The sequence below is a fragment of the Dermacentor variabilis genome, chromosome 3, assembly GCF_050947875.1.
Source record: "Dermacentor variabilis isolate Ectoservices chromosome 3, ASM5094787v1, whole genome shotgun sequence".
NCBI lineage: Eukaryota > Metazoa > Arthropoda > Arachnida > Ixodida > Ixodidae > Dermacentor > Dermacentor variabilis.
In genome coordinates, this window is record NC_134570.1 from 51,661,919 (window position 1) to 51,733,229 (window position 71,311).

A 71,311-nucleotide genomic window follows, 5' to 3' on the forward strand; every position below is an offset into this window, starting at 1 on the left:
CGAACTTCTTGCGTAGGTTCTGTGTCTGAAGCGGAGTACAACTACATGATATAGACAGAGCACATGAGACGCTGGCTTTAGCGATAAACTTGAGATCTGCGTAAGTGCCAGCCATCGCCACGGCCACCATTATCGCCATCGTCCTCATCAGCCATCAGCCTTTGTTCTTTGTGTCCGCTGCAGGACACACGCCTCTTGTGGCAATCTCTAATTACCATAGAGTTACCTACAATAATTACTAGAAGCTGCAGTGCTGCGGTCGTTCAGCCACTTACCATGCATGGGAATGATACGTTTGGTGTGCCAGTATTTACTGCACTTTAATTTAATCTTTCTAAATTTGCATGAAGCAATACTTTTCTAAACACAAGAAGACCCTAAGTTTCTGCGCACATGAACAATCATTGTGGGTTGTTGCACTTATAACTCAATATTTTGTTCAATTCCCAAAGCCAGAAGGCCGTTCGAAGTCAGAAGGACAAAATTTAGGTAAACTCATGTGCTTCCCATCTCATTTCCGTGCTGGCTAAAACCATACTTGCAGCTCTCGTAGGTCGCTAGATTAGTGCGGTAACAACCTAAGAATTCAGCACGAGCTCCAACCTCAAAAACGCAGTGCCACTGCCTTTCACTTCGGAAAGAGCACTCAGACAACTGGAGTCCGCTTCAACTTAATGACTTTGCTCTGCTAATGTAAACGCTAGGCTAATTGGAAAACAAAAGCTTGTTGTTTGGAGATAAAGTTTGACCTTTCGCTCATATTAGGATCACTCATCAAACTTCTCTAGACGTTCGGGTTTCGTCCTGCAAAGCAGTGACACAAAGATCCGTGCGAAGGGAACAGTTGCTTCAAACACGCGAAACCACTTGACGTCAGGTAAGCAGGCGAACCACATTAGCTGGTGCATCTATGCAAATTGTGTTTCAGCTGGGCAGCGTGCACGTTTTATTTCTTAGGATGTCAACGACTAAAGCGAATTCTTGTACGAAGCCCTATGCCGAGTACTGTGTATTGCGACAGCCTGACTGTATCCTACAGCTGCATTCTTTCTAATCGCCAGACAACGCCCGAATCTTTGCCGTTTTCAACCTAATTTTTCACCCAGCCCCTTTGCTGAAGAAGGGGTTTGATTTTCATCCACCTGATAGAGGGAGGGGGGGGGGGGGGAGGGTAGCACAACGTTTAGCGTTGTCAACACAAAGGGCGGTGCCTTGCTTTATGAAGTCCGAGCTGGGTGCCCTAGGAAAAAATAAAGCACACAAGAGCAAATATTCGCAACTGGGTGAGGCATCTGTCCGCTGCAGAAAAAATCAAAACAAACAAGAACAGGTGGGATGCAAGAATATTAACCTAAGCCAGGCCGATATGTGGAAAGTCCGCGTTCCATAAGCACTGGGTTCATGGCTGATGGGAGCGTTAACTAGTAAGCGGTCAAGATAGGTAAAAAAAAAAGAACGTTTAAAGTATTGGTGGAAATAAGGCAAGGAGGAGATAGGAGAGGGACTGTTGCATGCATTGGTAATATTACAAAATACAGGTGGTAGGCAGATTTCTAGATACGAAAACTTAAGACATAAGCAGATTAAGAGGGCTAGATGACTATGTGTCGCTATCTTTATTAGAGGGGGATGCCGTTAGAAAACATAATCATCATTGGCCATGCGCTGGCGATATGGAAAGCTCCCCGGAATGCCTTGTTGAGGAAGTGCATGTAGACAATGAAAGCCGTAGCCGCTTTCTGAGTGTCCATAGTAAGAGGTCAGAAAGCTATACTAAAAGCTCTAACGACAGATGTATTCGAACTGTTAGTAATTTTTATAAACCATAACTTGAAGCGCTTCTATGTAGCCACCATATTTTGTCATGTGCTGCAGAATCTGATAGAGAGAGCGAAATAGTTCCAGAGTTTCATACAATAATTGCTAGAGAGAACTATGGCGCAAGTGTCTACAGGAGCTGCAACAGGGGCGGTTGAGCCATATTGGGAATTATGGGAAGTACATGGATTTGCCTAAACTTCGTCCTTCCGGCTTCAAACGGCTTCGTGACTTTGTAAGCTCGTCATTTTCAACAATGTACTGCGTAATAAATAATTAAATAAACATTATTAGAACTGTCCGACGGTAGGATTCGAGCACAGGACCTCGAGCACAGACGTCCGATATTGAAACCATCACTCCAGGGACGCATGTATCTAGAAGCGGCATATGCATTTATACGCCCTTATGAATTTATCGCGTGCAAGTTAGTGCCTCGAGAAGCGTTTCGATTTGGCCACCTCGACAAGCTGAACCGTTGCAGTTAGTATAACGATTGTGCGTGTGCGCAGCGTCTTCTGCACTTGGAAAAGTATAGATTGATCTGGAAATTCATGAGAATGGAGGTACGCAAGGCGTAACAGACGAATCCGAAATAAGGTCTAAATCCACAAGTACGAAGATCGGACAAATGCAAGTTTTTCCAGTCATTCTCGTGGTGGTTCGACGATCGCAGCACCAGAGTTCCCCCTAGTATAATGTGGGAAACTCTACGGTAAGAACGATCCGCGATGACGTCCGGACCTCTCCTTATTCGCATGCTTACCGCCCCTGTTCGCTCGCAATGGTTTTGTCGTCTGCTGCCCCGTCATTGAGCTGGCAGCGCAGCGTGGGCTGTACCGAGAGCTGGCCCCTAGGGTCGAGATTATGTGCGCTTTCTCTAAGCGGGTGTACGAGAGCAACGGATTCTAGTCTATGAGGTATACATGAAAAAAAGATGAACCTAGACACTGCCGCTGACCACGTTGGGGTGTCTCAGACAAGCCATCCGACGTTTCGATAGGTCAGCGTATATCGCTTTATCGATGGCAGACTTGCTATTCTTTGTTTCTCGTGAGTGAAGCATCTCATTTATGTGGCACAGACAAAAATATGACAAAAAAAAAAAGAAAGAAAAACAACTTCGCACAATGACACCGTTCTGTGAATGTCGGAAGAAAGAAAAATAGCGAAAATTCTCATCCTCATCACCTCGTTTATTAGAAAGACGTCGAGCGCTGTCTTCTGTTGATACATTTATCTCCCGTCTTGCTTGCTTGGAAACGACGATTCATTACGGAGTTGGAGGACCAAACTGTATCAATTTTGCCATTTCTAGAGCGAAACAAGTCTGTAAGCAAATTAACACATAAACGTAACTGTTAGGAAATCAAATGAGAATACGCATACACAACTAAGCAGGCAACATATGTGTCGAACACACAAACCCAACCAATCGTTCAACTTGGCGTGACCGTTTTTAATAATTACTTTGAAGGGCAGGCTTCAAGAGTATGACAGTCTGGGAAAGCTTGGTGTTAATGATCTTTAATGTTCTTTTGTTTAATTTTTCAGATGTGTAATAGCGAGAGAGCACGGTTTGAAAAGAGCTTTAGTCTACACTTGCCCTGCGTAACTTCCTCGTAACTTGCACGAGTAATTAACTTTGTTTATTACGTATTGTAAATGCTGATAACAAGCGCAGTGTGTGTCACCGGCTTCTCCACAACGTTAGATTGTTAGATAAATAAAGGGCGGTGATTGGTGAAGTCGAGCATTTCAACTCTTTAGCTCTTCGCAGCGAAATGCTGGGCAGTCACTCGCACTTAAAGAAAAAGCGAAAAAATGTCACATTCCTGACAGCATATAAGACGTATAGACTTTAGAAAGTGGCCATCTACTTCTCGCAAGAGCTCCACAAACGCTTCACAGATAGTCACTTATAAGAAGAGAACGCAAGAAAGAAATAAGCGATTGCGCACGGTTTTGCCATAATACACGAAAAACATGACGCGTCAACAAAGCCAAATATTTAGGCTACACAAACGTATATGCGGGTATATAACCCGCGACCTTCACTTTAGAAAATGCGTATTGCTTTAAAGCAACCTCCAAACAAGTGTTCGAGCAGATGGTAGGGGTGGACCACTGCCCTGCGAAATTTAAAAAAAATTGCGTAATATGATCGCCACTTCTGGTGCACCCCACTAACAACATGTCGAGGTAGGGGGGAGGGGGGGCGAGTGTTCAAAACAAGCCCGGACCGAGGCATTAGCTTTTATTTTGTTGCTCCTCAGTGGCCTGGTGCAACCCACATTAGAGGATCGGCAACGAGTGGGGCTGTGCAAGGGTTAAAAATATTACTAATTTTGAGGAGTATAAAGAGCTAATAATTTTAATTCCTCCTCCTCTACTTCAACTTCTCGTGATGAAATTCTGGTTATGCCGCTGCCACCTTCTCTAACTCATTCACTCACTGACTCACTGCATTGACCCACTCCCTGAACATCGCTCACTAACTCACTCACTGCATCACCCACGGCACGACCTGTTCACTGCACTCACTCACTCACTCACTCACTCACTCACTCACTCACTCACTCACTCACTCACTCACTCACTCACTCACTCACTCACTCACTCACTCACTCACTCACTCACTCACTCACTCACTCACTCACTCACTCACTCACTCACGCACAAACTCAGAGCATCAATCACTGCATTGACCCACTCACTGCACTCATTCACTAACTCTGTCACTCACTCACTCCCTCACTCACTGCATCACTCACTACATTGACCCATTCACTGCACTCGCTCAATCACTCACTCACTAACTAACTCACTCACTGCATCAATCATTGCATCATTCACTACGTTGACCTATTCACTCACTCACTCACTCACTCACTCACTCACTCACTCACTCACTCACTCACTCACTCACTCACTCACTCACTCACTCACTCACTCACTCACTCACTCACTCACTCACTCACTCACTCACTCACTCACTCACTCACTCACTCCACAGTGACCAAAACTGCTAGCGTCTGCGAAACTAGGCACTCACTGTGAACGCCTGGAACTTCGACCTGATTCCTTGGGCTATTTCGGTGCTGGGTGCGTGACGGTCCTGAAAAAACGAAGGGAAAAAAAGAATGCATGGCGTATAAGGGAAACGAAGCAATGCTGAGCAAACTCAGCGCCACAAGCGGCGATTTCGTTGCATTACTGATGCCGGTAGATTAAGCGCAGAGTGGGCTTGCTTAATCGAAAAATTAGGCTAGGCAACCAAATGTATCAAATACTGCTCTTTAGGGAAAATGAAGGAACTGGACTCCTTTATTTATTCGTTCAAAGGAGTGATCTTAAACCTGAAAGAAAAGGCTTAATATAGCAGGTGCAGCTGTGTTGTATATATACTCAAGTCCAAATAGGCAGAACAAGGCAGCGTGGTCATAAAAACATTGTTTAGCGCGATAGCTTCACGATTACGTACACATGCAGGAAACAAGGCTGTCGCTCAAAACCGGAAGCCTACGGTGTTGTGGTATCCCCCAAACTGCGCAGTGCGCTTACCGTAAAACTATTTCCGTAACTAACGTCCCTAGCTGATTTCGTAAACTGTAACTTTTCTTTTCCTCTGTAAAATTCTGTTGACCTTAGTGAAACTCTAGCATAAATTGGCGAACTTACAACGTATTCCAGAAAGTCTGTCGGCCGGTGCTGAAAAAGAAAGGACAAGTGAGAAAAAATGAACAGTGAAAGATTCATAAGCGTAAGTACATTATGTTTAACGAATTAAACTGCAGAAGCATTTTGGTTAGTTGTCTCGTATAGACAATAGAAGAGGCGCGATGTCATGAACGTCCTTTCTACGCTTTGCGTATAGCCGAAGTTGAGTTTCGTATGTTGCCCGGTTTCACTATATATATCTATAGGTTCAAAAGAGAGAGAGAGAGAGAGAGAGAGAGATAGAGAGATAAATTAAGTTTTTGTACTTGACATGCGGACGCTAGTTATTAGGAAACCGAATTGGGAGGCTTTACAAATCGAAAACATATAGTAATCCCGAAACATGAATGAGGGTTAAATAATGTGTATCACTTGTAACACTGCAACCTCATTTACACGCAGCGAGTATACATTTTATTTTATCAGCTGCACCAAATTTTTTCAAAGAATTGCCTGGGACAGATATGTAGATCAATTCCAACCAGTGATCGAAATGACTCGATGACGCGGCCAGTACTTCTACGAGAAATCGAAATGGTTAATTGAATATTTATCATACCCATGCTAGTGAAGTTTTTTAATTAGCCACTTCATGGCACATATTTCTATCTACGAATTGTAGCTAATGAGTATGTAAGGCATATCGACTTACAAATAAGGTTTAGGATGGCACCGGTCTTCAGATATGCGCCTTCAATGTTGCGGTAAGAAAATGCTAGCGCACTTTTATAGGAAAACTTTGTTTTATGCACTGAACCACAAAAGTAACTGGAACGCCAATGAATATCGTCGGATACCTTGAAAATAAACATCTAGAAATGAGCGTAGGTCAGAGTATTGATTCTGTATGCCTTGCATACTCGCTAGGTACAATTCGTAGTATGAAGCATGTGCCGTAAAATAACTATTTAAAAGTGAATTAGCGTAATTATATTACCTAGTCAATTAAGCATTTTGATTTCTCGTAGAAGTAACGACCGCCTCATCAAGTTATTTGGCTCAGGAGTTCGAAATGTGCCAGCCGCCACAGGCAGTTTTCAAGTTGGGTGCAGCTAAAGAAGAACACCCTGCATGGCTGTGTTGTAGGGCGCCTTCCGTATAGCTTTGTTGCCTTTAAGATGGTTGACGAGCCTCTCTCTAAGGACCAGCCACTGGTCCTTAATATGAAGTAAGCAACATAAAGGAAACTTAAGTCGATTTACGACGCGCGGGGTGTTCCTTATTAATGTTCAAGTCGACACCCAACACAGAATAGTATTTTTTTTTTTACATTCAGCACTGAAAACGGGTTACAAAATTGAGTTTTCGCCATGTATGAGAACGATGCTAACTACTTCGAGATGCAACTTTCCCTCACACGTGTCACTATGTCCTTCGTGCTTTAACACACCAACAGGAACCATACAGAGTTCCCGCGTGTATAAGCCACCGCTTGCCGCATGCAGTGTCCGAAGGCAGAGCTCCATTTGCATTACGAAACCTTCTTCGTCCCGCGGAATATTCTCGACCCGCGATGAAGCAGCGCCTGCGAGTCGGGCGAAAAGAATAACACGCTTCTATAGCTTTCCTGGTGAAATACAGGTGTTAACGGAGTTTTTGGGAATACCTTTAACGTGCCTGTCGGTCTACGTGCGCGCCTGAGACGGTTAGTGCGCGTGTTCGCAGTGCGCATCAACTTATCCTTCACCCAACGCGTTGAGTGCAGCGCGCCAGAGGGCAGTATGAAATTGTGAGCGAACCAGAACAGCTGGCATTCTGTTCGAAATTAGAAGGAATATAGCGGGGTAGGTGGTGTAACGCATAGATGATACAAGCGGTGGACTGGCAGATATGAACGGGCTGGGTGCCGAGGGAAGGAACACGCGGTCTTAAAGCGCAGAAAATGTGATGATGTAGCGTGATCCGAAATTTCGTGCCTACAGGATGCAATCGGCTGACGCAGTACAGAGGATATCAGCATAGGACTTGTTACAAGAAATTTGTAGATGAAACCTTGGCCCTTTGCGTTTTACCGGAGCTAAAAGTATGACAGCTAAGCCATGTGGCATGGGAATGATTGGCTGTAGTATACGCGAGCAGGCTCGTGTTTTGTCCTTCTGGTATCAAACGGCTTTCCGATCTTGCAAATGTAACAGAATATTATCCTGTAAGTGCAACGAGTCGCAATGGAAATGCGTGTGCTCCGAAACATGTGTGACCCGCGCCTGTTTAGGAAAGTATGAGTCGTTGAATATTTAGAAAGAAGAGGGGCAGTAAATACTGCAACTGGAACGTCTCAATCCCCAATGCTCAATGTAGAACAGATCGATGCACCGAATCCGTCATTCCCCCGGTAGCTGCCTTAACGATCGCCGCGCTGGAGCTTATTCTAGTGATTTTCGTAGGCAACATCTCTATGGTAACTGCAGTTAACCACGAGTGACTTTTGTCGCGCAGTGGACAAGAAATAGACTGATGAAGGTGACGCCGGCGATGGTGGCCGTGACGATGCCCGGCTGTCCCCCAGGTGTCCAGTTTTTAGCTGCAGCCGGCCTCCCATGTTCGCTCTCCAGCTCATGCCACTAGTTCCGCACTGGGCCGTGGCGAGGCGTGACGAGCGCGACTGCACTCTACCCTCCCCCACGCTCACCGGGCGAGACCCGTGCTCTTCGGCTTGTTGTCTCTGGAGGTTCAGCACCTGGAAGTACAATGTGTGCACGTGGAGAGGACGTCACTGAGCCGTTCGCAGAATCACATGGCTGGCTTCTGCCTTGGCGAGTTTAGACGGCGGTGCAAAAGGTGTTTTGATTCGTGCACTAAAAGGCGGCATCCTTCGTGCATGTTTAGCATTAGATGTATGCGAAGTCGAACGCCTCTACAACGAAGGCCTCTAAACGAAATTATCTGATAATTATCTCCAGGTTATATTGTGAGTAGTGCAGTGCGCAGCATTTACAATGAAGTGACACGTATAGCGAATAATTTCGGAAGCCCCAGACACTTCGTTGTAAAAGGCGCTCGGCTGTACGCACTACACTTCAGTTAAGACGAACGTCGTTAAGTCAAATTTTCGGATAATAGGAACCCTGCGGGTGAACATCCGTTTGGCATCCGACAAACACAGTGTAAAGAATAAGCTGCCTAACACGAACAGGTGCTCTCGTTAAGCTGAACTTCAGCATCCTCCACTGCCGGGAGAGGCCTGAATTCCAGTAGTGACTGATGTTGTTTTGAGGGCATAAGCAGCTGCGTAAACGATGACGTGTAATATATCGGGGCTGACACAATACAAACAATAATTGAGGAAGTCCTCGAGGTTATTCTAAAGGCTCATAATTAACGTGTGCACAGAAGCCACAAGGACCAGGTGTATGGTGCAGCTTATAATGCCCTGAATGCTTTCTCATGTTTTTTTAGCAGGATGAGAGTACCGAAGAATATACGGGGCAGCTAAGTGAAAAATTATGTACAATTCATGATGTTACAGTCTTAGTCCCGGACCAAGGGTTCCGGCACACAAAAAAGAACAACAAAAAACAAAAAAAGGAGACGAAACTTCGTTTTCTCTTCTAGTATTCGACTTCACACGTTGAAATAAAGAAAAGTTTCATTTAAAAGTACACTTTGCCAGTCTAAACGGTAGAAGTGTTCCTCTTTAATAGCCCTTTTATGCCTAAATTTCACTGTGATGTTCTGGTGAACTGCGCCAGACATATTACAAGACAACATGCGAGTCCATGCGGTAATAACAGCAATACTAAAGCTCCGTATGACCTAGGACACTTACGGTGGCGCTCTCTTCTGGTGTCATCTGGGAGTTGGCGAAGCACGTTTGCTCTGGAAGAATAATTCGTCGATTAGAGTTCAGGAGGGATAGAACATGCGAAAAAATAAACTAGCGCACATTGTGAATTGTAGAACAATTAGCACATCGATCATGACAAGAATATGGACGATGTCGGCTACGAGCTGCTTCGCGTTTGTCATTTATGATTAGTCAACAGGTATCAGTCAGCGTATCGAGCCATGAAACCTACTTCAGGAAGAGATAGAGAAAGATATAAGGTGAGAAGAGAGTGAGATGGAACAAAAAAATAATTGGATTGGGCTTCTCATCGCCTGTATAGTAAATCATTATGAGGGCATGAGAAAAATGTTGAAGTAGCAGTACGTAGTCCCTTGCAAACTCCTATGCAAATGTGAATAAAGAAAAAAGTCAGTGGTGATTTGGGTACCATATCCACAAATTTTTGAGCTCCCGGAATCATAATTTAAACCACACTCGCCACTTTGCAAAGTGTTGTTGAGGAGCTCACTCGGTCCAGGACCTGCCTCTTAGAGGAGCGAAGTGCAACTGACTGTGGTCCATAGCAGACTATACATAGAACTCTTTCCCCGTTTTGCTTACTTGTTGGCGATGTCTTCACGTAATCGTGTTCCTGAATACCATGTATGCCATTTAACCGCGTTCTTTTCGATACATAAGCGTGTGACGGTTCCCTTCGCGGCGGTCTAGGGTGGTGGGAGGGGTGCGTTTTTTGAGACCTTTGGCGCTGCTTACAGGGAAGAAGCTGGAACAACGCAATTTCGTTTGAACATGCGCTGCCGAGTAGACAGGGCGTCGACACTCCCTGTAATAGCCGTGTGCACCCTTATGCCGCTCCTGACCATTTTGCTCGATGACAGGAGGGAACCGCGATAGCTGTAAGTCTGTAAGGTCATGGCAGCAGGAACGGCTCCTGATCAGTGTGGCCTGCTACGGAACCGCTCGTCAACTGAGAAGAAACCGTGCGCTTGTACATCTGTGAATATGAGTTGGTGATTGATGATGAATAAGGCACCAATGCTTACGAACAACGATAGGACTACTACTACTACTACTACTACTACTACTACTACTACTACTACTACTACTACTACTACTACTACTACTACTACTACTACTACTAATAATAATAATAACTATTATGATTATTATTGTTATATTTATTCGCGTCCCCTTGTGCACTATAACGACACAATTACTCTTCTATACATCAGAACCGCTGGCATTTAAGCATGCCGCTTTGACTTCTGTGCTGTCCCCGACACAACCAATTTCCTGAAGCATGCAGAGATATTAATAATGCAGCTCTATGCCGGCTAGCTTTGGCTGCATAAAAAAGGACCAAGAACGTTTAAAGTTATACTATTGGGTGCTGTCGCATGCCCGCTGAATCCGCGCATGCCCAACGTGCATGGCTGTGACCGCGAGTGCCGAAGTCCTGCCTACAAGGCAGCGCGTGCTCAGGAGCAACTGTGCTGTTCCAGCTTCCTCCTGTAGGCGGTGCCGAATTCCTCGGAAGAACCCCGCTGTCGTGCTCTAGACAGGCCGCGACGGGGACTGTACTTAATATTATTAGTCTCCACTTTCAGCAAGGTAGTGTTAATTGATTCATGCGAATTTTCACTTAGATTTTCTTTTACATTCTCGCACCAGTATTCATACAGTCGTACTTTCCACACGTTCGTGACAATATATGAACGCATCACGAAAGCTCACTTGCATCGGCGTTTGTCGCCGTTTCTGCTCTTTGTCTTGCACAACATTTGCCGTCACACAGCGCAGCCTCGAGGAAAATGTTCAGCGTTTCAAATGTAGGCACTAAGACTATCTTGATGATTTGCAATGGTTGTGAAAATAAATACTAAATTAAGCACACGAAAAGACAAGCACAAATCAACAGAAGTTGGGCAGACATGGCGCCGCTGACCGTACACGTTCACCTGCTCACCAAATAACGTTTCAGGTCCACGTTCGATAGGTAAACGCAGAGTTACTAGGCGTCGTGGTGACGTGTCTGCGTTTGCTGCGGGGAGGCTCCTGCTAGAGGGCCTTTGGGTAACGGTGGCCGTTGCCTCAGAGATCACGATGCCAAACGTTGCGTCACGCGTACCCCCCTCCCCTCCCGCCTATTCTTGATTTTTTAATTAAACACACGGTACGCAAGCTGTTTCAGACAAGATTATACGAACCAGTGCAAAGACTAGTCACGTAGTTCGCTATTGCAAATAAAACACCGGTTAAGCACACGTCTCGGAGGCACAATAAGGTATGAGAGACTTCAGACAGGAAGCCTTACGAACTAGCGCAAACACTAAGTATAGCTACAGTAACTGAGTGTATCACTAGGTATCGCAAGTAAAAAGACATAAACTAGAAGCGCGTTAAATGGCGTCAGCGTAACCTGCACTCGGCCACACACCATTGCCATCCGTCGAACGTCCCCGCACTTTGGCTATAGCGCATTACATTTTTAACTACACTAGGTGACTTTACTCTCCGTCCTACTGCCACCTTAATGCACCGACTCCATTTCAACAATCGCGGCCGTTATGATATACTTAAGCCCCCGTTTAGCTTATGGCATGCAGCGTGACACACTTGAAAAAAAAAAAGAAGAAGAAAAGCGCTAGAGACCCACCGAACGCGATCGCCAAACCTAAAAACGCTCACCCAATCGCTCCAAAATTGCCCCCGAGTCGCCGGGTCCCTGCGGTCCTGCGCTATGCTCATCAGTGGCAGTAACCAGGCCGGCCGCCAGCAGGACCACGGCGCAGCGTAGGGCCCAGAGATTGGCCATGGTTCTCAAGATGCTCGGAGCACACGTGCGAGACGGATTGCGCTCTACTATTCAAGTGCACCGTGAATCAAGAAATCCCTCATTGGATCGCCGCTCTCTCTGCTCCCTCTATATAACAACGCGTGGTCCGCCGCATATCCGGGCCCTTCGGATAAGACCCCGTTGTGGATAAACCCACTTATCTTCGTGCCACGCGCGCTGAATTCAGCGCGTGCCGCCCGTGGACAAATAAAAGCCCTCCTGATGCGGGGCCAAGGTGGCGTGCACGCATGCGCACAACGATCGTTGTGTGTATATATATATGCGTCGAAGACGGGGGTAGGGGGTGGGAGCGTTCTTTGATAAAAACAAGACACCAGATCTCTTGTTGATGGCGCAGAACTCAAGGATGAAAGCAGACGTCACTTGAACTTAAAAACCAGGTCTCAGATTACGGATAGGGCATTATTGAAATGTTGCCCTTTATTAGCACTTACTCCAAGCGGTACGTTGTGGCTAATACTTCGTTTTGTTTTCTTTTTCGCTATTTTAATTGAGAGACAACACACTTCGCGGTGTTTATGCCGGTAGGGGCTGGCGGGGCGTAACCCTGATTATCAAGCGACCATTGTACAAGAGTCGAGGAGGTAAAGCGGTTCGGAAGTTCTTAATTGTTTTGTTGAGCATTATATACGCCGCTCTTGCGCTTTTTCCTTAACTATATGTTTTCTTTATTTCTTCACATTTCTCCATTAACGTACGTCCATAGCAACATGTCATTGTATGTGGCTATATATTGGTAAGCCTGCTCATTAGCGATTAACTGTCAAACGCTGCTGTCTAACCACTGTCCCACACCACGTATGACAACCAGCCTTCTGGCAAACAGTTACCCCGAAGTCTGATTGTGGACTCTTCCAGAGTAATCCGCGCAACACGACGACACACGCCTAGCGATAACGCACGGGCTGGAAACTAGAGAAGAGTGAAAATACGCGAAAACTTGTGGCACGTGTTTGACGGCGCCGATACAGGCTTGACGCAAGCTGTCGCCCTGATTCAAGCCTCGGTGAAGACGACACTCACTTGTTATTTTCGCGCAGAGAAACAGTCTTGAAAACAGCGGCAACGCAAGCGACTCTCTCTCTCTCTCTCTCTCACTATATATATATATATATATATATATATATATATATATATATATATATATATATATATATATATATATATATATATATATATATATATTTGAACCGAACTAGAGTCCCTCAGGACGAAGTTTCTTGTTAAATTCTATTACATTATCCTTTCACTTGACCAGAATGGGCGTTACGTTTGGGAAGAGGAGGACAATGAACCCGCACCTTGTAGTACGCTCAAACAATGTCAAATTGTAGAGAAAGCATTGAGCAGCTGAGAGGTCTGAGCTATCAAATCCCCCCAATCGTAGAGCACCCATACACTGTAGCAACGATCATCAGAACAACGTCTTTTGGCTGTCTTCGGGTGAGATAGATAGATAGATAGATAGATAGATAGATAGATAGATAGATAGATAGATAGATAGATAGATAGATAGATAGATAGATAGATAGATAGATAGATAGATAGATAGATAGATAGAAGAAAGGAAGCCGCAGAATAACAGAAAGGAAGAAAACCCTTCTGTGGTGACGCGGTAAGAGTACCTGACTTGTGAGTGACAGGATGTGAGTTCGGATCCTATTTTCCGGCACCTTTTTCTTTAGCTCTAATTTTGTTATCAGAGTATAAATGCCTAATTTCATTAATTCCACCTTTGCGGAGCATCGGAATGAATGACCCTTACTCCCTTGAGGAGCATCGGAAAAGGGCAACTGTTAGTCTTCGAAGGAGTAACCGCATGGGGAGTAACAATCCATCCCCTCGCACTTATCCCCTAAGGGGAGGAATGGTTGTGGCAGACCAGTACCTCCCCTACAGAAGCAACCTCAATACCCCATTTCCTCCTTTTCTTCTTAGAGTGTATATTAGCTGTCCGGCTGGTGACTCTTCACTGGAAGACGCAAGCATACAAAAGGTGCTAACAATTAATATTTATAACGAAACTGAAACTACTAGACGACTGCAATCGTTGGATGTCAGACAAGTTGTCGGAGACGTTATTGCTGTGCCTGCACAATGTAGAGCGTTGCGCATTTCGATTTTTTGTTGCCACGTAGCAAATCTTCCTATTCAAAAAAGAAAAAAAGAAAAGAAAGGAAACTCTGCAAGGTCGTAGATTTCAAGGTTGATCTTGAATATTCCTGTCTTACAGAATATAAGCTATATAGTCTGGAAGCCTGGAGCACAAATTAATGGGCATTTGTGATGGAAAAATACGATTTGATTTATTCGCGGACACCAAACGTAGTGAACCTAGCGGAAATACTGCGAACTTGCCTGGCCGTAGATCCCGGTCAGTCGACAACAGCTGCTCGCCCAAAATTCAGGCTTTCCGCGAGTAACTCTATCCGTGTTTTCATCACGAATGTCCATTAACTAGTGGAACATGCCCCAGATTATACATTTATGCAATTTTCTGAAGCAGAAAACTTCTATGGGAAGTCTGAAATCTGTTATTTTGCCGAGTATTGTATTAATTTGGAAAATTTCCTGCACGACATGAAAACAAAAGCAGAATAGAAAAGGAAAAGAAATAAAAAGAAAAAGCGTCAAGTTCTCCCAGGCAGCCAAGCGACGAAGGGGGCAGAATGAAGCTGCTAATTGGGCCGAACTTGCGCCAGAAAAGCAAACATTTCGGCAGTGATAGTGGCAATACTGGCACTATAGTGGGCGATGGGGGGCACCCGCCGTGTTTACTTAGTGGCTATGGTGTCGGGCTGCTAAACATGAGGTCGCGGGATCGAATCTGGGCCACGGCGGCCGTGTTTAGATGGGGGTGAAAACACCCGTGTACTTACATTTAGGTGTACGTTAAGGAACCCCCATGTGGTAGAAATTATTTCGCAGTGGCCTCATTTTGGTGTGCCAAATAATAAGGCCGTGGTTTTGGCGAAACCCCATATTTTGATATTTTTTATCGTCGGATCCAATGATCATGCGGAAATCTGTCTGCCATGTTTATACCTGTACACGATGCATCACTGCAAGTTCTAAAGCCGTCGATCATTTGATTTGTGACGTCTTTATGGTACTTGCGTCGATTCGAAAATGTACTTTGCACGAGCAAAGCAACGACGCTTTGTTGCAAGTACCTCTTTTAGCATGTCTAATGTAAAGTATATTTTGCTTGCATTTTGTTTATCTTGGTTTGGTTTTATTTTGTTCGCTTTGTGTTAGAGCTCCAAAAGCTGTGCATATTATTTGCAAGTTACAGTAAATCTGCTTACCTCTTTCTTTTTAATGTATGGCTTCCTCTTCATCACTGTGCCTCAATTCCTCATTGTTGCTGTAAACCCTATACATGTCTGTCAGATATGTCATGCTATGGTACGTTGCCATAGTGTCGAGGGAGCATTCCCCATGTCCAGCTACTAAATGCAGTAAAATTTAGTAAACATTCCTTCCTTTCATGTAAAGGAATGAATAAATGCAACAGAATTGAATTCGACTATGTGGGATAAAACTATGCTGTACAAATCTTTACGACCAAAAACAAGCGGAACAACGGCGAGGCGGAACGGCACTATATGCTGGGAGAAATCGTGCGGGACAATATCATTCAGGACAAAACTACGTGGTGACAATAATACAATGCGGCACTAAATCTCTCGCAACAAAAATATGCCGGACGAAAATTTAATATGCAAGGTACGCAGGACGAAGTTATGCGGGGCATAATTATGCGGGACGAAGGTACGAGAGATAATGATTTGCGGAACAAAGCATCACGCCACAAAGATGTGCCGAATGATAACTAAATAGGCGTGGTACGCAGGACAAGGCAATGTTGGACAAAATTATGTGGGACACTATGCGGTACAAAACTATGCGAGAGATATCCGCGGTACAAATACACATTAACCACCTTCACCGCGACTTTCTTTTTGGCACGGAACTTTGAGCGTCCGGTGTCTATCTAGGTTATTACATGCAGAAGAAAAATAAACAAAAAAAGAAAGCAATAGAATGTGGCCGCTGATTGAGTTGGCGGCCTGTTATAACATATCTCGTCCTGTTGCATTGCGTGACAAGCTTCATTCGTTATTTTCACTTCTGCATCCCTCGGCTTAAACTTAGATCTCTTTAAATGCACACTGACATCAAACACCGTCTTCAGTGTGCAACTCTGGTACAGCTGTAGACAAGCTGATAAAGAGGATAAAATAAAATTCTACTTCGAACAGTTAGCAATAAAGGAAAGTGTGACGTCCGCGACAGGACTCGAACCTGCAATCTTCTGATCCGAAGTCAGACGCCTTATCCATTAGGCCACGCGGACCACGTCAGCGGAGCAGAATAAGTATCACCAAGCTGTTGAATGCCTTGCTCCTCGGCATTTTGGATTTTTATTGTATTTTCATACGTAACTAGACTTCCGTCGTATTTAAAGTTCGTAAGCAGCATGCTCACCTCACTTGATTACTGATCGTTTTCAACGTGCATAGGATTAGTACATGCGCGTCACGTGTGGAAGAGCGTTACATGTACTGAAAGTCTTGTAGTAATTAGACGCCATTGCTTGCAGGAAAAAACAACATAAAAGACGTTTGGGGCTTATATTGGTGAGCCCGATATCCTTCTAAATTTATCCGCAGACCCTTTTGTGTTATTCCTCACACCGCCGTCCATTCCAAACATTTTCCCAAACTTTCCCATTCGTCAGGCACTTAACGCGCCCGCAAGAGGTCGGGCGCCCCTTCCTCATCAATAAATATGTTTAGAGACCCTTTCGGATACGTTTAGAATTATGTTTAGAAATATGTTTAGGTGACAACAACAAGGGCAATACCAATAAAGATGACAATACCGACAACGAAAGGTGACAACGTTGTGGTGCTCAGTGTTCTCTGCAGATATACAGTATCTAAAATGTCGTCATAATGCCTAAGTGATCAAAATGAAGAGATTTATAGAAAAAAAAGCATAAGCGTCAATAAGAACGGCCCAGGGATGCCCCTTATCCCTCCTTCCTTGAGCTTCTCCATGAAACGGGGGGGGGGGGGGAGGGCTTGTTCCGGGCTGCATAGTTTAGGCAACCGAATTACCTACTGTGACAAAGGAGAGCGTTAAAAGGAAATTATATTTGTACAAAGAAAGTGAACGCTTCTCCTCCACGGATGACGCCGTCTGAGTCGGGGACACCGGGAAAATGGCGACCACTAAGTGACTTAATTGCGACCTACTCAAACACACAGAAAAAACAAGAAATAAAAATAAAAGGAATGTGCATCGAGAAAAAATGGAGTTAACTTCCCAAACATTGTATAAGATGCTCTGTTCAAATTATGTATAGTGTACGTAAGCAACTTACTGCTGCATGTTGAAATTTAACATTATTTACGCATCTTATTATGGCGTCCCCCTGAGAGTTTTCATCTTTGGGAGACGTCATCATGATACTTCTTTGGAACTTGCGCAACTACAACATTACTGCAATAACTCTGAATATCCGAAACGTCTGAAAAGAGCATGGCGCATAAGTGGCATGGTGCACAAATTTATGTGGGACAAACTATGTGAGACTGAACTGTGTGGCACAACATTCTCCCGCAGCAGAAATGGGCGGCACGAAAATAAGTAGGCAGGTTATGCAGGACGAAGTTATGCGCTGCAAACTTACTCAGGCCGAAGGTACGAGCGATAATAATATGCGGAACAAATCTCACGCCACAAAGATGTGCCGAACGAAAATTAAACAGGCGTGGTATGCAGGACAAAGCTATGCCGGACGAAATTGTGCGAGACAGAACGATATGGGAAGGAAGCATGCGGTACAAAACTATGTGAGAGATAACTGCGGCACAAATGCATATTAACAACCTTCATCGCTTCTTTTTTTTTTCTTTTTCGGCGCGGCACTGCAAGCGTCCGGTGTCTCTCTCGGTTATCACACGCAGAACAAAAAGAAAACAGAAAAGAAGAGGCAATAGAACGTGGCCGGTGATCGAGCTGCCGGCCTGTTATAACGCATCTCGTCCTGTTGCATTGTGTGACAAGCTTCATTCGTTATTGTCGCTTTCGCATCGCTCGGCCTAAATTTAGATCCCTTGAAGTGCATACTGACATTATATATGTTCTTCATTGTGCAACTCTGATACAGCTCTGGGAAAGCAGACAAGAGCACATAAGAAAAATAAAAAATAAAAATCTACTTCGAACAATTAGCAATAAAAAAAAAGAGTGACGTCCGCGACAGGACTCGAACCTGCAATCTTCTGATCCGAAGTCAGACGCCTTATCCATTAGGCCACGCGGACCACGGCTGCATAGCAGAACAAGTAACACCTAGTTCTTGAGTGCATTTGTATTTTTATAATATTTGCGTGCGCAACTACAGTTCCGTCGTAATTAAAATTCTTAAGCAGCTAGCTCACTTAACTTCATTACTGATCCCCTTCAACGTGCGTAGCATTAGTAAATGCAGGTCGTGTGTAGATGACCGGTACATGCACTGAAAGTTTTGTAGTAATTAAACGCCATTGCTTGCACAAAGAAAAACAGGAACGTAAAATTGCTTCGGGGCTTATATTGGTGACCCCGATATAATTCAACAATTAGCTGTAGACACTTTTGTGTTATTCCTCACGCCACCATTCATTCCAAACATTTTCTTACATCTCTCCATTCGTCAGACACTTAACGTGCTAGCAAGAGGTCCGGCATCCCTTGCTCATCAATTAATATCTGTAGAGAACTTTTAGAATACGTTCAGAAATATGTTTAGATGACAACAACGAGAGCAACATCGATAAAGATGACAATACCGAAAACGAAAGGTGACAACTTCGTGGTCCTCAATGTTCTATTCAGATATGTATTATCTACAATGTCGTCATAATGCCTAAGTGAGTAAAAGGAAGAGATATATAGAAAACAATTCTAAGCGTCAATTAGAACGGCGCAGGGATGCCCACCTCCCCTTCCCTGAGCTCCACCAAAGAAGCGGATGGGGAGGAGGCGGGCGGAAGTAGAGTTTCATATGTGTTCCTGCGAAATTCTCTTGTCGATATTTCTGTGCGCCCAAGGCTGTCGGAATGATTACATTGTTTTTAACTACGTCTTTTATCATCGCACGTCTAGTTAGAGCTCCGTTGTCGGTATCCATACATTTTTGTGAGGCCCAAATGGTAAGGGGGTTACCAGTGCGACAAGAAAACGCCCTTGAACGGTGTAAACATTTTTACAGCGTGTAACTTACTCAATAACCGAAACGAGGTCAAGCCGCCTTCACTCGGAATGACAATCAATAGCAGTCATGCTCAGCAGAGCTTGTACTCCAACTCACAGTAAAGAAAAAAAAAAGAAAGAGAAGGGAAAGGTTGCAATTTCGCCGGAAAGGCCAAGCATTATTAGCAATAGCGAAGTAAAATGCATTTACACGAAGGAAGATTACACAACCGAGAGACGCTAGGCAAAACTGCGACTTTTTCATTTGTTGTTACTCTTTTTTGCTTGCCGCTTCACCTCCTCTCTCGACCTCAAGTGTGTGCCGTAAACCACCCTCCCACCTGTGACGAACACGTCAGTATCGGTGATGTTCGACTGCTTCTCAGCCAAGCGAGTCGGGCTGAGTCACTTACGTCACACAATACAGCGAAAACGCGGATTCTAACGCGCGCTCTTCACCACTGGTCGGTTGCGTATGCTGTCTCAAGATGGGAAACAAGCTCGTTGTTTTCTGTATACCGTATTACATTAACAATCCTGGCGAATGACGCAAACAGCTTGCACGCAGCAGACGACAGAGGCGAGAGGCGTTTTCGCCGGAACAATCGTATGCCCCGAGGTAGCTGGCCCCTTTATTTTTACTGAGGAGGAAAACTGGTGCCCTATAACGTTAAACTATCGAACCTGTTTTTGTTCCAGGCTCTTGACGTCAAATATACGGAACTACCGACGTAAGCATGGGGCTATAACGCGCCGCGTTTCAAGAGCCCAATGAAAGCTCCCCTCATTTCTAGGGGATGACATTCGTTTGTTTTTAAAGCGAATGGCTTTGCCTTCATTGAGGGGTTTTTCGTATTTGATTGGCTGACAAGATGCGAGAAGCTCAAGTGGAAAGGGTTTCGACAGGGTCGAGCCAAGGCAAGGAAAATAGTTACCCGGACGAGGAGGCTGGTGCCGGCTTTTGCGATCGGTCCGCTTCCCTTTGCTTAAGTTGCAGTGGTTCGTACAAAATTTCCGCGCCATGCAACTGAAGGATAAAACGCCGATGATGCAGATTCTCAGCGAAGGAGAGTTGGCAGAGCGATGTCCTATACTGCCAAAAGGGGCTCAATAAGCTTACACTGACACGCAGACAAATCCAAGCTCCCATGCAGCTCCGAGTAGCCACTGCCAGAGCAATCGGCGGGCAGTCATTTTTTATTCGTTCCGGAACGGTCTAGTCTCTGCCTATTCAGGAACTATTTAGGTTTGGTTAGCCATGTTGCATCTTTAACGCGCACAGGTCCCTTCGACACAGTGAGTTCCCGCGGTTTTGGGATGTCGCGTGACAGACTGGCGAAGTGGGCGCAGGCCGAAAGTTTTCGACTAATGGGGAAAAAGGGGCGTCGAGAAAAACGACGCTTGAAAAAGGCGTCGCCGTCGTAAGCGAAAAAGGCTTACACGCCGTTCAGGAGAGCCTCACCTTCCAGATTTATAGACTTAAAAAGTTAATTTTCGGGTTTTACATGCCAGAACGAAAATGTGATTATGAGACACGCTATAGGGGGGGACTGGGAATTTTAACCACCTCAGGTTCTTTAATGTGTACCCAATGCACTGTCACGGGCCGCGCCGCGCCATGGCTGGGATTTGCACCCGTTACCTCGCGCCTAGAAAAGCCATGGTCACTAAGCCACCACGGCGAGTACATCTCGACTCGGGTAGGCGGGCTTTCGAACGTTACTGCTGGCTTCGAAAGCGAAAGCTTTTTTGAGAAATTTCGATGCGAGTCGAGCACCACACCAGTAGAAGGGAAAAAAATGCACTACGTAATCATTGGCGTGATTTCGCTCTACACATAACAGTTCTATTTCCTCTGCAATAAGGTATAATTTACTGTCAACACGTTTAGGTAGCTCATATTCTTATGCGCATATCTGCAGCTTATACGTATAAGCTTATCTTTATGAATTGAAGCGTCGGTTAATCAAATCAGCTACGCTTAGTGTCTTATATTGCGCCTCAAACCCCTTCTAGTCATGTACCAACTAGCCCTACAGCAAACGCTAGTCTCGAGCTGCGTCCAGCTCTATGCTCTTCCCACTTTGTGACATATATTCTCCTCCTCCACTCCCTTTACGTGCTTTCGCCTATTTGCCAGATATTTTCGATGATTACTCACCACGCCGATGACCCTTGAATGATCCATATAAGCGCACATTCATTGCATTCCCTCGCGCCACTTATCGTCAACCAAGATGGCCGACCTGCGGACTTCAACTCTCTCGAAATCGAGATGCGTGCTCCCAAAGCTTGGATGGTTCTACGAACGCAGAGCGACATGGGTATTGGCACCAGTCGGCATGTTGTCGCCTCTTTAGTCCGACGTCCGCCATCTTGATTGGGTCGAACGAGATGTGTGGCAGTGGGCACTTGCGGAATTTTTCGCTTGCCTTCTGCCTTGTTTTTATTATTAAATAAAACAATAAGAGGGTTGTCCCTTCAGGGCCGCCATGCCGAAAAGCTCGAGTTCACTGCAAAGCTTGTGACGGCATTATTGCAAAGACAAGCAATAAACAATCTAGTTTTACAGCCGCCACAATTCATTTGCACTCGATACTACTGCGTGCGTGTCAACGTTGTGCGACAGTCTGGCGGCGTTTCGAGAACTTGCCGCAGACCGTTTATGTGTGCCATTGTCACTTGTGCAGAGACCTTTACTGCACGTTCCCTTGTAACGTTCAACCATGCTGTCGCTGGCGGCGAGCGTTCGGCCCGCACACGCAAGAAACCCTTCAGACAAGACACTCGCAGCCCGCTTCCCCTGGAGACAATGCAAACTAGAACACTTTATTAGGAGAAATGGCCCCGCCCACCAATTTGTGCTGCCTTAAATGCGTATTATTTTTTTTTTCGTGGACCGTTTCGTGAGGCGCTAAAGGCCTAAATGCGACTCTCCAGGGATCGAATCTCGGGCATGTAACGCGTGCGTATCACATTCCAGCTTCGAGTTCACGTCCCGGTTTTTTACTTCCATGCGTAACGAATACGTAGGAGAAGTTCCCCAACTCCCTCCCCCACCAAAAAAAAAACAAAAAAACTTTGAAGTGCACGTATTGTCATCATGGAATATATATGCGCGCGCTAAAGATCCAGTTCTAAACGTTCACTATACATTAACATACACTGCGCCGTAGTCTACAGTTTACCACAACTGCAATGCAACACATCGGCGGTCCGTGCTGGTGGCATAGGCGTCTCCGGTAGCCATCAATATATAGTTACCATGCTGTGGTGACGCGGCCTTTTGCACCTGGTAACATTGTCATCACCGCTGCGGCATCGCAGGAAGTCGCATGATTCGCTTCGTTAAAGCGATAGAGCAAGTTGATTTGCAACATCCGACTCCGTCGCTGAGCAGACTCGCGGAAAGATGGTCCGGGTATCCAGTCCTGATGCACAGTGTGTGGTAATGTACGCAGCGCTCATGATGAGCCGATGGCTATATTCACTATGTGCCGCAACAAAGAGTAAATAATAAACGAGGCCCAGCAAACGTCGATTCACATTCAAAAGATACGAAATGTCCGATTGAACCAAAATAAAGAAGGAAAGAAAGAAAGAGAGAACGCCAACGAGACAAACAGACTGGTTAACAATACTGGTGGGAAGACTAATATGAAACGCCTATAAACGAGGAGGGTGAGGAAGAGTGCGGGGCGCTGATGCAATACCAGCGAGTGTCCCAAAAAGGCTGGTTGCGAAGTTGCCGCGGTAACAGAGAAAACAAAGCTAATGTTGCGTACAGTTCATGCGCTAAGATCTGCGTTCCTCATTACGACGTAGCAAATGGCAGTTGAGTGCGAAAACGAAATATATGACTCCCTAAAATGTAGCGGCTCATTCCGGAGTCGTCTGGGCGCTGAGAATGCCGTACTTGTCCGCCACGTTGACCATCACGATGACCATGCTCAGGACGATGGCCTTCGCGAGCAAGCCAAACAGAAGCTGAAAAAGAAGAAGAGGAGGAGGATTGAGCACTGTATATATATGTATATATATATATATTCCTCCTAACTGGTCATTTAGGAGGAAGAATTACCCGGCGCTAACTCCCGATTTTCCTATTCAAATGCATGTGACAGGCAGAAAGGCTCTCTCCACAGTCGACAGACGCACGGTTTGAGCTAGAATGAAATTTCCTGCTTTATAGAGAGAGCTTGGTTGTACCGACTCTAGGAAGCGTAATTTCGATTTAGGGCGTCAGATAGATTTAAAAGCGAAGCTTTCATTTGCGAAACTCGCCGGGTTTTCGTGACCCTGGGCCCTGCGGCGTGGCTTTTCCCTAGCCGAATAGGCAAGACCGAACACAGCGGAGGACGCGCACGACATCCCCGCCGCTGGGTCTCTTTTATCGCCACCTGATGACGCTAGCCTCCACACATCTGTGACAGCGTCGGCGCCGGCCATGCCGATAGAAAAAAAAAAGAACCAGAAAGCTTGCCTGTGCGCGTCCGCGGCACCGGTAGCGGCATCGTTGCATTAGCCTCTACACCGCGGCTAAATAGACCTTTCCTTGTCACTTTGTGGGGGCACCTTTACTTGCCACTTTGTGGGGGCAACAAACTCTGTTTCGAAACTTAATGCACTGAAAGAAAGCTTAGCTGTATAGAGATTCTAACTCGTTGGATATGCTGCCTTTTCTTTACTATAACGTCCCATTATCGTTAACTTAATCATAAGCAGTGCCCTTGCTCTCTGTGAACAAGGATGACCAGAGAAAATGTGTATGTGGACGTCTTAATGGCGAACTGCACCTCCGCCGCGGGTCGGCCCCGCATTGCACTCTCTTGGGTTTCTTTTTTCTACACGCGGACACGACAGTGGGGAAAGTAGCCATTAACAGCTTCACTGTAAAAAAAATTGGGGCGGGAACTCTACAATGCAGAATTGTCACATAGTGCGCAACATTCTTTGTAATAAGGAATTATGAAGCCTTTACTGTGTCCTTGAAACCAAGGCAGCCGCACCGTAAGGGATAAGCAACTGCAAAGAATACGACGCACACAGTGACGATCTACCCAGCAAATTTTTGTTTAGTGCCATTCTTGCGTTTCGTAAATAAAAGGAAATTAGGGCAGGAATTACCCGCTGGGGAATTGTCATATAGTGCACAGTGTTGTAGAGATGATGATCTCTGTGACCATTACCAATGAAGATTATACTGTACCCTTGAAACCAAGACAGCCGTAATTTAAGAGATAAGCAACTGCAAAGGACACCATGCATACTATGAAGATATCCCCCCTACACTCATTTACTGGGGAGATCGCGCCGCATATTCCACGCAGTTAGATCGGACTTTGAAAGATAACGTAATTATTCGTTGCCCTCTCACTACTGTAATTAACCGCGTATACACGGCTGTCCATGCCACGAAGATACCAAAACAGAACACTTTTTTGTGGTAACACCCAGTACCTGTTAAAGCTAATTGCCGTGAACCGCGTGGGAAGTGGGACACGTACCAGCCTCGAGAATGACACCCGCGCCAATTCGTGCAGCAGGGCGAGCGGGGCCGACGCCGGCATGATGACGTTGGACGACGCGCCCACGATCACCGGAATCGCGTAATACGTCGGGTGGACGCGCTGTACCTCTGCCTGCGGAGAGGCCGAGCAAGGAGTCCGCGTCAATGGCAGGGTCACGCAGATGGGCATACATTCTTGATCGGGAAGCATTATGCGTGCACCTCCTTTCTTTTTATCTCTCTATGCATGTTTTCGTTTTTGCTTTTGTTGATGTGAACAGCTGATGAACCAACGGCACAAAATAGTGGACGCCATCACGCAAACCACCATCGCTGTCATGCGTCGTCGTTTGCTATTACTCCGAGTTTCTGACCATCTTTTACTGCTTTTGTCTCTTTCTTTTTCGCACTGATGCATTGCCGCGTCGCCTTTCGGAGCCGCTAGTATGATTCCGTCGATATGTTTATCGTTTGCTTATTTTATTTTCCATAAACATATGAAAAATGCGGGTGATCAAGAAAGACGTTCTGTGGCCGACCTGAGCTGATTCCGTCGAGAACGGCATGTTCGCACGTCCTCCGTCAACTCGCTCGATCCTTTTACGATTGGTATCGCATGCACTCGAGGAACAAAGGCTCCACCAACATGGCTGACGAATTTCCGAGATATGGTTGTGCCTGAGCAAGACGAAGGCAAGGACATGGATACAAAGGATGCGAAAGGACACTACAGGACGAGGACAAACGGTCCGTCTAGCTATGCCGTGAGGCGCCTCCTTCCTCCGCGCTACTCGACTTCGCGGCTTTATTGGCGCGCATGGTGGGTGACTGCACTACTCACGATCTTGCTGATCACCTGGGGCAGTGCTCTCACATACCGATGGTCTCTTTGTGAAGGAATTATTTCATGAAGAGCTGTGGGAGGCATGGTGGGCTATCACTGTCCCTCTCTCTCTCTCTCTCGCCCCCTCCTTCTTGTTTTGTTTTTGCAAGGAGCACGCTATCCTCAAAGCGTGCCGCAAATCTCGGAGACCTTGGTCTAACTAACATGTGGTCTAACTCATAGCGTGTATTACTAAAATTACTAGAGGTAACTTTAGCGCTGAGATCATTCAGCTTATGTGGAAATGATAGTTACTACACGAAAATTTGTTTGATTTTCGTGCTCATGCCTTCAGGCTTCTTTGTGGGTTTGTTCACTTATACTTCATTTTTCTCGATTTGCCTAAATTTTGAAGCAATGCTATTTTTCTCAACGCACAAATAATGCAAAGAGTATCTGAGACCGCAGGCATGATCACTGCAAATCATGTCGTTTTTAAGGCAAAATTTAATTTAGATAATCGTTTAGCAAAGTCAGAAAGCCTTATGACGCCAGAAAGAACAAGTCTAAACGACTCCATCAGCTAGCCTGCATTCTCATGCTGGCTGAACCACCATACTTGAAGCTCTCACTAGCACCAATGTCACATCTAGTAATTTTTATAAGAAACTCTATACTCGAACCAAACACTCCTGTAGTTGCCCTTCAGTCCGCTAGGACTGCTACTATACCGGCATCCCTTGCAGCAGCGGTGGCGTAGAGAAACTTGTTGCGAGATGAATCTATACCAGGTTTAAGGATGCATGCAGCTATAATTCAGCCCTGATTTCACAAATCGTGCGCTGCCGCATGACCCCTGAGGCAGATACGCTTAACCCGTGCTCGTCGCCGGGTGTGCCCAGACGTGTGTAGACGATGGTCTCGTGATCGCTGCATTCCACTCACGATGTTCACCACGACTGGCGCCATGACTTGGACGAGCGCCCGCTTGCCCGCGGTTTCAGCCATCACCGAGCTGGCGATGGCCAGCATGACTTGCGCCTCGACCGCGGTGCAGTCCTCCCAGAAGGAAGTGGACAACAGCTTGAAGACCTCGTGCGGGATATCGTATACCTGCGGGGGTTGAAATTCCTTACGTTGAAATTCCCTACACCATTGAAATTGAAATTCGATTGAAATTCCTTACACATCCGACAATCAGAGATGTGAATGAGCCTCCATTAGTTCGACCATTAGTTCAAAGGCTTTCTACTTTTTCGAATGCTCCCTTAAAGGAAATAAAAGGCCATCTTATTTATATCTTCCAGGCCTCGCGCAGCATGCCGGAAGTGGGCTACCTGCTACAAGTGCAATGTATTTTTAATTTGTATTACAGTTATTATTACTGAAGATTGCGAACGAGCGTGCGAGTGATGGACTAAAGCCGACAGTAAACTTAAGAGATGTTCTGCAGGTTAACTTCCCCACCTAGACAAGGTGCAAAATGGTGCAGCGCCATACAACCGCGGTGCCACGGCGAGGTTCGCGCGCAGCTTACAATGTTGGCATTACCACTCAAAAGCTGTTAAAAAATGCAGCAAATGCAACGAGTTGGCATCTATATACAGCGCAGCTTAGTGTGCGTGCATAAAGAGCCGAGACACGGGTTTGTGTTTATCGAATGTCCGTACCAATTGACAGGGAAGGCTTTATTCGGGCTGCCGCGAACGTGCAAAGGCAAGCCTTTTGGTTCTTTTTTTTTTCTGTGCTGCGCATGGCCTGCGCCGCCGCCTGCGCCAACATTACCAGACAACGTTACAGAGGTTGGCTTGGCGGTTGCACGGAGGCGAGCGCCATCTGGTCGTGGAATGCAGCGGCGGGCTTCCTGCTCTGTGATTGGTTGGCCTACTCGGCTAGAGGACAGCTACGCAGCAGCACTCTTGGTCACAAAAACCCGGAAAGGCTTGCAAAGAAAAAATCTTCGCCTTAAAAAGCAAAGCACGAGATCGGTGGAGAGGCTCGGCAGCTTAACTGACATGGACTTACGAATCCTTGCGTAAACTTCGTCGGTTCTTTACGCCCTTGATTGTGATCACGCTATGCAGCAATCAGATGCCCCTTTAAAATTAGCACGTTTATGGACTTGTAAGGAATACTCTTTGATTCACACCTTGGGGGCGTCGAAGTTGTAACCGGGAGACTGCTCGAGTTATAAATCGTGAGAAAAAGCGTCGGCAAGACCAGAAAGTGCCACAAAGCGATGACACGGCAGCGCTTCTACCAGATATAGAAGTATGCGTCGTCATAGGTCGCCGACACCAGCGTAGTGACCACCTCGGCTTGTGTCTCGGTGGCGCAATTACGGGACGAAGAGTGCAAGTGGTGGGCACCTTACGGCCGAGATTGTGGCATACTGCATTGCTTGCAGTACTTCTCCCTGGGTGTTGATAGCGCTATGGCAGCGGTTAACGATAAGCAATACAGTTTAAAGAGATCAGCACCCAGCTATACGCGAAGGAAACGTTGGGTTCAAGAAACCACATTAATGAACAAGAAATACTTAAGGCGAATGCGTGGCATCTGTCTGTCTGTTTGTCAGTCTGCGTGTGTGTGTGTGTGTGCGTGTGTGTGCGTATGTGTGCGTGTGTGTGTGTGTAAGTGTGTGTGTGTGTGTGTGTGTGTGTGTGTGTGTGCGTGCGTGTGTGTGCGTGCGTGCGTGCGTGCGTGCGTGCGTGCGTGCGTGCGTGCGTGCGTGCGGGCGCGTGCGTGCGTATACCTGCAGTAGCTTCGACGAGACTTGGGTGGCCCCGATGAACAAGAGGATGCTCCACGGCACCACTTGCCAGATCTGCCGCACGAAGTCGAATGCAGCTTCCAGGCATGACGTAACCAGGCTCGTGGCGAGCATCATCGACGTCAACGCACTAAGTAAGGCCACCCTGCACGTGGCCCACGCATTTGAGCACCTATTATTGTGTTTACTGTTTACAGTTAGTGTTCACGTAGGGGTTACCGAGCGGGGAAAATGTCAGTGCATTACAGCACAAATACTATCGAGACATGGAAGCGCGAGCGGCTCATGGCAACTGCGGGTCAAGCGCTACGCCAAGCAAGTGGTTTTTCGATGTCTCGTCTTGAACATACTCCTTGGGCTGCCCATGTTCATCTATGCACTACGCGCTGCCTAGTACCAAGTGTTCACGGCCCTTCAAGTGTCTCGTAGTGTCTTACCCCGCGCCACATCGATTCCAAACCGACTCCCTCGACGCAACACTCGGGCAATCGTCGACGAGGCGCCCTCATCTGCTCACGCTTCACCTTTCTCAACATCATCAGCTCTACCCTGCTTCATCTGTTCCCGCCAACATCCGCCTTTTAAGCGGACGCCCCGGCGCTGCATAACAGCTGCCTCCTGGACATTATTGCGTGAAATGGACTCGAGGTGGCGCGGATGTGGTTTGGCGTTGACGTGAAGTTCCGCGTGCGAACACTTGCATGCTAGATCTTTCCCCGTGCGCATGGCTCCATCGCTGTGGCGTCGTATATAATGGGGAAAACGCGAACTGCACGCGAGCGTTTCTAAGCGTGACGGGCTCACCTACTCAAGGAAACTGCTATCGGCTTTCCTGTATTATAAATCCTTGGCGCCAATACATTGAAATCAGTTACGAACCAGTTGCAGAGAATGCGTTTCACTCGGTCGATATACAATTTGATTATATCAATAAAGAAGCCGATCCCGTAAGAAAAAAATACTGACGATTACGATACTCTTTACTTCGAAATTTAGCCATATATTGGCAGGCGCGGACAATCCGTGTCGTACGGCACAATGCAAACGGGGCGAAGTGTAGCGCGACTGCCTCGCTAATCGCGGGAGATCGCGAGAGGCAGAGCGTGGGGGACGCGTGGGGGCGATTCACAGCAGCCGCCGCAGACAGACTTTCGCTCATGCAGTGCTTTGTTTCCACATATGGTATCGGTGGACGCGCTCGCAGCATGACATCGGTGAACAGACGTCGGCACCCTACTCTGGCACCATCTCCTAGCGGTAGTCGTCGCAGAGCCCGCTTTGCGCGGCACTACGCATTCCGCCTGACGGTTCTGCTGCACCCTCCTCCTGCGCTTTGCTCCTCGCGCTCTTTTCGCTATCACCGTCTTTCATTCCGCGCTGCGCTCAGCGTTCGCTTTTTCATCCTTCGCTGTGCTCGATCACTCGGTTGCGCCGACGCTCAACGCAGGAACGGGCGCCTAAAAGCTGCAGCATAGAGAATGGATTTCAACAAGAGGGGACACTCGGCGAAAACTGGCAACCGGAAATACGTCACGCTAGTAATAATGGCAACCGTTTGTTGCAGCGAGAGTCGGGAAAAAGTCATTTGAAGTGAAGCTAACAGATATTCTTTCATTATTTCTATTCTTTCCCGCCAAAACTAAAGATATGCGCATAAATAAGTCATACTTTGTGAGTTATTTTTCTTGCGCTATCGAGCGACAAGCCAATGACGCGCGAGATGCATGCGTCATGCGTCAGACACGCCGCCGAAGCGAGCGAGGCCAGCTGCGCATGTGAGCGTTCGTGACCCGTCTGCCTGTTTTTCATTTTTTTTTTTTGGATTTAGCCTGGTTTCGTGGGTTCCCGGCATATTCTTGCGTTCCTTCTGCACATGTGACGCAGTTAGCGAAAAGCAGCTCAACCGTCCTGGCGCAGTTGATTTGGCTTAATGTCTCGGTACTGGGAGATGTTTGCGATGCTTTCTGTGAATCCCACATTGTTGTTACTAATTTCGGTGGTTTTTGGGTGCGGTCACTGCGCCTGGTGTTGTGATGCAGAGGAAAGCAGCTCGGCCACGTGCCGCAGTTTTTTCGCGTGTACTGAATCTTACTGGGACAAGTTCGTGACGCTTTCTCTGACCCTCAACATAAGTGCAATTAATTGCTTTATCTCTTGGGATAATTTTGAGGCACACTCGCAGCGCCTGTCGTGACGCAGCAATGAGCAGCTCGGCCGTAGTTATGAAATTAGTTTGGCATGTACCGAGTCTTAGTGGGACAAGTTTTTGACGCTTTTTTATGGCCCCGCCACAAAATATGCCTTCTTTCGGTACTCACGCTTGTCGAAAACGCGATGAGCGATTGCCAAGAGTGATAACACGGGAGTGTGTTGCTTGCGCTGGCAGACCGTGCAAGAGATAACACCACAGAGCTCAAACACCAGGATTTTGTAACTCGAAAATTCTGTGTTCTGGGGGACTGAAAACAGGCTTTTCACCAAAGAATTTGTCTTGAGTGCGAGTAGAAAGAATTTTGCGAGCGTCCAGCATTGTCTGTTTTAAAGCCTGTGTTGTGGCTTTCTCTTTGTATACGTCGCATTCTATCGCGTCGGTTGAAGCCATTGTCTTTTTGAAACGCGCAGTCGCCCATTTGATTATTTTTTCAGAGAGCAGAAAATAAGGTCCCAGAATTGGGGAATGCTTGCAAATCGGATGTTTTCGTGGTATGCACGCCACTGTTCGGAATGAGTCGGATATTTTCTACGCCATGTTTGTAAAAGCAAATTGCTCTTGTTTGTGATGCCGCCCATTCACCATTTTCGCACGTTTCGCCTCTATACGCATTATTCCTAAAATATGGTAAAACCAAAATGGCATATGCTTGTAATTTAATTTTTTTTTTCAGCTGACGTCGCCCGGTGGAGCTTCGTACGCGAACTACTTCTGCTCACGTCGTTCCGCAACGTTGGATGAATGAACGAAAAGCCCCGAACGAGCATTTATATAGGGTAAAATAAACATTTCCTCATTTCACAAGGCGTTATGCGTCTTCTTCGTGAAATAGCACGAGGCACATATTCAAAGGAGGTTTGTAGAGATCGTTTGCATGCAATCATTTTTACTTAACAGTGCAACTATTGCGCACTAAGACCGCGCGCGGGTGAGCATTAGAAGAAACAACAACAACAACAAATGCAGCGCTTATCAGCGCAACCAGTTCAACGCGTTCCAGCTAGCGTTGAAAACGCGCCCACCCAGAACCGAAATCGAAGTTTGGTTCAGGTATTAATGTCGGCGGCTTGGTGCGCTGCAGTCATTTCGGCCGCTATTCTCTATGGCAGTGTCCGCTCTTGTTAAATCCTTTCTCTATGGCTGCGCTGTAAAATTCCCTTGGAGTGTCCATATGTTTCTTATCGCAATGAAACACGTTGACTTATTCTACGCTGAACTGTTAGGATGATACATTGTGCTGGGTCGAATTCTGCTTGGAGCCAACAATGACTGCAGGGTCACGAGATACCACTTTATTTAACCTACATAATTTCTCAAGTTATCTATGTAGATTATGTTCCACTGTTTCTTAAAATAATGAAACCTAAAGAAAATACTTCTGCAGTGCAATGCAGTTGTACACATAGCATGAACTTCTTAACTAATGAATGCTTGAGAACGCATGCACTGTCTATCGTGCATAAATTGAAAAAAAAAAATTGCGGAAACTGCTCTGGAGTTGTCTAAGTATGCGTCAGCTTATCTGCAAATTTCAGTTGGCCGACCGCCAAATTTCAGGTTGGCCAGCACCAAATTTCAAGCAGCCAACCACCCATATTTAGGTTGACCCACCTCGAAATTCCAGTTGGGCCACCACTGAATTTCGAGTTGGCCGAAGCCAAAATTTGAATTTAGCCCAACCCCAAATTTCAGTTGGCGCACCCCAAAATCTTAGGTTGGCCCACCTACAAATTTAACATGGCCCACCCTCGAAATTTAAGTTTGCCCACCTTCAAATTTCAAGTTGGCCCATCCTGAAATGTAAGTTGGCCCACCCTGAAATTTGTGTTGGCTCACTCCCAAATTTACCTTGGCCCATCCGCACATTTCAAGTTGGTCCACCTCAAATATTATTTTGACCCACTCCCACATTTCAGGTTGATCCACCTCCAAGTTTAAGTTGGCCAACCCAAAATTTCAGTTAATCCATTCTAAATTTCAAGTTGGCCCATCTACAAATTTACGAAGGCTCTCCTCCATATTTCAAGTTGGCCCCCCTCCAAATTTGGAGTTTTCCGGCCCGGAAACTACAGTTTGCCCGCCCCTACCATCAGCATCCCTATGTATTTTCTGTGGAGCCCTATGCAACCCTATGTGTCTTCTTTCAGATCAAATTTTTTTGCTTTGAATTGTCCCTGATCGCTTATAAAGCTACCAATCATCTACGTTTACACTATTGTAACTATGGAACGCCTTAACTTCGCAAATTGAGCATTTTTGTGCAGACGCAAGCCATTACACTTTTGGCGTGACGGGCCCTGGGGTGTTTGCCAAAGAATGCTGAGGCATAAAACGGGGCCTATATAATACTGGAGAGCATTCTTTCTAGATTTTTTTCACTTGCCCTCGTTTTCGATTCGTGCTCGGCTTCTTAGACATGAACATGCACAAACTGGCCCATCTATTAGGAAATTTGATTATTGATTGACAGTTTTTCGAAAGTTTCGCGTCAAAATTAACATATGCGAAGCCTTAGTGATATCTCGGGTTAAGCGAGGCGGAATCGGCCGCTTGCTATAGTACCGACTATATTGAGAAGCTGGTTAAAGGATGCGCATGAAAAATAGAAAATATAGACAGAGGTGTACTGTGTCAAGTTCCATTAAGAAAATATCTTTAAAAATCCCCAGAATATCATATTTATGCAGAGTCACGACGGCATCGTGCGTCAGGTCGACGACTGCGCGTCCTACGCACGCACCTTTAGCCCTACTTGCACGGCTTGTTTCGAACGACCCCCCCCCCCCCCCCCCCCCCCCCCCCCCCCCACGCGTGTTCAGCCAGGTTTCGTTGACAAAGAATGAATTGAGAAACCTTATGTCGAACGAGACACTGCAAGCACTCCTTCACCTGAAGCTTGGTCTGGCAGAGAGTGGGGACTGCTGCAAAGATTTTCAGTCAGATGAAAATTTCTGCCGCGTTTCAACTCGGCATTTCAATATGGTTCATGTGACAGTGGAAGTTAATTCAAATGGGGCTAGATTGCATATTTCATCCATTTGCGTAAATCCTCAGTGTGAGAAAAAATCAACCGGTACTCTACACAATGTCCTTTTTCCCCGTTCTTTGTTTTAGTCAAGCAGCTGCATAATACGTGAAAGTTGGGATTGTTTCATAGTACTTCTTGAACGTTGCATATCATTACAATGATACGCTCAGGAAATATGTGAAAAAAGATGTTCGTCCAGAGTGGAGACGGCAAGGCAACTGCTCACCAAAGGTCGGCCAGTGATTGCCTTGCCAGCGTATGGATTATAACTCGTCGGTTTTCATACCCTACTCCTGCGACAACTTTCTTCCGTATAAACTTTGTGCGTACGAGCAATTGCAATTATAGCTTACTTTTTATATGCTCGTGCTTTATTATCATTGTAATTTCTATTTTGTTGTCTGACTAGTCATTACTTTGTACGTTGTTCATGCGTATTTTCCAGCTCTGATGAAGAAAAAAAACTGCACCCGATACATAATAAATGCTTGCTGTACTGTTACGTCCATATTTGATTGTTTTTGCACACGTCGCAGTGGAGGTTGGGCAAGGAGTTCTTGTCAGTTTGTAAAGGTACATACAGAGTTCTACTGACTTCTCATTTTGATGTATAGTGCTTCAATTTCTTCGATAAATGGCTTTACTTTGCACTTAGCTTCATGACAGCCTTGCGCGCGACCCATATAAATCGATTTTGTGTGTTCCCTAGCGGAATTACATTCCTTTATTTTTTTCAAGTCACACTGCAAGTAAGGTGCGTTAAACGTTTTTCGATATTAATACTACCTGGATAATTGCCAGCGCCCTAATGCAGATGGCAATTAAAACTACGAACTTTAATTCACCTCTAATATTGTGGGTCGTTCTGTTTGTTCCCACTGAAAGGCTACTTGCAGTCACAACTGCAGCTTCTTCGCAAGAGAAAAGCGCGAGGATTAAAGTTTTTTACAGAGTCGATTGTGCCTCTAAGCGGCAGAATTTCCTGACTCATCGTCGAGGTGCTTTCGAGAAAACTGAAGAAGAGAGCGGAAGAGAAATGTTTATTTTATCACTCAAGCTTAGGGCACGCATCCCTATTTTAATTCCTTGACCTCGGGCTGCCTCTTGGGCACGCTATCGGGAACAGCCAGACTGATCCTCGATGTTGGCGCTGGCAATAGTTTGCTTGACTCATTAGAAAAATGCCTCGGGTACAGCGAGGCGTGAACTAAAGTTAACTAAGATCCATCTTAAAACTTTTTGTGCGCAAACAAACAGGGACGAAGAATAGAAGGAACACGAGGACGAGCGCTCGTCCTTGTTTTCCTTCTATTCTTCGTCCCTGTTTGTTTGAGCACAAAAAGTTTTAAGATGAATCTGCTCCAACTAGACCGACTCGCAGTTATAAGTAAGATCGCGGCAAATACAAATAACGTCATGAGCAAATCGAAAAAGAAATAGTTGCGCTCGTTGTAACAATGAGTGGTGTACAAATCCACGTCTGAGTGGCAGCTCTCATTATAATTCTTTTCGTAGATCTCGAGGCCAGTGTTGTGCTGGTTGCATGCAGCAGAAGTAATTTTGGCGCCGAAAATGGGCGGCGAGATTTCGACGCCATCTATACCACATATAAGGCACCTGTAGAACATCATCAAACGTCTAGGCTATGTTTTTGGCTGCACTTCACCCTTGAAAAATTTGAGTTCGGCCATTTTTCGGCTACATTTTGAGATCGTTTGGCTTTTATTATGGGGGACCATCTGGCAACCCTGCTCGCGGATCGAGGAAGAGCGATCTCGACGGTGGAGCGTGTTGGCCACGTCAGGATTTTTTGGCTGTGCCAGTGCGTCGAACTATAGACGCTCTTGTACGCGCCAACGTGACGTAGCGTGAGTGCGCGCACGTGGTCACGCTACGTCGGGCTAAACACGCGCCTTGTGGCTCACCGGTGGTCGATGTTGAGGAGATATGAAGGCACGTACGTCACCACAAATACTGCCATGTATGCAGCGCAGGCAAATTGCACGCCTCTGCGAACAAGAAAAAAGTGTAATGTGCAGTCATTATGTGAACCTTCATTCCTTTAATTGACGCCAATGAAGAATAACAGTGGTGTTAGCCAAGTTTCGCCAGCGTTAATGTGACAACGCTTGACAAGGACTGAAATTCCTGCACCCTTAACCCGGCGTTTACAAATTTCACGACTGTGGCCTGTTGCTTCTAATGCGCGTAACCGCTTGTTTGATAAACCATAAATTCAATAAATGATAAGGTGCCACGGCTCAATGAAAATCGCTGTTAAACCACGAGTTCGGGTAGTTCTTGCTACTCCTAATGAATAATTTAGCGGGTTATGCCATAGAGTTATTCAAGAACAAAGCATAACACAGCCCTGCTCTAAGAGGCATGCCCGTCGTTAAGGGTGCGGTAAGCGGGTTGTATATGAAATCCTGCCTTACGTGCGTCCACTGTTATATAGGACAAACGCGAAGGTGTATCAGCGACCACCCACGTGACCATGCGGCTTTGCCTAATGACTCTCCGCACAGTCATCTTGCTACCCGTTGTCAGAGCTGAGATTGCATCCGGATCCTTGAAAAGCGCGAGGTAGTTATAAAGCGTAGCGCGAATAACGGGCATGCGATATTTTGGAGACGTTTAGCATTTCGGACATGCGGGAGGTGTGGATCAACTCTCTGTCCCTTTTCGTATAGTGACAAAAGAAATAGATGATATGTCCTGCTGGTTTCTGTCCTTCGGTGACGTGTCACCTTCCTCGAGCATTTATACGCCACTTTACTAAATAAAGCATTTATTGGTTAGTCTATGCCTCTATTATTTGGTTGTAAGCCTTTGGTACAATATGCCTCTTTTATCTGTCCGGTGTCATGCTGTTCAATATTCTGTTGTTTGACAATGTGCACCTTTGGGCACGCTAACTCAACGGTGAGTAGCGTTATTGATGCCCCACTTCGTATAATGGCGCGGGCTATTTCATAATAATGAAGGCCGCCGCGCTTGGAGGGCGAGAAATGCCACTGCCCTGGTTAACGGTAGTAAATACTGAAATCAGTCGAACGCCATCACCCGTATGATCTGAAGGTACTAATATACGTAAATGCTTTCTTACTAACAGGTATTGGAAAGCCAATTTATCAAGTTTAGTTAAACTTAGCGAACGGGCAGGGACCGTTTATTGCTTATCTAATTATTAATATACATGGTGTCCCAACTATCATGCACCATGATTTAAATATTTGCAAATGCCGGGTAGCTGGACAGAACCAAGGCAATGTTGTCTGCCGTCCATTGGAGATACTGAGATCAGAACCATCTTTTATCATGTCGCGGCATGTTACATCAGTCGCGTTAACAATCCACGTAATCTGGATCTCACCTCTGCTGCCGCTGCCGGTATGCGCGCTTCTCGCGAGCAGCTCTTTTGACGGCCAGGTTCTCCGACGAGTACGGCTCCGGATCACTGGGCCACGGGAGACGACGACACATTGCCATCGCCCGACTCTTACGAGAATTGTGGAGATTGCATAAAATTCTCGTTAAATATCTCTAACCTTTTATAAAAACATCTCTAGAAAACCCGCTGAATTTCGATTTGTCAACTTTTCCGAGGTACTTATGTGGCTTCCGTTTCCCGACACTCTCGTGTAACTTTTGGGCTTCGCCGATTTATTTGTTTCTTTTCATTGAAGCACATGTGTAATGCACATGTTTTATGGTTTGGCAAACGTTGAGATGAGTGAGTGAGTGATTTCTTTGAATAAAACTAGCGGGGACGCGCGACTCTCGCGCGTCCCCTGATATGTTGTTTCCGCATGGCGCGTCTCCTGTAATCCGGCTTCGCCGCGTGGCTTGCGTGATGCCCGCGGCGGTCGATGTGGTTGGGGCGCAGTGCGAGAGATGGCGCGAGTGTTGCGCTGCTAACGCCGCTGCACGGCAGGGTTACTTGGGGGCGCAGGGGGAACGGGCTCTCTCTTTCCCGGCGGGTCGGGGAACAGCGTGGACGTCCCGCGTGCGCGCCGACCCATGCTTGTGCGAGACCGCCTCGCGTGGCCGCCTTCGAACGCGCCACCATTCGCGTGACCGTACACGCGAACGACCAGGCGTTGGGATCCAGCATGGGGCGAACATATTCGCTCGCTATCCGGTCGCGGTGAGTCGGACTTCTTAGAATTGTCGCGCGCCCATCGGCATGTTTTGTGAATAGCAACTCGGCTAGCAGGCATTGGTCTATAAAAGGTGCAATAAATGCCCTTGTGATTGTTTGCACTACTGTGTTGTCGTTTCTTTGTCCTAAGAGCATGGGAGGAGAACCCCACAAACTAGAAATCTTGGAAACTCCACCTACTAAGCTCCTACACACGGTCAAATGATTCATGCTTATGAACCTCATTTTTTTACCGCAACGTTCTCACTATAATCCCATGAAAACTACGTATTGATGGATGGTTTAGCAACGATCCTAATTCGAGAGTTAGAGATTTTTAACTGCTAGTCGTAACTGGATTTTTTTTGCGAATCGCTTTTCAGTTACCTGTGCGGTTGTGCAATTTATTACTGCATATGCTGCTGTACTGAGTTCACGCTACGTTTCTATGAAAATTACTTTATTCATGGAGGGTTTAGTCAGAGTGGCTCATAAGATGAGATTGAATCAGGTTATGACTGCCAATTGTAACAGCACTCACAAGACAATTCCTGTTACTAACATCTATAACTGATGCAGCTGTGTCAATACGATGCACAGCAATGTTGGTCAATGCAAAAAGAAAGAAATCGCAGATACATGCACGTGCAAGCCATTGACATATTAATGCGAGCGAAGCTGTATCAAAAAGCTCTCGTACCGTTTGGAAGTTTTTCTATTCTTGCTTGCCCTTGCCCAAAACATTGCAAACGTCTCACATCATTCGGCCGAATTTCCTTCGTTATAACCCAATTCTTTAGGCGGGCGCTTCGCAATATCAGAACTTAGTACTTTACTGTAAGCTACATCCGACGTATGTTGTCGTAGTCTGCGCTGCTGGCTGTTCTACGTCGACATTCGTTCGGACCGCATCACGACACGCAGCCAAAGTTCGAGGATCGTTGCGGAACTCCCCTTAAGAGGCCAACAGCGACGAAATTTCGGGTCGTGTAAGAAAGCAGATTAATGCAGATTCAGAACAGTCTAGCTGCAAAATTGCGCAAATGAAGAACGAGTGAATGCGCCGCGAAAGGCTCGGAAAACTCGGCGTTCATGACAGCGGAACCGGAAAAAAAAAATGTCCGCCATCATAAGCTCGCCACAAGTGACGTGCAACCCCGACTGCGCGACTCCTCGGCGTGACCTCCGAGATTGGCCACCGCCTTCGACCATCCGCGGGGCGCGTAAGAATCTCAGAGGCGGCATGAGACTTGCATTACAGCCGCTAACCACTAGGGGCACGCGTAGTCGGCTTGGGCGTTCTTGAAGGCCTGCTAACAATAACAGTAGTAACAAGAAGAAAAGCTAGGCAATTACCAGCCCTGCAACATTGTCTAGATTGTTGCAATAGTGTTTACTGCTGAGTGATCAGCATTTCAGCCAAAGTTAAATCTGTTTCCCTTCGGTCTTTTAACAGCTTCGGCGAAACACTTGCAGAAATCGGCGAGAAGCCGTTTACGAAATGCCGCGTGCAATGGCTGCCTCACTGTGGCCTGACGTAGACCAACCAGATGACCGCGCTGCAGGTGACCAGCGCCAGCAGCACCCCGGGCAGCGTCACCATCGCCCACGTGACCCCGGAGATGGAGCGCTGTGACACGCGCGACCTGCGACAGGAGTTCTTGCGTCACTGCAACGCATGGTCGGTCACGTGGTGCTTTAAAGAAGTGCCAACTCATTAGTCGCAGGCTTAGCGAAAGTTTCCATATTATGCGTATTAGATTAAATAGTCGCGCATTTTATGTATGCGATATATATATATATATATATATATATATATATATATATATATATTGTTAGGAGTATTATACACCGCATTGGTTAGTACAATTACTAAGTGATTTCTTGTCGGCCCATTAGACCTTCGCACCGGGTGAATATAATTCTGTACGTAATTTGTATTTGTGCATATAGAATGCAATAGTGCTTGCAAATAGGCAAATAAAAATACGTATAAAGTGCACCGCCAGTTAGGATTATTACAAAGATTCAATTTTAATCTTGGAAACCATAGTAGCAGACGAAGATTGTGCATATTTATGTGGGAATTTGTATCCTGATTTTAACTAACGCCAACTTATTTTGATCGGGCTTGATATGTCACTTAACTACAATAGGAAGCCACTGCATGAGTAATGCCATGCATTAGCAAAGTAGTATTAGTGTAGTGGCAGTAGTAGTACTCGTCTGTTGTAAATAATAATAATAATAATAATAATAATAATAATAATAATAATAATAATAATAATAATAATAATAATAATAATAATAATAATAATATTTCACGTACTAAATACATCTGTGTGTTTTGGCACGATCAGTGGAAAGGAGCATTAAATGTTTTCTGTGGGATATTCCTCATAATAATGAACCATTTAACGAGAACCACCAGCTCCACTTCGTGACCCAAATTGTGCTTGCATATATGTGACGTAGGAGAGATTGCAGGCAGTGAAATGGTGGGTGAGCACTCGAACTGATTGTGTGTACGTGCGTTCGTATATGCAAGCTTCCCGAATTAATTCTCAAACATTCGTTGGGCTAATAGCTGCCAGTTGTGCTAAATTGTCTTGACGAAGCCGAGTAGTGTCCCATTGAATATCGCAATCTCTTATTTGACTGGACTCTTGATTGTCAACAAACGAATAGGCTATTATTTTTCACTGTAAGTACTTGCTGGCTACGCTAATAAGCTCTTGGAAATCGATAACCATATGCGACTATGTAATTTTTCCATAAAAACGTTCATTAAAGTTTGAGATGTCAGACATCTAGGAAAAGCTCCTTCGACAAAAGACGTGCTCTGTCTTATTACCATCGCTCCATCTTAACATGATGTCATGCTGTAGTTGCCATGCGCAGTGAAGTCCAGATAAGAATGTGCACTTAAATAAAGAAGTTGAAAGTTAATAATATTTGGGGTTTTACGTGCCAAAACCACTTTCTGATTATGAGGCACGCCGTAGTGGAGGACTCCGGAAATTTTGACCACCTGGGGTTCTTTAACGTGCGCCTAAATCTAAGCACACGCGTGTTTTCGCATTTCGCCCCCATCGAAATGCGGCCGCCGTGGCCGGGATTCGATCCCGCGACCTCGTGCTCAGCAGCCCAACACCATAGCCACTGAGCAACCACGGCGGGTGAAGTTGAAAGTTATCTTCTTACATTGTGGTTCTAAAATATGTCCTTTTTTATGGGTGCTGTTTCCCAGTATGACAGACCAATTATCCCCAAATTACTGCTTTGGTCAATTTCGTTAACTCGAGCGGTACCTTCTGCGGCGAATACCGCAAGTCTCTCGCCAAACGTGGACACCTGAACTATTACTCAGGAACCCTCGAGTCATCAGCACTTGGTGTTACGAAGAATTTCCTTCCAAACAAAGATCCAGCGAGGACAGGCGCCTAGAACATGAAATGCTGGGTGGGCAAAGAGTGAAGGCGCCGACACGGACACGTCCCCTAGCATAGCACTACCCCAACAGCAGTCTAGCACGGCCACGGGGAATGCAGCCATAGCGGGACATTCTCACTCACGCGAGAGAGACGCCTCTCAGCGCCTGCTTGTTGCCGCCCGCATGGAAGCTGCAGATGTTTCCCAGCACACTCATCAGCGACGGGCCCAGAATGAAGGCGCTGTGCACGTCCATGCGACCGCTGCAAAACCAGGGCCCCGCACCACGTTATTACGAGCAGAATGATGACCATGGTGTGGTCACATACAAGTGAGTAAACAATCTCTTCGTTGGCTAGATAGTCTGTAGATGGGGTCACATGGTACTTTTAAACGTTCCTACGAAGAAGGAGGCGAAGAAGAAGGAGGCGAAGAAGGAGGCGAAATTCACGAGTAGATTTTCTTTAACGGCCCACAGCGGTACGGCCCACAGCGGTGTCCACTGTTAAATTGAACGGTTGAGCATTTGGATCACGTGTTGACTTTTCCCATTTGGCAAGCGTGGAATAGCCTGGCTTCGGGGCCGATTACTTATTGTGGCGGGTGGCCTTGGCAACTTTCTACACACATATTCAGTGCATTGGCCCGCCTTCATGCCAGCACTTGCAGCTCGAGCACAAGAAAACTGACAACCGCTCATTGAATCGTCCTTCTTAACAATGGTCCGCACTGTTCGTCTAATTCTGCGTTATACTCTCCCACAGTGGTAACGCGCTCAAGTGTGTGCAGTTGCCGGGACAACGTTGCGTCGGCGTTAATGAGGCCATCTATCTGCAGTCCGCTGCGCCGGCGTAACCAACGGGAACGGCAGCATTGGACGCCCTCGGATGCACGCGATGCGGAGATAGAGCTCGATTGCCAGATCAAAGAATCTCAAACTTTTATTTTCTTGAACCTCAGGACGAATTAAACCTCAAATGAGCCACTCCGCCTGTTCGGCGTCGCGGATTTCAAAGCATATATCTCGTATTTCGGCTGCTGCTGCGCTGTGGAAGCTGTCCGGAGCACTCTTACGAATCCAATACTTGGCTAACTGGCGATGTGATGTAGTCCGTCTGTAAAGATTAAAAACATAACAAGGCCCGCGAAGATGACGCCAAATTTCACGACGTCAAGGTAACATGGTGCAGGTACTTCAAGGCAGCGTCGCCACGTGTCCTTCGTGTATGCGTCTTTTCTGGCTTGCCTGTCGCCTCCACCTCTCAGGGTAGGAGTGGAATATGTTTATATATTGCAGTAGCGTAATATTAGCTGTATTGTGAATCATCTCAACCTAATTTTCTGATTAATGTCTCTTTAGTTAGCAGTTGACTTTCTAGCCTGCAGGTATGCTGATCAACCTGTTCGACGTGTCAGTCACATTATAAGTTGGAAAGAAAAAAAAAAAGCGCCGCCTGCACAGGCCATGCACTGTACTCGCCTTCTGGTCTTCTTCATGGTTGCGGTGCCAAACTGGCTCCCTATGTGGCTTGCTGCAAGGGAGAGGGAAGGCATGCTGAGATATCTTCGTGTCCGTGCTATAAAGTTGGGGTATAATTAAATCAGGATACACGTCAAAAACCGCCTCATTGCCAAAATTCCTCATCGCTTCCGCTGCGATTGGGTCACACGGCTGGGATGGCCTCTCTGATTGGCCCAGAACAACGACGTTACGGATGTCCCCCCGATGACGTGGGGACTTCTTAGCGCACATAGCTTCTACTTGACGCAATGAAAAAGTGGAAAATCCTAAACGTAATGTCAGTAGTGCTTCAAAATGAATGAAGGATATTGAACGGAGGAGGCATTGCGCCCTGACCGGTCATCGACTGTCGGGCACTGACGCCGCTTCGCGTGTAGAGCGTCTCGTAGGACAAGTGGCTGCGGGAGCCCATCGCGCTGCGCGGCGCGGTGGGTCGGCGGCCCCGGTGCCAGCCGCTGCTCTCGCCGCACGACGACATGCTTCCCACGTAGAGCTTGGACGGCGCGCTGGGCCCACGGCTGCCACTCGGCGTGTGCAAGGGGCTGCGAACGCAATCATGCATTATACCACCTGCGTTTAATGCGAATGCGACATCCTTTTTGTCCTGTTTGCTATATAATGTTTTGTAACACTGATTATTATTATTTACTTGTTTAAATATTTCATTGTTCTCGCGCATTATTGGTGATATATTATGTATAAAGTGTAACAATTTTACTACTTTGTATACTTGATTGCTTGCCGCACACATTTAGTTCCTCTTCTTGTGTCTCATTGTTGCACTCTATTTTCATGGTGTTTGTAGGTTCTAGAGGTCTCACACGAGTACCAACCACCGCGGTTTCGAACTTTGCGAGCCACAGGGCTGCGTCAGCCGTCAACCTATAGCGCCGCTGCTTGCTAGCTCAGGCCACAAGGGGCTACCTGACGCACGCAAGAACACAGTAGAGAGCTTTAGTTTAGGGGACGCAAGCGGCTTGCGTGCGCGAAAACTAGGGGCGACGGCACTGCGCATGCGCAGACCCCGACGTCTGTGTAAGCGCATGCGCAGTAGCGTCGCCCCTAGCTCTTGCGTACGCAAGCCGCTTGCGTCCCCTTAACTGAAACTCTCTAGCATTGCCCTGAGTTGACGGAAACCGTTTATTGTATCCGACGGCAGCCGATCCTGCACAAACGCCCGGTCCCGGGTCGCCGGGGAGCCAAAGGGGTCCCGCATCAAGGGCGGAAAATACAGTCAGGGGGCGCCTGTAGCCCGTCGCAGCGAGAGCTCAGGCTCAAGTTGGGACACGCCGCTAGGAAAAGTCCCGGTGGCTATGCTACTCATTTTCACAAGTCTTACGATTCGCCACAACCGCCTAAGTGGCATCGTGACAATTAAAACAAAAAAAATTAAAGTAAGATAATTGTACAATATGAAATAATTGAAGCTAGCGGATTAAACTTGCTGGCGATTTCTCTACACGACTCTAAGCAAAATTTGCTTTGTCTTGTTCGGGTACAATATTACGCGTTATTGAAAAGCTCCCCGCGCGATAGCTGGGACATGCTACCTTGTATACACGTTTGGCAGGCATGGGGGTACATCTCAGGATATCGGACGAAGTGCGTAATGGGCCGCGAACGATCGACTTCTAAACAGACTAACGTCGCTATACGTGACAGTCATTTACAGTTAACCCTGCACCCATGTCTCATTGGCCGTAACGATAAACAATTTCGCGCATAACTCGTCGCATTAAGGTTTTCTCGGGAATACTCTTAAGCCACCCACGCAGTTTCCGCCAGTCATAGAATTGATATTCGGGATTCATATATTCGGTAGTCGCTTCTGAGGCAAACTTGAAAAGTATGCGCGGCAATTGTGTACAGATCCTAATGAACAAGGATTTAGCACGAGGATGCAAGACGCCTGGCGAGGCGGGCGCACCTGATGAGAGCGTATTTTCCGGGACCGAAGTCGACCGAGGAGGGCCGCTGGGCGAAGCGTGTCGATGTGGCCGATGTCTTGAGAATCGTCGACAAGCTCCTCCTCCCGTGCGCGAGTCTCGGGGCCAGTTCTTCCAAGTGCGCCAAGGCCGTGGACTGCGACGCAATCGAACGCGTTAAACATCGCGGACAGCTCGAACGACCTCGCCATCGGGACAAGGTACACAGCCGCGGCATAAATCCTGATAGCATTAGAAAAAGAAGTAAAAAAAAACACAGTATACCGGCTCTTGATGTCCTCGGTATTGCTCACTGAACACTGTCGTTCGTTTGATTATATTTGCAGTGACTATGCTCAACCTTTCGGTGCAAACGCGTCGGCAGCAACAATAATTGGCGCATAGTTCTGTAAAAAACCATCAATCAATCACTCATCTGTTGAATCCACCCATTTCCCTTAAATTCATATGGTCAATATCAAGGGTTGATCGTATGCGAAGAGATAAACATTTCAAGCACGAAAGTGCACGGTAGATTTTTTTTTACAGCGATGCTATTATACTTGGACTATAATCGATCGAAAGCGATCATATGCATATAAATTAAATTAATTTAAAAGTTCGACGCAGCGTTTCAGCTTGCAGCCGAGCCTTACTCGCCCGTGGTGGACGATTGTGATTATCGTTTTCTACCTCTTCACGGCCTTTCCCAAGTTTCTGATGGCAGGGAAACACACGCGGCCTTTACAAGGTTTGGTCCCCGAGCAGTGCCATCAATTTGTGCACTATTTCAAGCGGTTTTACGGCCGGACGAGCCAGAGACATTATAATAATACGTAGCGCAAACGACGGGTGCATCCTTTTCATAGACATCGGATGACAGATTACTGAAGCAATGCGACAAGATCAAGCGGCTGCTGAGGGTAGTGCTGACTCACGTACCTAACACACCCTCAGTAGACTGCGCGTACCAACCCATAAAACGAGCTGAACAAAAAATGAAAGTCTTATTTACATATGATCCAACCTCATGCTTCAAAAAGCGTCCCGCAGCTTTACAAGTGTACTTTAAGAGCCGCACCGCTCCATGTCGTAAAAGAACTCAACAGGCTACAAAATGACATATTAACGTATTGAGCACAAATGACATACCGATGCGATAGGGGACATCATATGAGTAATGCGTGGGCAAAATTTCAGGAGCATCAGATAACGCGAAAATTGGGCTGTTATCAACTGCCATTATCAACCATGCTTCCCAGTACCCTCAGATAATTCTACATGTCCCATCGAGCTCATATGTCGTGAAAGTGGGGGGAATATGAAGTGTAATGTGTGGCGATATTTCGTGGCTTAATCAGAGGCCTCGCAAAATATAATCAGCTTTCATTTTCTAGATATCTTCATTCTTTAAACGAAGCAAGTAGTTTCCGCAGTCTCCTGGTTACACTAAACAAGCACTTGGTTTGTGCTTGGTGATAGTACCAGGCATGTTATGTGTAATGAGTAGGCAAAGTTCAAACCGTGTGGTGCAATTGCAATCTTTGCATTGAAATACGTATGTAAGCGCTCCAGAACATCGTAACTGTGTTTCGCAAACGGCGCGAAATTCAGCCCACTCTGCTGTCTTGAAGTTCATGATGTCCAAAGAGAACTACTGTACGACATCGACTTGATATTTGGTAGAAGGAGCAATGATAAGGGTGGTGTTCGGAGAAACTTTAGCGTTTATAACTTGCGACTGTTGCGCATAATTACTGAACCTGCAATTCTTTTCTACGTTCATGGTTTATGCGAAGCGTCAGAGGTATCCTCAGTGAACTAAACGACTCATTTTGTTATAATGATTTCATGCAAATAAGGAGCAGTTTATGTGTGATGTGTAAACAAAGTGAAATGTGTATTGCTTAACTAAGGCTTTCGCCCTAAGTTGCTTATGCGAGTGTTCCAGAGCGTTATAACTGCATTTTAAGAAAGGTGTACAATTATCTAAGAATTACCTATAACAACCACCAAGATGGAATTTGCTGAATATAGAGCTAGCATTATCGCTGCGTACATGACAAGTTAAATGCACGTGGCTGAAGTGGAGCCTTCGCTGAAGATTCCTTGACCACGAAAGCGCGTTATGCGGGTAATGTTTCAAATGGGTATGCCATATATGCGGGCAACGGTTTAAAACGCCGCGTCTATTTACAAGTAAGTGAAGTTCTTAATGAAACTGCTCGAAAGTGAAACACTTCGCTGGGGATTGGGCAGTGATTTTGCAAGATCGTACAAGTCTGCCGTCTTCGCCCCCCCCCCCCCCTGCCCCCCTCATAGTTTTGCGAGTTCAGTGATGCGGGGCAAAAACATTTCTAATGCACTGCAGTTAAATAAGCTTTCAGAACCAAGGCGCTACCAAGGCTGCTGCTTCTGTGAACCTCTCCGCAGGTTTTCGTTTCTAAAACTCTGATGTAGGCTAGCTATCTTTGGTTGCTATACGAAGACGTCGGCATTCTGAAAACTGCAATATTATTCCACGGAAAGGCTAAAATGACACTGGTTATTACGAAGACGTGTAGGCAGTTGCATACTAAGATGCTCAACTCTGTGCTACGAAGGCTCACCTCTCGTTTCACGAATGGCACCTTGTCGTTCGTTTGCGGTTCCTTGACGCCGGCTTCAAAGGACACGACGGATTGCTTTCGCTTCTCCTCGAACTTGAATCTGGCGCGAGAGTTGCCGGAAATGAAGCGCGGTGTCGGGGCACGAAAGTCAGTCGCAGTGGAGGCCTGCGTTGGCTCCACCGGTGTTACTACGTCATCCGTCGGCACCTCGGAAGCGAACCCGGACGCTGCTAGGAGCCCCGTTTGTGTCGCAGGGACGAATGATGTCACAGACGTGTTGAGAGCATCTACGGGGTTCGGGGCAGGCTGCACGTCTTTTCCGTTCGCCACACTCTCCGGGCAAACCACCTGGCCGGACCCGAGCTTCGTCGCCATCTTGGTTTCCCTGTTTGCGCGGTCTTTGCCTGCCTTATTACGGTAGGAGCTACGGCGAGCGCGTTTAGTGGACGCCTTCGACGAACGGGATTTCTTGGAGGGCTCCTTCACATTCGCGCCGTCGTCTTGTTCGCGCTCCCGCTCGGATTCCGACGCCGCTGCCATCGCATTCACCTTCGGCTCGCTTGATAGCTGTTGCCCAGACGATGACGTTTTCTTCGCCTGCTCGTCGTCTGCAGAAGTACGACGCGTATCGTGGGCTCCTTCGGCGCCAGTCAGTTGCCCCGCATTAGGAAGAACAGCCGGGTGACTCATTGCGGCGCTGCTCTGTAGGCCTTCTTTTAGGAACGGAATAGCTTCGAACGCTATGGTCTCCTGATGTCGATCTCCTTCTAACGCGGAAAGGGGAGCCGCCTTGAAGTCGTCTGTCACGTGCCCTACCTCGGTCTTCTCGTTTGGATAGTCCTTAAATGCTTCTGACGGCTGATCGCTGACAGGCGTGCCACATTTAGAACGCGTCGAGTCTCCCCAGGACAACTTCGACTTAGTGCTATCCGCGCTCCTCTTAGCAGATCGCTTTCCTTTTTTGTTGCCTGTGATCTTGTCCTTCCCCGAGTGCGTCTTTTGACGCCCGTTCTTGCCACGTTTGTCATCTTTACCTGCCTTCTTAGCCGGTGCAACCTCGCTAAGCCCCGGAGCAGGCCTTAAGCAATTGCCTTCGACGATCCGCTGACCGAAATTATCGCAGACTTGACCATGAGCGTCCTTCCCGACGTAACTGTGTGGTTTTTCCTCGACGGTGGTCACCTGATCAGAAGTTAGTCCTTCGGCGTTGCGTTCAAGGTTAGGACCGCCGACACGGTCAGGCTCGGGCGGAACCGGCTTGCTGTCGGACGTGCGAGTGTCGGTGATCGCTGGGGTCAGGTAAGCAGCAGCAGAAGAAGCAGGCTTTGCTTGAATTCCAGGCCGAAACTCCTCTATAGATGAAGTGACGAGCGTCTCAGTGTCCGTAACAGCGGCAGCGGTGTGGGTCTGAGATGAGAGTTCGGGCTCGCGAGGACTCGAAGTGCAAACCCTACTCGACGTGACCTTCACAAGCTTGGTCGTAACGGGTCTTTGATCTGAAGAGCGAGTGTCGAAAGTCATCGTGCTCGAGTTAGAAGCATGTCCTTTATTCGCTGGAGCAACCTCGAGTTCAGACGACTCCTCTACCGGAATCAGCGGAGTGGGCGTCTCAGTCAATGTGGCCGACATACTGCTCTGAAACGGCAGATCGGACAGCGACGCTGCATCCACAGTGGCAGTGGCGACACTCGAGCCATCGTCTTTGGCGGCTGGAGCTAGCGGCGGTGTCGAATGACAAAAGAAATCACTTTCCGCATTCCCGAAGTTCTCGCTGCCGTGTCCGTGCGGGAGCCTGCTGGGCGACTCTGAAACAGTGCCCTCGGCGAGCCCGTTGCCCCCCGCGATTGAGCTCTGTTCCTCGGCACTCGCGACAGGTCCCACGCCGTGATGCGTGGGCGCGTCCCTCGCGTTTTGGGCCAACTTGGACGGCGCTGAAGAGAAGCGCCTACCGATGAGCTTGCCGGCGAAGACGCTCACCCTTCGGTACCATGCGGGACGCGCCTTGCCCTCCGTGGTTGAAGTACTCGTTCCTTCGGTTTCCTTGGTGTTCGGGGTGTTATGAGGTTGCTGGTTTTCGCGCCAGAATAAGACGCCGAAACCGCGGCTTTTCTTTCGCGACGCTTGCCTCGTCGTGCTTGTGTCCATGACGGAGTGCCCGGGCCCGCCCGCTTTGCTGCTCCCTGGCGCGAATGGCTGAGAGAGGCCGCACTGAGACAACGCCGATGCCTCGGCACTCCGCCGCTGCAGCTCGTGCCCCTTTTCCTCGCGGGCGGGCTCCTGCATCCGCAGCACCTTTTTCCTAATGAGATTCAAGGTGCCTGCGTGGAGTGAATCGAGGAATTGCACTACCGTTGTGCTCGTTTATCTTGTAATGCACCGAGTAGAACTGGGTGGAGCTTATAACAACATTAGGATACACCGGCAAAGAACGACTTGCTCTTTGTCGTCTGTGTCTGGTGTGTCCTATCGTGGTTATTAGTTTGAAACGTGAAAGATATGTGCGAGCAAACTTTGCTCGCAACACGTGAAAGACTGAAACTTAAGTTATTTAGCGATATTGAGATCGCAGACGAAGAAGCTATTTAGATGGCAATAGTGACGCTACCGGCAAACCGCTGTGGCACGGAAGGTCAAACACTGCTTGAGTCAATCCACTACTTACACATGCGTCATCTTACATTCCAGCGAAGTTGGTTCTGATTAAATGTGATCGTGAAGGTTTGATAATGTACTAGTCTCACAGCACGTACAATCTTACCTGATGAGAAATGTACGCACGTCACCGGATCGAGGCGCTTTCTGCCGATTAAGTTTATCTTTCACGTACTTCGTTCACTACTACTTTGCAGAAGTTCGTCATGTCCACTTGAAAGTATGTTTTAAACTTAAAATTTACTTATAGCTGAAATGCCACCTTCTGCAACCGGCGAGGGATGTGGGGAGAGGGGTTGAGAGAACGAAATACTGGTTGAGGTAGTTGATGGTCTCCTTGAATTTGTTGGGGACGGCTTTGTCTACATGACGACGATAAGCGGCATGTGCCACTTTTTATTGTTTATTTTCCGCTAGGACGATCAAGGAACTTGAAGCCGCGCAAGTTGAAGCCGGTCGGGCACAGATTTACGATCACTGGAATGACAGTTTTCGCAATCGAAGCTCCTCGAACCTTTCGAAAATCTTCACTTCGGTGCCGCACAACGAAACATTGCGACGGAAACATGCACTCAAGCGGCGAGAAGGCAACCTGTCGCCTTACTTTCGGGGCCACCGAGAACAAGTCGAATGAACTTCGGGTCCCGAGGAGGTGCTCGAGGTTCCTCGCCGTCGGACTCGGGTGGCAACGGTCGAGCTTGCGTCGGCGCCGCCTCGCCCGTATCGTCCTGCTGGTTGGTTGGCTTGTCCGCGCCCTCGCTTACGGGAATGTGAGGCGTCACTTCTTGCAAGTTTTCCTACGGCAGGCGAGAATCAAACGGCACATTTACAATTTTCCCCCCTGTAGCTTTCTTTCGCCCCGACTGCCGTTGTTAAGAGGAAGCTTTATTTAATCTTTTATTTAAGTTGTCAATTTTTCATTAAAAATTTCCAAAAACCGAAAATTTTCTGAAAACGAAACTATCAAGTTTACAACCCATTAACTTAGAAATTAAAAACGGTGCCATAATTCTGTGAATCGCATCTGACAGTACATCTAAAGTGGACAACATTGATATGTTAAACGTGAATCTCAAAAAAATTGAGTAAAATGGAAATACAACTTTTGCAGAATTCTTGTAGATGACGTAACATTCTCACGCAAGATATAAAATGACCTATCAAATTTGTCCGCTTTCAATGATCCAATGGATACCATTTACAAAACCGCGATATCGGTTTTTGGGGAAGAGCTAATAATTCGTAAACTTCGTGCTTCTACTTTTTTCAAGCTTTCGAATTGTTGAAAATGTTGTAACGAAATTCAGGCCCTAAATCAAAATTGCGCTTCCAATAATCACTAGAATTTAACTTTATTTCTCAAATGCAACACATATCATCAAAATCCGTCCATGGATAATCTCAGAAAAGCGTCTTTCTTTTTACATGTATTTGAATATGCCGCGTCGGAGTTGCGTCGGAGCTAAGGCTTCCTTTTAAGTCATAAGGTTCTGTCTTGGCGCTCTTTGGCCATACCTGGCCCTTGCGCCACTAAACAACACACATTCATTCATTCAAGTCATAAGGTTGCGCTCGAGTAAAAGATTTCGTGAGAAGATAGCGTCGGTCTCCTTGGGGGATAGCCTTGGCTAGGAGTGTTGGACTGGTCGCGAAGGAGCAGACGAACTCGGGACGAAAGAAAGAAAAAGAAAGAAGCGAGATGTGCCGGGTGGGATGAGCGCACAACTCATCCATGTTTATTATTTAGCTTTTCGTTTCCTTTTATATTATGTAAAGTGTGCTGTGTGTCCAACGTGCTCTTGGGACAAAGGAGCCGCAACAACACCGTAGTGCGAACAATCAAAAGCAGCCTGTAGAAGCAAAATAAATATGAAAAAATACTGCTGGCATAAATAATCATGGTGGGCAAGTATAAGAGAGTAGTTTTCTGCTTCATTTCGCTGTTTTCAAGCACCCAGCTTGTCTATATGCAGGCGTGATGGTGAGGATAGGCATTCGAATCACTGAAAAAAATACGACGAGAGGAGAAGTGTGATTGTTAAAGGGGAGTGCCGTAATGTCCTGCCGCTAAACACTGTTACAGCACTCACAAAGCGCAAGAAAAACAAGAAAGGAGAAATCAGAATTCTCGGGTTTTCGTGGGCCTCGAGTGCGCTGTCACGCTGCTGCAAAGAATGCATCACGAAGAAGTCCGCAAGCGAACATTACTGTCCGGAAGGCGTACTTGAATCGCCGAAAGGCAGGCGCTTGAACCCTTTCGCAACAACGGCAGCCGCTTGCAGTGCGCGTTTCAGTCCGGCATTCCCTCCCGTGAACTGAGCGAACCATTTATTTCCCTAACGGGCACCACGGATTGGGCTGTTTGAGCTTCCGACAAGTGCTGCCGATGCCAGGCGCGATAGGAGAACAGCACGTGAACAGTAAATCACGCGCGACTTCTTAGCATGCTTGAACTTGATAAGCGTAGCGTGGCCCTACCCCCAGCGTCGTCAGAACTGCAGCTGCTTCGTCACCAGATGTAAATATAGTCACGCACGGCATGCACGGTTGCGAAAGCACAAAGTTAGCACGCTAGCAGAAAGTGGCCGTTTTTGCCTTGGGATAAACGGTGGCTCTAGGGGGAACAGCAAATTCGCACGTATAAGATTGCAAGTCACGTCCCTTAAGGCAGATCCACACGACGGACCAAGTTGCTCTTTTGGACTGCGGTCCACGCATCACGTGATAGGACGTCACCAGTTTGTGCGTACCGCCGTTGGCCCGCGCAAGAGCGGGGCCCTCGCGGTCCAAGAAATCGCCGAGGCTCTTCCCGCTTCCGTTTTGGCGGCGGACCGCATGCAAACCGCAGCAATTTTGGCTTAGCCAACGAATGTTGTCCGGCAACAGAGTGTCTTCAGCCAAATCCAATCTAGTTTTGGGCTCAGCAAAAGCCAGTCAAGCGAGTCGTTTCATGTCCGCCGTTCCGCCTATACACGTGCGTGCAGCAGATGTATATTTTTAAACACCCTGTCCTCTTGGAGTGAGGAGGTTTTTTTCATCTTGTATAGCTCGTTGAGCAGTTCCCGGCTTTGTGGGACTCGAGCCGGAATGATAACAACGATAACACTCTGGCCGAGAGTGTAGCTGGTTGGTCTGCCCTGCCGTCTGCTACGGCGGTCCGCCGTGTGGATGTGCTCTGCGCCGGACCGGACCGCGCCGGGCCGTGACGTCTCATCACGTGACCGAGCGGCCCGCGTTCCTGGTCCGTCGTGTGGATCGGCCTTTACGAGATATGCTTTCTCCGCTCGCCAGGTTATCTATAGTCATGCGCTGACGTCAGGATGCAGAAAGCTTCAATCCCTACATAAAGAAAGCGCGTTTCTCTGTCGATCACGTGCGGGAGGAACTTTCAACTCCGAGTGACGCAACGTCGAGCGTGGCGTATCGTTGGAGCGACGCGGCAATCCTGCACGATGCTTTATCCAACGAATGCCTTCGGAAAATGACGTCCTCGAAAGCGATCTACTGCTGGACTCACGATGACGGCTCACCTGCGCGTCGGTGGCGCCCTGCTTGTTGAACCACTTCCGGCGCCACGAGCGGAAACGGCCTTCCTTGCGGTCGTCCTTGCGGTCCTCCTTGCCTGGCGAGCTGCCGTCCGCGCACTCCGGCCCTGCGGGCTCGGCGGCAGTGATGCTTCCGGACGCCTGCGCCACGGCGATGGCGATATAGTGACGGCTTCGAGCGCTTTACAACTTCTTCCAGCCATGCAAGTAGCATAATTTAGCAGCCGGGACTGCATGTTTTTTCTTCACAAGCCATAACCAAAGTTGAATGAGCGCGTTTCGCGTCTAATCTGTGGCGTCATATGACTCCTCCTCGTAAACGAAACGTTAGCTGACGTGTATAGAAAAGTTGTTACATTAAATTATGATTGGCGCGCTCTGAGGAACACGTCGCATCCCGCTGTACCCGATTAACTAAAGAACCCGACGAGCTGTAAGACATTAAGAAGTTGTGTAATAGGGTGGATAACACCTTGTCAATCATACAGTATCAACTTTCCGAAGTCTGTTAAACAAACAAGATCATCTGCAAGCCTTTATTAAATGCTGTTCCGCGGACTACCGACTTCTATTGCAATCTCCTCAATGATGCCCATAAGATCGTCGTTCATTGCTTCAACACTAAGGTTATCTCCTTGAGTTAAAGCCGAATACCTGTTGTGTAGCTTGATTCGGAATTCCTCTATTTGGCCTCTTACCGCTAACTCACTGGTGGGCTTCTTATGTACCAGTTTCTTCCGTTCCCTCCTAAGTCTAGGCTAATTCGAGTTCTTACCATCCTATGGTCCCTGCAGCGCACCTTGCCGGACACGTCCACATCTTGTATGATGCCAGGGTTAGCGCAGAGTATAAGGTCTATGTCATTTCTAGTCTCCCCATTCGGGTTCCTCCCCGTCCACTTTTGTCTATCCCGCTTGCGGAAGAAGGTATTCATTATGTGCATATTATTCTTTTCTGCAAACCCTACTGATAACTCTCCTCTGCTATTCTTAGAGCCTATGCCATATTCCCCCACTGAATTGTCTCCTCCCTCTTTCTCGCCTACACTGGCATTGAAGTCGCTCATCATGTTAGTGTATATTGTTATAACTTTACCCAATGCCGATTCCACGTCTTCATTGAAGCTTTCGACTCACTGGTCATCATGAGTGGATGTATGGGCGTAGACCTGTACGACCTTCAATTTGTACCCCTTATTATGTTTCACAACCAGACCTGCCACCTTCTCGTTAATGCTATAGTATGCGTGTATGTTACCAGCTGTATCCTTATAATTGAGGAATCCGACTCCTAATTCTCGTCTCTCCGCTAAGCCCCGGGAGCACAGGACGTGCGCGCATTTTAACACTGTATATGCTTCTTTTGTCCTCCTAACTTCACTGAGCCCTGTTATATCCCATTTACTGCCCTCTAATTCGCGCAATAGCACTGCTAGACTCGCCTCACTAGATAACGTTCCAGCGTTAAACGTTGCCAGCTAACAGGTCTGACCGCCGCCGTGGTCAGTTGCTTCAGAACTGCTGGGGACTGGCGACTGCTGTACATACATACATACATACATACATACATACATACATACATACATACATACATACATGCATGCATGCATGCATGCATGCATACATACATACATACATACATACATACATACATACATACATACATACATACATACATACATACATGCATGCATACATACATACATACATACATACATACATACATACATGCATGCATGCATGCATACATACATACATACATACATACATACATACATACATACATACATTTCACACATTACAGACTGTGACAATACATACATGCCGACGTTTTCCATGCAATAATTACTGCATATATGGAATTTACATATTGTGGACGTAAGTTTACGCCGAATCACGTACTATTTGTGCCCCTCTGCGCTTACAGTATGACACGTACTATATTTTGATCACGAGCATGAGCAGTGCGCTGTGGCCGCTGGTCGGAGAAACATATCCCTCCGCTGGTTGGTCGGTAAACAAGTGCAGAGCTCGGACGCCTCCCATGTAGTAATAACGTGAGGCTTTAGCGGCATTAAGAAAAAAACATCGCAGCAAATCGTGTATCGTAATGCGTGACGCACATTTATATATTTTTATTTCATAATTGATGCCCTATTTTTCTTTTCGGTCGCAATTGCAAGCAGTGTGAGAGAACTCTCTCTAGTATTGGTAATGTTGTCTGCTATGTACGACATGGTACAATGTCCAGTTGAAGTAGTAGTCACTCACTCACTCACTCACTCACTCACTCACTCACTCACTCACTCACTCACTCACTCTCACTAAATAAATAAATAAATAAATAAATAAATAAATAAATAAATAAAGTGGGAACCTGTGTAATGGCCGGGGTTACAGGGGTCACGGGAACGCCCTTCGCTGCGCCGAGCTTCCTCACACGCGCCTTCCGGCGCTCGGGCTTCTTCATGGTGAGAACGACTTGCGCGAGGCGGTCGAAGAGTGCCTCGTCCTCCACCACGGGTGCCGACCGCAAGGAACCTCCCGAATCCTGCCGGAGCACGTGACCCGAACGAAGAAGAGGGTTCCAATTCTCGGGCAGGCCCGAGAATTGGTATGAAAGCGCCACCGATAGTGCAAAATGAGGCACAAGCGGCTGACCAAAGGACTTTCGCGGAAATCGTCGACGTGTTACGTAAATATACAGTTAGATTCGTGACTAAAAGTTTGCAAGTCCTGTCTATTTTTGAGCAATGCAATAATAACCCCGAAGCATTCGTATTATTTCGCATCGCTGCCTGAGATCACAGCTGCGTCCTCGCCTAGTCGTTCCTTCTGTGTCTGTGTCCCTTAAATTGTGCTACTACAATATGCGAAGAATGAACAAACTAGCCCAGTTAAAGACCCCTTTTGGCTGTCTGAGAGTTGAGTAGCATTCGCAAAATACCCTAATATGCACGAAGGGCGAATGTGTCGAGGAAGATACTTAGGCGCGCATAGAGCGCGTTCACATTATGCAGCTCTTAATGAACGCGCTGACAGAAATACGTTTCGTGGGGTTTTATGCTTAATATAAGGACTGGTACCTTGCGACATAACCTGTTCTACTCAGGAGCAAATAATGATATCTATCTATCTACCTATCTATCTATCTATCTATCTATCTATCTATCTATCTATCTATCTATCTATCTATCTATCTATCTATCTATCTATCTATCTATCTATCTATCTATCTATCTATCTATCTATCTATCTATCTATCTATCTATCTATCTATCTATCTATCTATCTATCTATCTATCTATCTATCTATCTATCTATCTATCTATCTATCTATCTATCTATCTATCTATCTATCTATCTATCTATCTATCTATCTATCTATCTATCTATCTATCTATCTATCTATCTATCTATCTATCTATTCTTCGACCTGCTGCGAGGTGAACTGGATGCCGGCCAATGAGCGGTCCGGCGGCTGGTCCATCTTCTCCTTGCGGATGGTGTACAGCACGCGGTCCACGAAGTACAGCACGATCACCGAGGCCACGGCGCCCGAGAGGAGCCACGCGATCGCGAACGAGCAGGCGCACGCGCCGGCGAACAGCGGACCACGGCGAAGGCCGCAGCGCGCGCACAGCAGCTGGGCCGTGCTGCGCACCAGCTCGCTCCAGGCGTCCAGCACCGCGACCACGAACAGCAGCACGGCCACGGTCAGGACCTCCAGCTGAAGAGCGCGATGGCCGCGTCAGTTTTAAAGCGAAGCTGTGCCTCTACCATCCAAGGAAATGTTCGTGTCGTAAGCATAGAACACCCCATACGTGGGACGATCGCGGAGATGGTGCAATGGCGGGCCGCGGAGGGGAAGCATGCGTTAAGCACTACTCGCCATTGGTTGGCCGACCCCGAAGACATGGCAATGCCGGGCCGACCCGCGGCGGAGGTGCAGTTCGCCATTAAGGGGCCCACATACACAGCTTGGCTGGTCATCCGTCTTCAGACAGTGGCAGGGCACTGAATTTTTTGCGGCGGCGCTTTTCGGAGCTTACGTGTTCGAAGCCGAAGCGAGTTTTAGCACCTCGTTCCCGATTCCCATTCCGGATTATGGTTTCTATGGGCGTCCCTTTCGAAACAGGGCGGTGACAAATAGTCACCTAGCCTTGTTGAGCTGCACTCCGTTTAAGACATCAGGTGCAACGCTGTGGAAGCTGCGCAATAAGTTCGGCCAGGAAAATGTGTCACTCCGCGCGTTCCGTCAATGCTTCGCTGTGGACCAAAACGGTGTTTGTTCGCGCGAGCATCCTCGTGACGCTGCCGCGGTGGGCTTCAAATAAAAAGCCAGAAAATAAAACCAATGCAAATCAAACTTATTTAAAACAACGCATTAGCCGCCGTATACAACAGTTCCTCTGTTTCTAAGGATCACACCATTTTTCGCTCAATTCTGAGCCTCTTTATAAAGATGTTCGCAGAATTGCGGTCCGAAAACATGGAGTTACTTCCAAGCGCGAACGCAGCCACTACAAAAATTATCTCTAGCCTCCAGAGCGTTCCATGTGATATTTGAAATGGAGTACATTCATGTTTCAACAAATATATTGTGGTCTAGCATATTGCCCATCTACTTTCTACTCTATCTCTTAATTAAAACATATATCGCTATATTGTAAACTTAGCGATACGTCTACAACGACCGTGGCCCCATCTCTTCCCTGCGTTATTTCACCAATATACTCCAAGAGCATCTCATTTACATAGCGCTTAACGCCCCCGTTAGCTTCGAACCCAGCACTTGTGCCAAATGTGGAAGTTCCCTATGTTCCTGGTTGGCCGAGTAGCTTGTAGTTTCATTAAGATGTGTCGAGTCGTCTTCGGACTTTTGATGCAGCATATTAGCGGCAAATCCCGTCTTCATTGTCTGTGTATTTCTTCTCAGGTAGCGGTCTATATAGCTCGAGCCTCAAATATCGATATATTACCTTTGTGCTATCGTTCAAATATCCTATCGTGTATTCTTCCTTTTCTTTTTTCTCAGCCTTCATGGATCTTGTTGTTGTTGTTCATTTAGGCAGTTCCACTTCATAAGGTCCTGTACTTGTTTGCCAACTCTGACCGCTTTCTCCAACTCTTTCTCTTTCTCGCCACTCTTCACACTGGCTGCTATGGGTTGCTACAAATGAGGCCCTACGGCAAATTTCTATATTACCTCCTGTAGGTCCGCTCCTTATGCTGTGTCAAAGGTGTTTTTGTGCATAATGGGTCCTATTCGGTGAGTCTGGTTGAACGTACAATCTGGGATACTCGAAGAAGCTGTCTGCTTATCAGTGTGGCGTTACCATAGCCGGCGTTGCTTCAACAGGTAACTTTATTGTGACACACCGCATGCATTTTCTACAAAGAATGGACTTGGGTCTCCAATGAAAGAAAAAAAAATAAAGAGAGCAATAATGTTCAATGGTCTAAGGCCCACCGGCGCGGGCGTGTCGACGATGTTCACATGCACTCCCTCCACCGCGGGCAAGGTTAGCTTCACTACAATTAGACCTAACATGGCGAGTTGAGACCCGGTTTGATCTTGCTGGCAACTGATGCCTGTGATCGCGTCGCCATGAGATAAGGGAGCAGATAGATACAGATCACCTCTGGGCGGACCTCGGCGACAGGATGTACGCAGTGGTTTTACGGAAACAAAATTTGCTGCAGGAGAAGCAAAGAACAGCGCCGAGTGTTTGGCAGCGCTGACAACGCGATTTTTCTACACGATGATAGTGATGATATTGATCTAAAGAAAGGAAAGGCGCTTGATTCTGCAGTCGCGAGGGAGTATGGTGAAGCGTTGTCAGGAGAGAGGGAGTGGGAAGTGAAAGATGACAGAAAAAGGAGGGAGGATGTGGCCTTATAGACTCCACTATGGGCGACAGGTGGCAGTTCTCAGTAAAGTGGCCAGCATTGTAAGGGGGTCCTCACAGGCTGCCGATGTACGCGTGTCCCGCGTTTAGCGCCGAACAAATCAGGTGTCCTGGGCAAGGTGCGCGAGATAGGAAGAGTTTGAGGAGGTGGTGTTCTTATGTAAAGGGTACACACGGGGCACTTGGGCGCGCACGTATTCGCGTGATCGCGTTCCTGATTGGTCGAAACCACATGTAGCTTTTATTCGGACACCATGTCGTCATGATAAATTGTTCATCCGCATTTGGTAGAGATTCAGGATTCCAACACCTCCGCCACCCCGCAGATACACTTGCTAGCTGGCATACCGACGCAAACACCCGCGCTCGCGTGCTTGAAGAGAGAGCATGTAAATATGAACGTACGCCTAGGTACTGGCCGGCGATGAGCTCCGGTTCCAGCAGTCCCAGAAGCGGTACGGTGACCAGGTGTACGAGCGCGGTAGCTGGCTTGGGCACCACGCTGAAGGCGCACAGAATCAGCGGGAGCAGCAGGCAGTACAGGCAGCCACCGTACTGCAAGTTTTCGAAGATTTTCTACTGCCTTACCCCATCACAGGACAGCTAGCCGTTGAAGGATACCGGATAAGCTCAATATATTGTCCTCTCTTCCTCCTGCTTAATTTCCATAATTTGGTGGGCGGTATCGAGGATGTAGAGGGTACTAGCTTTATTGGCATTTACAAAAAAAAGAGAACAAAAATGGTTTCTAATAATCCGAGAAACAGGACCCGAAATAGCAGACGTTTTCGTCTCCAAGTGTAGTTTGAAATTGGTTGGCTGCCTTCGTTAATAATACGTATACACCATTACGACAGGGTGGTAAATCTGCTATTACCAAATGTTCTAGCGTAAATACTCTTCGTGAAGATGGGCGCTGCGTTTGTATTCACAGAGGAGATCATATAGCTCAAGCATAGTTCGTGAACAGGTTCTGTCTAATCATGATAGCGAATATATTACTATAGGAAACAGAAGGTCAATGTTATCCTCATCTTCACGAGAGAAAAGCCCGTCTGGATTCGGCCCAGTACAGTGGACTCGTATACGTCCCTCTGCTTCGATGCCCTGCTGCCGATTTTGACAACTGTGAAATACACATTCAGCTGCCTAGCCCGACGCGCGCAAGGGAAACCGAGCGGGGCGAACGCTCTCCAACCAGTGGCTTGGTGACGCACTTTCGCCCCGAAGAAGAACAGCGGCAGCAGGAAGAGCGGCATGAAGACGCCAAGAGGCCACAGTCGTCGACAGCGCAGACGCTCTCCACCCGCCGCCACGGATGGCGCCCGCAGCGAGTACGCGGACTGATGACGAAGCACTTCCGACTCCGCGCCACGGGGATAGCCTGCGCGTACAGCCAGCGAAGGCGTTGTCATTAAACGGAGTTGTCAACAGAACATTCATCCCCGACTTAGGTACTTCTTAACGCGAAATTTGAGCGCAGTTGCATACGCGGCGAAACAATATTCCCACTATTCCACGGTCTTTGGAGCCAGCCGTTACGGCAGCTCTACAAGATAGCTTTTCTTTATAACCTAAACAATTTCTCTAGCTACCTACGCTTATTGTTTTAAGATATCTTCTATATTTTCATTTTTCTTTAGAAAATACATACGTGGCGCTATGCATTTGTAAACCTTAAATAAAGCTTTTGTCTAACTTCGGCATCAGAAAAGAAAGAAACGAAAAAAATACACATTTACCGTCTATCGCTAATATAAAATAAATTAAAGGCCAGCCAGTCGCTAACAGCATCCGCCGCCTATCCATTACGATTTCATTTTCGCGTTAGGTCGTATCTAACGTATCTAAAGTGCTTGTTTGATTCTTTTATTGATTTACCCACATTTTAGGTATTCATTGGATGACATATTCCTTGATGATTACGGTACTCCCTTATGCGACATTTCAGCGCAGCTTAAGGCGTGTCTTCATTTCGCGATATATTAGCCGGCGCGGAGAATCTGGTGCGGCGCATTATAAACCGAGCGAAGTATGGCCCGACAGCCTCGCTTATTGGGAGATCGCGGGAGGCAGTGAGTGGGTGACGCATGGGCTAAAGTCCCTTGATAATTTGAAAGATCCGCCACTCTATGAGCTCTGCCGCCGCCACGCAACCTCCTCGGTTGCTCCACGCCCCTTAAGAAGTGAGGGCCGTGGAGAAAGAAGTATTAGGGTGGATTAAGGTGGATTATGGTGGATTAGCGATTAGGGAGGATTAACGCCGTAAAACAGGATTAAGGTCGATAAGTTTGAAATAAGGTGAATACGGATTGATGAAGGAGGATTAAAGTAGATTAAGATGGACTAGGGTAAATTTAGCTGAATTAGAGTTGATGGAGGTGAATTAAGGTGAATTACAGTACGCCTTACTAAGCTTTCGCATTGGCATCTCTTAGGCGATAACCAAGGACACCTTGGATTTTTGGAATTTGCTTTAAACTGCACTTCCACGCACGCATGAGTGGGCGACGATTATTATTTTACTTGTTATGTGGTTTTCCTACGTTTACAAGCAATGTGCAGGGGGTGTTCACATGATCGCGCACTCTTGCTGTTGATAGCGCCATCTAGGTGGAGGCCAGGAGTCTTCGCTTTAATATAGAATATTTTAAAACAACTCTCTGTGGCTTTCTTCTGTCGGGAAACTTTTGCCATTGATTTAACACGAGCAGAAATCAATGCATCAATGCGCTTTGATTACGCATGTTGAGCAATCAATCATGGTTGTGGTCATTATGTAGTCATGCAGATAATATTATGGAGGCAATAATGCTGAGCATTGCGACGTATTTCACCTTAATCCACCTTTATCTTCCTTTATCTACCTTGACCCTCCTTATGCATGCACCTTAATCCACGTTCATCGTCCTTAATCCACCTTAATACACAGTAATCCTCCCTAATACATGTTACTCCATCTTAATACAATCACTAATCGATGATTATTAACTTTGCTAATGAGTAATCAACTCATATATACGGCGGGACATTCTTTGGTTTCTCTTCCGGCCTTTCTTTGGTCGCATGCTATTTTTTATACCTCACAAGACGACCTTGAAGCAGATCTAAGGCTTTCGCTTAATACGCCACACGCAGAGGGATACCTCAGTAGCAATGCTAGATCAGATGCACAAAGTAAATCATCACATCATGTGGCAGAAAAATGTCTGGAGTATAGAACTCACCTCACAGCTCCTTTTACATCAGCATACCCCGTTCATACGCCTTTAAGAAAAAACAAATCTCCTAATAAATGTGGCCTTCAGCATAGTCGATACTGTTATCAGCATATCTCAAAATTTTAAGCACCAGTGGGGCACGCAACTGGCCCAAAATAACGCGCCTCCATAGAATGCTGCGGTTCGTCCGCGAGAGCCCAGGAGAAAAAAGCGTGCCGTGCGCAGCGCGCGCGACTGGCGGGCGAGTAGAATAAAGGAGGAAAGTGCCGTGGGGAGGAGAACGCCGCTACTTTCGTATTATCAAGGAGCTTTAGGTATAAACCCCATGCAAGTGATTTATTGCGCGACAGCGACAAGCGACGCGATGGAGATGGCTGTCGCATTCGCTTGTCGCCCTGAAGTCAAACTCCAAGGAAGCCACCGCTTCGCGCGATGGCTCTCCAATGTTTCCGGTATTAGGGGACTGAGTTAGCGCTATAGCTGGCGTTGCACTTGCTGTATTAATCTAAGTTGATTCGTTTCACTGTACAAAGCAACATAAAGTATTTTCTACGGGCTTGCAGTAGCTTTTTTTTTTTCGTTTACATATCAAAATTCGGTAGTTCGCTTGTTCTGCTCCTTCCGTTTGTATGCTGAGAAGCGCGTACGTGCGCAAACTGGTAGTACGTCACCGATATACATCCCATTCCCGCAGCCTACTGTTGGCTAGTCGCTTATAGAGCTTCCGGGCGGCGAGCGACGAATTCTAAATTTGCAGAACCGAGCGATCGCGCGACGAGACCGAGCGATCTGTTCAAGCGACGGCCCGATTCGTCGCTCGAAGCCTTCGCTCGTCGGTGTCGCGCACAAAATGGCGCTCGTGGGGTTTAGCCTTATGCGTGGGCGCGATACACAGCAACCGCCGAAGGAAGGCCTCCGCTCCAGCAGCGCTTTGTTTCCCTACAGACGAAGTGCGCTACTCTGGCGCCATCTCGTAGCCTTCGTCTCCGCAAAATCCGCCTTGCACAGAACTACGCTTTATTTCTCACGCTTTGACCATACTTGCCTCCTCCGATTTCCCGCTCGCGCTCTCCACGCCATCGGCGTCTTTCATCTGCAGCTGCGCTCCGCGTTCGCTTTCACTCTTCGCTGCGCTCGTTCGCTCCGTTACGAGGGACAACGCCGACGCTCGCCGCACGAACGGGCGCCAGGAGCTGCGCTCTAAAGAAACACTAGAAGGAAATCTAGCGCTATCGTGTGTACGAGAGCTGCAAGCAAGGAGACTCAGACAGCACGAGATTCATCGGCGTGCATTTCCCCATCGACCTTATGTGGCTTCGAACGGTGTTGTCAGTTCGCAAAGTGATCATTTCCCACAAAATTTTGCCTTTCACATGCCATAATCACCAGTGATTATGCATGTGCTATATGCGTTTCGAAAAACAATGGGTTGCTTCAACATTTGTGCCAATATATTATATGGCAGATAAAGCTGAGCAAACAAAGCCATAAGAGCTTCTGAAGTCCCAAGCACGAATATTGGACAAGTATATATGCACTAAACGCCATTTATATTGCTGACTGACTGAATGCCGAGCCAGAGGTCCCACTATAGCAATTTTAGTAGAAAACCGGCTATAATCCGTATGTCTCTTAGTCGGAGGCGGAAACAGCTGCTACCGGCCGATGGATGTCAGAACGGCTCACCGTGAGGCAAGACTTACGACAGCGAGAAGCGTCATTGAAGAGACACGGACTGACGAAGTGCAGATAATCTTGAACGGCGAGTGCGTTAGGCCTAGATATTTTCCATTTTGTCATTTAATCGGCGGTGGTAACAGGAGCCGGCGGTTAATAAGAACCACATGACGTAACGCTTCACCGTGAGGAAAGAAGACGACGCCAATTTTCGACAGCACGACGCATCCGTCAAAGCGATAGCAACGGACGTGTCCCGTAAGGCTACAGCAGCCAATAACAAAACCCCTGTCACGCGCACACTTTTAAATATCGTTCAAACCGAAAGCGAGTGATGTCTGTGAGTCCCGTAAGCTCCCTTGTGCGAGCTTCCGGAAAGGATCAAGTTGCGGTCAGAAGTTTCATCCTTGTCGGCCTTGATCGCGATCAAATGTGCCATCGTCGACACCGACATGGGCAACGAGGGCCTAAACATCGCCTGCCAACAGCAGCGTCATAACATATGGTGCGGAGGAAACACTCATCAGCCACACATTCTGAGATTTCGCGTTAGAAAATTCACCGCTCCTCTTACGGTGCATACCTCCTGCTACAAGCCGATGAACCCACCAGGCGTACTATAGTGGAGCGCATGGACACTTCACAACGCGCATGGCCATAGAGAGAAAGCGTTATCCTACAGAACAATTGGTTTCGAGCAGAACGTTATGACCAGCGTGGGTCGGCGTGTGTGGTCGTCTCTTCCTTTCCGTGTGAGAACGTTCTGCTGGAAACCATTTGGGCTATGTGCAACCAACGAGCTCAGGCAAACCCTATTCGGAAGTTATCCTACTGCTTTGACGTCACTTGAGACAGCCTGCAATGTCTTGAAAGCATATTATTTAAGTGAGGCACATTCGTCGACAGTCGTTTATGAGATTCGTGTCTGAAGGCGTTCTACCAAACACCTTGCACAGTGAGTTGCTTACATTCCTCCCTGCCAGGCCGATTTTCTTCGTCCATGAAGGCGCGTTGTCGTGGTCGACGACTAGACGCGAGAGAAAGACTACGGAGTCCGCAGAACGAGGCGCTGAAGGTAGATGCAGAAGGTCATGCACGACCCCGCTAGTGCACGAGATGACGATGACGACGATTAAGACGATGATGATGATCCTATGTACGAATGGCACATACCCACTGTGGGGAATCGGAAGATTAATTTAGAGAATGTGAGAAAAAAATGAAGAAATGCAAATAAAATTATACAATTGTGTGCAATCTTCTACTTCTTTTCCACAGGGTATATGTACTCCTGTGCACAGTACATTAATATATTTTGAGATGCACAGATGTCGTTCTTAGGCACTCTTTTCCTCATGTCTCTTTGTAACCAATTCGAAACAAATATCTTTTGCTGGTTTTTAGACGCTTCTCGTCCTTGAGAGGGAGTGCATTGGAAATTACTCTGCACCACTTTGGACTGTCCTTAAATATTCACGCAACGTCACCATTTCGAAGATCCGACTATCGGGCAGGAATGTATGCGGTTTTATAGAAAAGCTCATTTGTGATTTCCACCGACTAAATTGTTACTATATTGTTCTCCCATTTGGTTGTTACCCTGTCTCAGTTTAGTAGATTCATATTTGTTTGTGTTTTACAGTTTCTCTTAATTAAAAAAATGAAGGTTATATCATCTGCATGTGAGTGTTCCATAACACTCCTTACTTTATCCTTTTCGTTTAATTTCAGGAATAATTGTTGATCAGTGGTGTACCTACAAAGAAGTTCGACGCACTTCTAAAGCTTCCATGCGTCTTGGGTCACAGTGGTACGCACCCATTCTGCGCAATTGGCTAAGAATTGGCACATTCTGAGTGATACATGCCCATTTTCTCAAGCCGTACAATTGGACACGTACCCAGTGGTAATGCCCCAAGATGTCAACACTACACAAACCCGGTGACCCTTGTTTACCCAGAAAGACAGCAGCCAGCAACTAGTTTTCCGTGCGCCCATATACCACGTGACACACTACCAGTGGTCCAGGTTGCATATTTGTCAGAACAGGAGCACCAGCAAAGCGAGGGGAAGATGCAGAGAAAAGTTCTCTTTTGAAGATGCCGTCACAAAACCTATTCGATGTACCGAAGAGGCACGGAAACGTACTCGCTGAGTCTTTCTGTTCCTGAGAATTCTTTTATGACTGCAAAGATACAAACGTGCTTTTCGTCTCTCCTGGTGTCAGGTTTTTGTCTTCGTAGTCCTCGTGTCCCATCTTTTCAGCGCTGCGAAAATACTTGAAGTACGACATTTTCCGTGCTAGTCGCGCATGCAGTTCGTGCTGTTGTAGATTTCTGGCCTGCTACTTTTCCCACCGCTGTTCACCATGCGTAGAATGCACAAGCCCGTTGTGGGCCCGGCTAAGCCTTCCCGCCTTTTCCGTATCTCTCACCGAAATGTGCCCTGATAGAACTAAGAAGTGTAAGCTGGCTAGTTGCGTGCTCTGGCGAAGCGGTTCACGACGTCGACAGGCTAGAAACAATCTACTACGAAGGCAGAATTATATACGCATTGCCATTGCTTCGGAGGTCAATGTGTCCTCAAATTGTGAAGCGGAATTTTTCTTTTGTTGCGGAGTTTGTACCCTATGTCATTCTTTTCCAACGTGTATTTTGATTACATCTGCTGGATACGTATTGTTTTTTTGTTTCGGCATTCGCCTATTCTACAACGTATTGTAGTGTCTTGCTTTGTATAATCAGAAACCAGATAATGGCTTTGTTCAAGGAAATAGAGATGTAATGATTTGTATTCATCATCTATGTGATCGCAAATGTATTTATTCTTCTTCTTGGGCGCACAGGCCAACCATTCTTCAATGATATGTTCCTTATATCACGTCGTGTATATATTGCGTGCGTGTGATGTCAAATAAACTTTGAATAACGTCGGCGAAGCATACAGCCCACTGCGCCCGTGGACAACTTATTCAACCCACGCCCTTTCCCTCTTCTCGCCTTGCGGTAACAATTGAAGGCAGAGGGGAACAGCGCATGATACGCACGCGCGGAACGCATGTGTCCTCTGTCTAGACTCCATTCTGCTTGTTGAGCTATTCGGTGAGGGCGTGACCTTCCAATCGATCAGTTACAAGTGCATAACCATGCAATACGGCTCAATTTTGCGCACCTGGTTATGTTTGCAGGCCACCTTTTGTATTTAGTAACGACAGTTTCACTTGAATCCCGTTGACTCCTACAAATACCTTGGCATTAATATCGGCACGTGGTCGTGACGTCAAAGGACACAGTCGCAATACTGTGAAAGGCAAAACTAACTTTTATTGGGCGAACCTGTGCCCACAAAAACAGGCTACACTTAAAGCACAACGAGAGCGTCGAACGCAGTCGGCGATCGGATGATCAGCGGGTCCAGTGCGTCGTCTTTTATACATCAGTCATCGAATGTTCCAGACTAATCGTTGGGACCCGCGTGCCTTCCACAAAGTTCTACACCATTCGCGTCACGCGATGAAATCACATAACACAAGGTTCGGCGACAACACACAGCGGGTAGAAGCATCGATAACTTTCCAGAAACTTCGGATACATGCAGGCGCGTACCGCGCTGTGCGATAACATTTGTTAGGCGGTGAAAGGTGGTCGCCCGATAAATATAAGTACACGTGTCAATATTACTAACGACCTATCCTGGAACACGCACACGTTGGTTACGTAATCCGCAATGCTAACCGCACTTTTGGCTACCTGCGCCGTAACTTTTCCAAAGCGCCGTCTTCCTTAAAATTAATTCTTTATAAAACTTTAGTCCGTCCAAAACTAGAATACGCATCTAGCATCTGAGACCCCAGTCAATCCATACTAATCGCTTCCCATGAATCTGTTCAGAATCGCGCAGCCCGGTTTATTCTATCAAATTATTCCCGCTACGCTTCTGTATCCACTATGAAGAACACACTAAACCTGCCTGATCTGTCTTTACGTCGTAAATTTCTTCGTCTCTGCCTCTTTCACAAAATCTATCATCAAAATGACATTTTAAAAAGCTGTCTTTTTCTTCAACCGACGCACATTTCATGGCGTGTGGACCACAAGTTCAAGGTTGGTGTGCCATTTTGCCGAACCAACTTATATAATTATTCTTTCATTCCCAAAACCAGTGCAGAATGGAACCACCTTCCTGCATCCATTGCTGCCATTGTCGACACTGAGTTCAGAGGCGCCATTGAAGATTACTTTCTTGGTTAACTTGTATATTCATAAATTGTATTATTGCACTCTTGTATATTTATTAACCACTCCTTTCCGTAATGCCCTCGGGCTCTGAAAGTATTTGTAATAAATAATAAATAAATAAAAAATAGCCATGCGCACGTAACGTAAGAACGTGCGTGGGGCCCAGGTCTCCCGTTTCGATTAAAATTTAAATGGCCTACATGGCTGTATTTAATTTCATTGCGACGTTATGGGGCGCGGCATCCAAGACGAAGAATTAAAAGAAGTAAGATTCAAATTCGCCCTTGCTATGCGCCGTTCTTCACGACAGCATAAATTAAAGCGTAAAACCAGATTAGCAAAGCTAATTTTACTTAGTAGCCACGCTTTACTGTTCAGTTATTACTAAGATTAGCCATCTGTTCTGACGCTGCACCTACTGCACTTTTTCTGCGGAAGTGGTTCGATTTTCATCCACCCGATGGCCACCACAGCTTCTAGGTTTTTCAACACAAAGCGCAGTAAATTGCTTTTTGAGGTCGATGTTGGCTGCCCGAGCACAAGAAAACATACGGGAGTCAATATTCGCTACAGTGGGAGGGATGTGCCTGGTGTAGACAAAAATCCACATACGGCTCAGCACATTGTAATGGAATACCAAGGGATTCATCCACTTAGCCAAAACCGCACGCAACGGCCGCCTTCCAGAAGCGTTGGGGTTCGAAGCAGGTGGCAGCGTTAACTAGTCAGCGGTCAAGATAAGCCAGATAAGTTTCGAGTATTGATGAAAAAAAAGCTAGGAGGCGATAGCAGAGGAACCATTGCAGGCATGGGTAACTTTACAAATTAGAGCAGGCGCCAGGCCTGGTGTTGTGACGCAGTTAGCGAAAAGCAGTTCGGTCGTGTGACGCAGTTGCACGTGTACAGAACCTTGCTGGGACAAATTCCTGAGGTTTTCTTTGAACCCGAGCATTATTGTTATTAATTTCGTTAATTTAATTAATTAATTTTGTTAATGAACTCAAAACCAAGAACTTGAAAATTCTGTCTCCTGAATGACTGAAAACAGGCTTTCCACGCAAGCTTTTGACTTGAGTGCCAGTAGAAGGCATTCTGCAAGAGTCTAGGAAGATTTGGTTGAGGGCCTATGTTGTGGCCACCTCTGTGTATTCGTAGCCTATACTACCGCGTCGGCAGAAGCCCAGTTCTTTTTCATACGTCCAGCAACCCGTGTATCTGTGCTCTTAAAGTGCAAAAAATAAAGCCTAAAAATGGGGTATCGCTTGGAAATCAGATGTTTTCGTGGCATGTACGGTATGTACGGTATTGCTTGAGATGAGTCGGGTAGTTTCTACGCTATGTGTGTAAAAGCGAATTGCTTTTGTTTGTAATGCCGCCGATTCACATACATCGCACGTTTCACCTCTACACGCGTTATTCCTATAACGTGTTAAGACAAAAATGACACATGCCTGTAATTTACTTTTCGGAGCTGACCTCTTCCTATGGAGCTTCGTACGGGAACTACCGCTGCTTGCCTTGTGAAGATTGGATGAATGCACAAAAGGGAGTAAAAGAAACATGTCCTCATTTCACAAGGCGCCTTGCGTCTTCCTTGTAAAATTGCACGTGGCGCATATTCAATTGAGGCTTGCAAACATCGTTTCTGATCATATTTATTTAACAATAAAACGATTCCGCACCATGACCATGTGCGGTTGAGCATTAGAAGCAGAAAAATAAAAAAAAATGCAGCGCTGATCAGTGCAGCCGGTGCAACGCGTTCCAGCTAGCGTTCAAAACACGCGCACCCAAAACCGAAATCAGGTGCGGTAAAGGCATTAATGTCGGCTGCTTGGCGCTCTGCATTCAATTCGGCCGCTAGGCTCTATGGGAGTTTCGCTCTTGCTGAATCCTTTCTCTATGACTCAGGTCTAAAATTCCCTTGAAGTGTTCATATACTTTTTTTCGCAATGAAACACGTTGATATATTTTTTCTGCACTGAACTGGTAAGTAAGGTGTTCGCCCTTGCACAGTGCTTGGAGCCAACCGTTACGGCAGGGCCATGACATACCACTTTGTGTAACCTACATAGTTTTTCAAGCTACCGAAGTAGGTTACTTCGAATATATTTTTAATGCATAATATTTTGTGAAAATTGCTTCACCGGCGCAATGGAGGCGTGGACCTAGCATGATCTTCTTATCGAATGTACGCTTGAAGACGGATGTACCCTTTATCGCTAATACAAAATAAAACAAAAAATTGCAGAAACTAGCAGAGAGAACGAAAGAACGGTCCGCCTCATTCACGGCGCGACGGCGCATGCGCCCTGCCCTAGCGGATTAGTCGCGAAACGTTTTGGAAGGGACGCGCGCGCGGCCGCGCGGCCAGGTATCGGGGGAAAGCACCCCGAAAAGGAAAGCGCTTGGAGGTGCGCTGTTGCAAACGCTCGTGCCATGTATCGCGTTGAAATTCTACTGGTAGCTCGACGTCGTTGCGGTGCCGAAAACGTGCATAAGACTGCAACCCCACTTTGAAACAGAAAAGTGCCAGGGCTTCATCCGGACTGCACCGTGAACCACGTAGTTGCCGCCTTGCATTGACGGCTATCAAATTTATCGATAAACCAGTGCGTTACACTTGGGCGACACTTCAGAAACACGTTGCTGACGCAGTC

The 71,311-nt window shown here is 46.8% G+C and overlaps 3 protein-coding genes and 2 non-coding genes across 5 annotated transcripts; all 5 read right to left on the reverse strand.

Moving 5' to 3' along the window:
• Positions 1-2,993: 2,993 nt before the first annotated feature.
• LOC142575595 (uncharacterized) lies at positions 2,994-12,266 on the reverse strand. The gene is made up of 6 exons (XM_075685077.1): positions 12,014-12,266; positions 9,305-9,354; positions 8,168-8,215; positions 5,500-5,529; positions 4,874-4,936; positions 2,994-3,148 (listed from the first exon to the last, which is right to left on the reverse strand). Exons 1-6 carry the CDS (start codon positions 12,138-12,140, stop codon positions 3,092-3,094), a joined length of 375 nt encoding a protein of 124 aa, XP_075541192.1. The 5' UTR covers positions 12,141-12,266; the 3' UTR covers positions 2,994-3,091.
• Positions 12,267-16,469: 4,203 nt separating this feature from the next.
• On the reverse strand, positions 16,470-16,542 carry TRNAR-UCG (transfer RNA arginine (anticodon UCG)). The gene has a single exon. It is a non-coding gene; the product is annotated as a tRNA-Arg (tRNA).
• Positions 16,543-18,447: 1,905 nt separating this feature from the next.
• Positions 18,448-18,520, reverse strand: TRNAR-UCG (transfer RNA arginine (anticodon UCG)). The gene has a single exon. It is a non-coding gene; the product is annotated as a tRNA-Arg (tRNA).
• Positions 18,521-23,309: 4,789 nt separating this feature from the next.
• LOC142574510 (uncharacterized) lies at positions 23,310-27,131 on the reverse strand. The gene is made up of 3 exons (XM_075683571.1): positions 26,708-27,131; positions 24,830-25,072; positions 23,310-23,417 (listed from the first exon to the last, which is right to left on the reverse strand). The coding sequence occupies exons 1-3, from the start codon at positions 26,792-26,794 to the stop codon at positions 23,310-23,312; spliced, it is 438 nt and encodes a 145-aa protein (XP_075539686.1). The 5' UTR covers positions 26,795-27,131.
• Positions 27,132-27,905: 774 nt separating this feature from the next.
• On the reverse strand, positions 27,906-49,865 carry LOC142574511 (uncharacterized). The gene is made up of 10 exons (XM_075683572.1): positions 47,408-49,865; positions 44,801-44,955; positions 43,210-43,415; positions 42,823-42,883; positions 41,495-41,614; positions 39,446-39,565; positions 37,152-37,235; positions 35,701-35,784; positions 28,518-28,680; positions 27,906-27,941 (listed from the first exon to the last, which is right to left on the reverse strand). The coding sequence occupies exons 1-10, from the start codon at positions 49,688-49,690 to the stop codon at positions 27,906-27,908; spliced, it is 3,312 nt and encodes a 1,103-aa protein (XP_075539687.1). The 5' UTR covers positions 49,691-49,865.
• Between the last annotated feature and the right edge of the window lie 21,446 nt (positions 49,866-71,311).

What these genes read in the sequence shown, in the direction of transcription:
- LOC142575595 (XM_075685077.1), bottom strand. Translation starts at nt 12,140, where the DNA reads ATGGCCAATCTCTGGGCCCTACGCTGCGCCGTGGTCCTGCTGGCGGCC. An exon ending in CACCAGAAGAGAGCGCCACC is followed by an intron (nt 8,216 to 9,304) that starts GTAAGTGTCCTA and finishes TTGTACTTCCAG; the next exon opens with GTGCTGAACCTCCAGAGACA. An exon ending in AAGAGCACGGGTCTCGCCCG is followed by an intron (nt 5,530 to 8,167) that starts GTGAGCGTGGGG and finishes TTTCTTTTTCAG; the next exon opens with CACCGGCCGACAGACTTTCT.
- LOC142574510 (XM_075683571.1), bottom strand. Translation starts at nt 26,794, where the DNA reads ATGCTGGCCATCGCCAGCTCGGTGATGGCTGAAACCGCGGGCAAGCGG. An exon ending in CGCCAGTCGTGGTGAACATC is followed by an intron (nt 25,073 to 26,707) that starts GTGAGTGGAATG and finishes GCCTCTCCGCAG; the next exon opens with GCAGAGGTACAGCGCGTCCA. An exon ending in TTCGTGGCATGGACAGCCGT is followed by an intron (nt 23,418 to 24,829) that starts GTATACGCGGTT and finishes CTTCTTTTTCAG; the next exon opens with CTTCTGTTTGGCTTGCTCGC.
- LOC142574511 (XM_075683572.1), bottom strand. Translation starts at nt 49,690, where the DNA reads ATGCAGGAGCCCGCCCGCGAGGAAAAGGGGCACGAGCTGCAGCGGCGG. An exon ending in TGCCATTCGTGAAACGAGAG is followed by an intron (nt 44,956 to 47,407) that starts GTGAGCCTTCGT and finishes ATTGCGTCGCAG; the next exon opens with TCCACGGCCTTGGCGCACTT. An exon ending in TGCCCGACAGTCGATGACCG is followed by an intron (nt 42,884 to 43,209) that starts GTCAGGGCGCAA and finishes TCTCCCTTGCAG; the next exon opens with CAAGCCACATAGGGAGCCAG.